Raw genomic sequence first — 72,089 nt, forward strand, 5'->3', positions numbered from 1 at the left:
TGGGCAGCGCAACTCATCCTGTGAGTGGACACACCGCCATTGTGACAGTATTGGGCAGCGCCACTCATCCTGTGAATGAACACACCTGCATAATGATAGTATTGGGCAGCGCCACTCATCATGTGAGTGAACACACCTCCATAGTGACTGTATTGGGCAGCGCCACTCATCATGTGAGTGGACACACCGTCATAGTGACAGTATTGGTCAGCACCACTCATCCTGTGAGTGGACACACCGTCATAGTGACAGTATTGGGCAGCGTCACTCATCCTGTGAGTGGACACTACGCCATAGTGACAGTATTGGACAGCGTCTCTCATCCTGTGAGTGGACACCCTGTCATAGTGACAGTATTGGGCAGCGACACTCATCCTGTGAATGAACACACCGCCATAGTGACAGTATTCGGCAGCGCCACTCATCCTGTGAGTGGACACACCGCCATAGGGACAGTACTGGGCAGCGCCACTCATCCTGTGAGTGGACACACCGCCATAGTGACAGTATTGGGCAGCGCCACTCATCCTGTGAGTGGACACACTGCCATAGTGACAGTATTGGGCAGCGCCACTCATCTTGTGAGTGGACACACCGCCATAGTGACAGTATTGGGCAGCGCCACTCATCTTGTGAGTGGACACACCGCCATAGTGACAGTATTGGGCAGCGCCACTCATCTTGTGAGTGGACACACCGCTATAGCAGCATGTATAACACTCCTAAATAGGAAAACCCGCTGGGTTGTTCATCCTTTCACTTGTACCCAGACACAGCTGGGACTTGCTTAACTGTATCAAGTGAACAGCTCCTCTGATAAGAAGATCAACATCTGTCAACCCACAAAATCTTACATTATCTTGCGGGTTCAAAATGGGAAAATCTTTTAAGAACATTATCAATATTTGACAAATAGTGTTTTCCTAACTCAAACAGTGTGGAGTTTATTTTTCTATACTTATTTCTAATGTCTCTCAGGTGTTGACATTCTCTCAGGTAGTGTTCAAGGCGGTGTCCATCACTCTCATCACAGATTCTGCAACTTCTCTGATCAACTGTCGTTTCCATTCCGAATCATTATGGATATTTGTATTCAAGGCGGATTCTCGCTATTATTGATTCTCTTCCGCGGCCACGTCCTCTTTATCCATAATGATTGCAACCAGCTGCAACCATGTTGTACCATCGTACAGATTCACTGGTTTGTACTTCTATCCTCCTTTCTTCAGTTACCTTGTCACGGTAATGTTGCCTGACAATACCTCTAATTTGTAGGAGAGTTTTGGGAATGAAGTATTTAATGTGGTCTCCATCAGCAGCCAGCACATCTGCTCATTCATTCCCACATATTCCAACATGGGAGGGGGTCCACAGAAACTTGACGACTCTTCCCTGGTTTGTTAGTACCCTTAGCTAACAGCTCTCTTAAAGTCAGCGACTATCGCAAGATTTTCTACCTGATTTTTACTTAGGTTATGTAGCGCTGCTTTTGAATCAGTGCAGATCACTGCGCCATTAGTGTTTTGTTCAAGGAATCTTAACGCCATAACAATGGCAGTTAGCTCTGCTTGCGTTGAAGAGGCATAGTTCTAAATACGTGTTTTTTCTTCATTTCTGCGATGAAAGGCATTATTCTTAATTACAGTGTATGCTGCACCAGCCCTGCCATTGACAGGATTACATGACTCATCAGTGTAGATTTGATTTTGTTCATCTCCGGTTTCTATATAAATGTTTCCTAGATACTTGTGCCTCATTTCTTGTGGTATCAGGTTGGAATATTTCGATGTCATTTCATTGATGATAATCTTGCATGAGTCATCCTCATAGGGAGGATGTTCACGGGCAGGCAGGAGCTCACGGGCTTGCTCAAGCAGGTGAAGCTCTTCAAGGTAGCAGACTGATCTGTGATGCCATTTTTGGCTTCTGTTTCCTCCTGTAAGTAACACAGAACTCAGTTTTTCTTGGCAATATCATTGTAATAGGGATCTCTGGCTATCCTAATTGCAAGCTTAGCATTCAATTCCTTAATTCTGCTTTTAACACTTGTGAGGGAGAACTCCTCTCGTAGATTGAACGTTTTGGCAGTTCTTGGAATTCAAAGAATGATTGTCATAGATTCATTTTGTATGCTTTCGAGCCTTTTCATATCGCTTTGGGAATAAATAAGTGCACAAAACTGGTGCGGCATAGTCTATGACGGAGCGGAGCGGAGGCTGTGTACAGCATTTTAAGCACGGCAATAGAGGCTTCAAGTCCATTCCAGGTCATAGCTCTCAGTGCCCTGAGTCGACTTTTGCATGTTCCTATGAGTTGATTGAGCTCCTCTTTCTTCCCCTTGTTAGAGCCGACAGTGACGCCAAGGTACCGACAGTGGTCAACCCATTCAAGTGTTACACCATTAATTTGTAGTTCTTCATTTTCTCCCCTGTGGAAGCCAATAATCGACTCACGTCGGTGTAAATACCTGCCGAAGACTAAGTGGGTTAAGGAGGTCTACTTTGCAGCATTGAAACAGAATCAACTGCAAAAGATGTGCTCGTTTGGCGGGAGGGGAAGCACAGGGCAGGGCGAGGGTTATCCCAGTGCCACCACAAACACCTGCCTCCGGGGCCTCCGGGGCCTCCGGGGCCTCCGTGTGGGGAGGAGGTCGCAAGTGGAGGCGGGGAAAGGAGGGGGGGGATGAAGGGGAGGCTAACAAGCGTGCATGTATTACAGCAGGCTTGGGAGTGAATGTGTCTCTCTTGTCAGCTGTACAGTGGGTATGTAATGCTAAACATAATGCACCAATAAACACTGATGTTAATTGTGTCTGGCCGCTGCCTGTGGCAGGCACCCCTTCCCTTCCCTTGCAAACAGGGCCCCGTCATGCAGCCTACCCAGCGACCAGCTCCCTGCGCCTGACCCCACCCCCCATAGTTGACCTGAGCCCTCTGTCCACCAACGCTACCCCCCGCCCACCATCACCCCTCGCCCACCGTCACCCCTCGCCCACCATCACCCCACGCCCACCGTCACCCCTCGCCCACCGTCACCCCACGACCACCGTCACCCCACGTCCACCATCACCCCTCGCCCACCGTCACCCCTCGCCCACCGTCACCCCACGACCACCGTCACCCCACGCCCACCATCACCCCTCGCCCACCATCACCCCACGACCACAGTCACCCCAAGCCCACCATCACCCCACGCCCACCATCACCCCACGCCCACCGTCACCCCACGACCACCGTCACCCCACGCCCACCATCACCCCTCGCCCACCATCACCCCACGCCCACCATCACCCCACGCCCACCGTCACCCCACGCCCACCGTCACCCCACGCCCACCATCACCCCTCGCCCACCATCACCCCTCGCCCACCGTCACCCCACGCCCACCATCACCCCTCGCCCACCGTCACCCCACGCCCATTATCACCCCTCGCCCACCATCACCCCTCGCCCACCATCACCCCTCGCCCACCATCACCCCACGCCCACCGTCACCCCACGCCCACCATCACCCCTCGCCCACCGTCACCCCTCGCCCACCATCACCCCTCGCCCACCATCACCCCACGCCCACCATCACCCCACGCCCACCATCACCCCTCGCCCACCATCACCCCTCGCCCACCATCACCCCACGCCCACAATCACCCCACGCCCACCATCACCCCTCGCCCACCGTCACCCCACGCCCAACATCACCCCACGCCCACCATCACCCCTCGCCCACCATCACCCCTCGCCCACCGTCACCCCACGTCCACCATCACCCCACGCCCACCATCACCCCTCGCCCACCGTCATCCCACGCCCACCATCACCCCACGCCCACCATCACCTCACGCCCACCATCACCCCACGCCCACCATCACCCCTCGCCCACCGTCACCCCACGCCTATCACCCCTCGCCCACAGTCACCCCACGCCCACCATCACCCCTCGCCCACCATCACCCCTCGCCCACCATCACCCCTCGCCCACCGTCACCCCTCGCCCACCATCACCCCACGCCCACCGTCACCCCTCGCCCACCGTCACCCCTTGCCCACCATCACCCCACGCCCACCATCACCCCTCGCCCACCGTCACCCCTCGCCCACCATCACCCCTCGCCCACCGTCACCCCTCGCCCACCATCACCCCTCGCCCACCGTCACCCCTTGCCCACCGTCACCCCACGCCCACCATCACCCCTCGCCCACCGTCACCCCTCGCCCACCATCACCCCTCGCCCACCATCACCCCACGCCCACCATCACCCCACGCCCACTATCACCCCTCGCCCACCATCACCCCTCGCCCACCATCACCCCACGCCCACAATCACCCCACGCCCACCATCACCCCTCGCCCACCGTCACCCCACGCCCACCATCACCCCACGCCCACCATCACCCCTCGCCCACCATCACCCCTCGCCCACCGTCACCCCACGTCCACCATCACCCCACGCCCACCATCACCCCTCGCCCACCGTCACCCCACGCCCACCATCACCCCACGCCCACCATCACCTCACGCCCACCATCACCCCACGCCCACCATCACCCCTCGCCCACCGTCACCCCACGCCTATCACCCCTCGCCCACAGTCACCCCACGCCCACCATCACCCCACGCCCACCATCACCCCTCGCCCACCATCACCCCTCGCCCACCGTCACCCCTCGCCCACCATCACCCCACGCCCACCGTCACCCCTCGCCCACCGTCACCCCTTGCCCACCATCACCCCACGCCCACCATCACCCCTCGCCCACCATCACCCCTCGCCCACCGTCACCCTTCGCCCACCATCACCTCACGCCCACCATCACCCCACGCCCACCATCACCCCACGCCCACCATCACCCCACGCCCACCGTCACCCCACGCCAACCATCACCCATCGCCCACCGTCACCCCACGCCCACCATCACCCCACGCCCACCATCACCCCACGCCCACCATCACCCCACGCCCACCGTCACCCCACGCCCACCATCACCCTTCGCCCACCGTCACCCCACGCCCACCATCACCCCTCGCCCACCGTCACCCCACGCCCACCATCACCCCACACCCACCATCACCCCACGCCCACCGTCACCCCACGCCCACCATCACCCTTCGCCCACCGTCACCCCACGCCCACCATCACCCCTCGCCCACCGTCACCCCACGCCCACCATCACCCCACGCCCACCATCACCCCACGCCCACCAGCACCCCACGCCCACCATCACCCCACGCCCACCATCACCCCACGCCCACCGTCACCCCTCGCCCACCGTCACCCCACTCCCACCATCACCCTTCGCCCACCGTCATCCCTCGCCCACCATCACCCCACGCCCACCGTCACCCCTCGCCCACCATCACCCCTCGCCCACCGTCACCCCTCGCCCACCATCACCCCTCGCCCACCATCACCCCACGCCCACCGTCACCCCACGCCCACCATCACCCCTCGCCCACCGTCACCCCACGCCCACCATCACCCCACGCCCACCATCACCCCACGCCCACCATCACCCCACGCCCACCGTCACCCCACGCCCACCATCACCCCTCGCCCACCGTCACCCCACGCCCACCATCACCCCTCGCCCACCGTCACCCCACGCCCACCATCACCCCACGCCCACCATCACCCCACGCCCACCAGCACCCCACGCCCACCATCACCCCACGCCCACCATCACCCCACGCCCACCGTCACCCCTCGCCCACCGTCACTCCACTCCCACCATCACCCCTCGCCCACCGTCATCCCTCGCCCACCATCACCCCACGCCCACCGTCACCCCTCGCCCACCGTCACCCCTCGCCCACCATCACCCCTCGCCCACCGTCACCCCTCGCCCACCATCACCCCTCGCCCACCATCACCCCTCGCCCACCGTCACCCCACGCCCACCATCACCCCACGCCCACCATCACCCCACGCCCACCGTCACCCCACGCCCACCGTCACCCCACGCCCACCATCACCCCACGCCCACCATTACCCCTCGCCCACCGTCACCCCTCGCCCACCGTCACCCCACGCCCACCATCACCCCTCGCCCACCGTCACCCCTCGCCCACCATCACCCCACTCCCACCATCACCCCTCGCCCATCGTCACCCCTCGCCCACCATCACCCCTCGCCCACCGTCACCCCTCGCCCACCATCAGCCCTCGCCCACCGTCACCCCTCACCCACCGTCACCCCACGCCCACCGTCACCCCTCGCCCACCGTCACCCCTCGCCCACCATCACCCCACGCCCACCGTCACCCCTCGCCCACCGTCACCCCTCGCCCACCATCACCCCACGCCCACCGTCACCCCTCGCCCACCGTCACCCCTCGCCCACCGTCACCCCACGCCCACCGTCACCCCACGCCCACCGTCACCCCTCGCCCACCATCACCCCTCGCCCACCGTCACCCCACGCCCACCGTCACCCCTCGCCCACCGTCACTCCACGCCCACCGTCACCCCTCGCCCACCGTCAATCCACGCCCACAATCACCCCACGCCCACCGTCACCCTTCGCCCACCGTCACTCCACGCCCACACACGTTTCATGCCCTGCAGCCCCCCTGACGGGAAGGGTGAGGGGGACGGATGCATGTGGTGTGGTCAAGAGAGAGGGCCACCAGTGTGCCAATGAGTGTTTGAAAATGACTGTATGCTGAGTCATGTTCTGTGGTGAACACAGCGAGTTTTGTGGTGAGTGGACCTCACACTCAGTGAGCCAGAATAAACTCATCAGTTAGTGATATAAAAGAAAATTTTCCCAGTGTGGAGTGTCACCCCAAACCCTCCTCCCCCACCCCCCACCCCAGTGTGTAATTTCTAACCCCCGCAGTAGGTGTAGTGAATTCCGCTCCCCCGCCCCACCTCCACGGATACGGCGGTCACGCCCCCTCCCTGCCCAGCGCAGTTTTCCATATAAAAAATACCCCCCAATGCAGCCATCCAAAGGAGAGGCACATGCAGGGGTCGTGGGAGCAACATCAGCATCAACTCGGTCTCCAGAGTCATACGCCAGCATGGTGACTGTGCTGGGTCAGGGAGGCCTCCCGTGGAAGGAGGCAGCACTCAGGAGCCTGATGCACCAGTGCAGATCACAAACAGATTACATTGCAACAGACGACCTGCTAGACGCAATTAAAGCATCGTCAATCAGGACACTCCCCAACATCCCAAAGGCATCTCTCCCATTTGCTGCCGGGGGAAATACACGGACCTCATCAGAAAAGTCAACAGAGGGTCCAATGCCCTTGATGAACCAGATACCATCAAAGCCTGGCACAATTTGCTACTTTTTTGGCAACACATGTTTAGGTGTTCCAGACAGAGGAGGCAAGACACTGGCCTCATCCATCAATACAACAATTAGGGATTTTCCTAGGGCCGACAACCTAATCCGCCTCCCCAAACACCGCTGTGGCAGACCATGTAAGATCCTCAGCGACCACAGAAAATTAGGTACCCAAGTCAGCAAGAAAATTGAAGAAGGCAATACAGTCGGAGCACTCAGGTTATCACAAGTGATTACCACAAACTACAGCCCAAGAACTGAGAGAAAAACACCCCCTCAGGGCCGTAGAGGGGACCTTCCCCGCAGGTCAGGGTCCCCCCTAACCAGGAACCTCTCGTCCTCCGGGAGTCAGAGGTTTATAAAGCTATCGTTTCATTTCCCCCGGGCTCCTCAGGAGGCTACACAGGGGTAAGACCTCAACATGTGAAGGAAATGGTGAACCCTGTTCTTGGCCCAGCTGCAGAAGCGCTCCTGACAGAAATCACAACGTTTGTCAACAACTGCCTCGCGAGTTGACATGATTTTTTATGTTGGCCATGTTGTGTATGTTGGGCATGTTGGGTATGTTGGCCATGTTGTGTATGTTGGGCATGTTGGGTATGTTGGCCATGTTGTGTATGTTGGGCATGTTGTGTATGTTGGGCATGTTGTGTATGTTGGCCATGTTGTGTATGTTGGACATGTTGTGTATGTTGGGCATGTTGGGTATGTTGGCCATGTTGTGTATGTTGGGCATGTTGTGTATGTTGGGCATGTTGTGTATGTTGGCCATGTTGTGTATGTTGGACATGTTGTGTATGTTGGGCATGTTGTGTATGTTGGGATGTTGGGCATCACTGTAGCCAAGATATGCATCACTGTAGCCAAGATATGCAACACTGTAGCCAAGATATGCAACACTGTAGCCAAGATATGCATCACTGTAGCCAAGATATGCAACACTGTAGCCAAGATATGCAACACTGTAGCCAAGATATGCAACACTGTAGCCAAGATATGCAACACTGTAGAAAAGATATGCAACACTGTAGCCAAGATATGCAACACTGTAGCCAAGATATGCAACACAGTAGCTAAGATATGCAACACTGTAGCCAAGATATGCATCACTGTAGCCAAGATATGCAACACTGTAGCCAAGATATGCAACACTGTAGCCAAGATATGCATCACTGTAGCCAAGATATGCAACACTGTAGCCAAGATATGCAACACTGTAGAAAAGATATGCAACACTGTAGCCAAGATATGCAACACTGTAGTCAAGATATGCAACCACAGTAGCTAAGATATGCAACACTGTAGCCAAGATATGCATCACTGTAGCCAAGATATGCAACACTGTAGCCAAGATATGCAACACTGTAGCCAAGATATGCATCACTGTAGCCAAGATATGCAACACTGTAGCCAAGATATGCAACACTGTAGCCAAGATATGCAACACTGTAGCCAAGATATGCAACACAGTAGCTAAGATATGCAACACTGTAGCCAAGATATGCAACACTGTAGCCAAGATATGCAACACTGTAGCCAAGATATGCAACACTGTAGAAAAGATATGCAACACTGTAGCCAAGATATGCAACACTGTAGCCAAGATATGCAACACAGTAGCCATGATATGCAACACTGTAGCCAAGATATGCAACACTGTAGCCAAGATATGCAACACTGTAGCCAAGATATGCAACACTGTAGCCAAGATATGCAACACTGTAGCCAAGATATGCAACACAGTAGCTAAGATATGCAACACTGTAGCAAGATATGCAACACTGTAGCCAAGATATGCAACACTGTAGCCAAGATATGCAACACTGTAGCCAAGATATGCAACACTGTAGCCAAGATATGCAACACTGTAGCCAAGATATGCAACACAGTAGCTAAGATATGCAACACTGTAGCCAAGATATGCAACACAGTAGCCAAGATATGCAACACTGTAGCCAAGATATGCAACACAGTAGCCAAGATATGCAACACAGTAGCTAAGATATGCAACACAGTAGCTAAGATATGCAACACTGTAGCCAAGATATGCAACACAGTAGCCAAGATATGCAACACAGTAGCTAAGATATGCAACACAGTAGCCAAGATATGCAACACAGTAGCCAAGATATGCAACACTGTAGCTAAGATATGCAACACAGTAGCTAAGATATGCAACACTGTAGCCAAGATATGCAACACTATAGCCAAGATATGCAACACTGTAGCCAAGATATGAAAGACCTTTCTGATAGAGATGTGACAACACTGTGACACCCTTGTGACACAGATGTGACAACATTGACACCATTCTGATAGAGATATGTGACAACACTGTTACACCCTTGTGACACAGATGTGAGAACACTGTTACACCCTTGTGACACAGAAGTGAGAACACTGTTACACCCTTGTGACACAGATGTGACAACACTGTTACACCCTTGTGACACAGATGTGACAACACTGTGACACCCTTGTGACACAGATGTGACAACATTGACACCATTCTGATAGAGATATGTGACAACACTGTGAAACCCTTGTGACACAGATGTGACAACACCGTGATACCCTCCTTCTGACACAGATGTGACACCAGTGTGACACAGATGTGACAGCACTGTGATACCTTTGTGACACAGATGTGACAACACTGTGACACCAGTGTGACACAGATGTGACAGCACTGTGATACCAGTGTGACACAGATGTGACAACACTGTGACACCAGTGTGACACAGATGTGACAACACTGTGACACCAGTGTGACACAGATGTGACAACACTGTGACACCAGTGTGACACAGATGTGACAGCACTGTGACACCAGTGTGACACAGATGTGACAACACTGTGACACCAGTGTGACACAGATGTGACAACACTGTGACACCAGTGTGACACAGATGTGACAACACTGTGACACCAGTGTGACACAGATGTGACAACACTGTGACACCAGTGTGACACAGATGTGACAACACTGTGACACCAGTGTGACACAGATGTGACAACACTGTGACACCAGTGTGACACCCTTAAGACACAGTTCAGAAAACAACAAATTACTTGTCAAGCTACACACACTTGCCTGGAGACGGCCAGTTGGCTCTCTGGAAAGTTTAATTGATTGTCAGTCCAGCCGTCAACTTGCCGGCCTGGCTAATATATCACGTCTGCTCTCTCTCGTCTGCTCCGGCCCGTCCTCCCAATACCACGCTGTATTTTGACGTATACTCCACCTAGGGCCAAAAATTGTCGTAATAGAAAATGGCAGCGGATCGCGCAATTGACGTACTGTCCCGTTTTCTGTTTTGGGTCCTCTGGGAGGTAATGATAAGGGCTTTTTAGTACGACAGGTTTTTCACGTTGGGGAACCATAGGAGGACTGGCTGTATACTCAGTGTATCCTGACACATGTATCCTCTAGAGTTTCCTTCGCGGCCGGACGGTGCGTGCCGTCCGGCCGTGCGGCACTTGACAGAGGGCAGCATCATGTTGGAGTGTGGGAGTAAGTGGGTCATGTAGGGTAAGTATAGGAAGAGGAGTGTTGAACACCTGAGGCATAGTAGTAGATGAATATGTATGAGTATGTGTCGTAGAGGTAGTCCTGTGTGTGTAGATGTGTAGATGGGGCACATACTCATATGTAGATGAGTATGTGCCCATCCTCCATCCCCCCTTTCCTGCCCATCCTCCATCCCCCCTCCCAGCGTCATCCCACACCTGTAGGTGTGGATGCCTGACCTGACCTGTAGGTGGCAGGTCAGGCTCTCCACAGCCTGCTGCTGCTGCTGGTCATACACGGGTAAGTAGATCGAAGGAGATATCCTTCACTGGGGCGTGTATACTGGTATACCACGTCACTGTGGGGTGTATACTGGTATACCACGTCACTGTGGGGTGTATACTGGTATACCACGTCACTGTGGGGTGTATACTGGTATACCACGTCACTGTGACGTGTATACTGGTATACCACGTCACTGTGGGGTGTATACTGGTATACCACGTCACTGTGGGGTGTATACTGGTATACCACGTCACTGTGGCGTGTATACTGGTATACCACGTCACTGTGGGGTGTATACTGGTATACCACGTCACTGTGGGGTGTATACTGGTATACCACGTCACTGTGGGGTGTATACTGGTATACCACGTCACTGTGGGGTGTATACTGGTATACCACGTCACTGTGGGGTGTATACTGGTATACACGTCGCTGTGGGGTGTATACTGGTATACCACGTCACTGTGGGGTGTATACTGGTATACCACGTCGCTGTGGGGTGTATACTGGTATACCACGTCACTGTGGGGTGTATACTGGTATACCACGTCACTGTGGGGTGTATACTGGTATACCACGTCACTGTGGGGTGTATACTGGTATACCACGTCACTGTGGGTGTATACTGGTATACCACGTCACTGTGGGGTGTATACTGGTATACCACGTCACTGTGGGGTGTATACTGGTATACCACGTCACTGGGGCGTGTATACTGGTATACCACGTCACTGTGGGGTGTATACTGGTATACCACGTCACTGTGGGGTGTATACTGGTATACCACGTCACCGTGGGTTGTATACTGGTATACCACGTCACTGGGGCGTGTATACTGGTATACCACGTCACTGTGGGGTGTATACTGGTATACCACGTCACTGTGGCGTGTATACTGGTATACCACGTCACTGTTGGGGTGTATACTGGTATACCACGTCACTGTGGCGTGTATACTGGTATACCACGTCACTGTGGGGTGTATACTGGTATACCACGTCACTGGGGCGTGTATACTGGTATACCACGTCACTGTGGGGTGTATACTGGTATACCACGTCGCTGTGGGGTGTATACTGGTATACCACGTCACTGTGGGGTGTATACTGGTATACCACGTCACTGTGGTGTGTATACTGGTATACCACGTCACTGTGGGGTGTATACTGGTATACCACGTCACTGTGGCGTGTATACTGGTATTCCACGTCACTGTGGGTGTATACTGGTATACCACGTCACTGTGGGGTGTATACTGGTATACCACGTCACTGTGGGGTGTATACTGGTATACCACGTCACTGTGGGGTGTATACTGGTATACCACGTCACTGTGGCGTGTATACTGGTATACCACGTCACTGTGGGGTGTATACTGGTATACCACGTCGCTGTGGCGTGTATTACTGGTATACCACGTCACTGTGGCGTGTATACTGGTATACCACGTCACTGTGGGGTGTATACTGGTATACCACGTCACTGTGGGGTGTATACTGGTATACCACGTCACTGTGGGGTGTATACTGGTATACCACGTCACTGTGGCGTGTATACTGGTATACCACGTCACTGTGGGGTGTATACTGGTATACCACGTCACTGTGGCGTGTATACTGGTATACCACGTCACTGGGGCGTGTATACTGGTATACCACGTCACTGGGGCGTGTATACTGGTATACCACGTCACTGTGGCGTGTATACTGGTATACCACGTCACTGGGGCGTGTATACTGGTATACCACGTATATACTTTTTGGAGAGGTTTGTATTGTTTATCTGGGGCTGTACTTATGTATTAAATCAGGAGACCTTTTTTGGTAGTAGATAAAGAGGTCCAATATTAGGTCTGGGCTGTTGTTTCTCTCTATTAGATATTGTATATTTATTATCCTGTCTTCTCTTTTATATTGTGGATTACAATAGAGTTTTAAGGAGAGGGTTGCTTGCTGTTGCAGTTGTTTTTTAATTTATTGTCTCCTTGCTGATAGGAGCTGATAGGAGTGTTGCAGATCAACACAGCTGCTGATAGGAATGTTGCAGATCAACACAGTTGCTGATAGGAGTGTTGCAGATCAACACAGCTGCTGATAGGAATGTTGCAGATCAACACAGTTGCTGATAGGAGTGTTGCAGATCAACACAGCTGCTGATAGGAGTATTGTAGATCAACACAGCTGCTGATAGGAGTGTTGCAGATCAACACAGCTGCTGATAGGAGTGTTGCAGATCAACACAGCTGCTGATAGGAATGTTGCAGATCAACACAGCTGCTGATAGGATTGTTGTAGATCAACACAGCTGCTGATAGGAGTGTTGCAGATCAACACAGCTGCTGATAGGATTGTTGTAGATCAACACAGCTGCTGATAGGAGTGTTGCAGATCAACACAGCTGCTGATAGGAGTGTTGTAGATCAACACAGCTGCTGATAGGAATGTTGCAGATCAACACAGCTGCTGATAGGAGTGTTGTAGATCAACACAGCTGCTGATAAGAGTGTTGCAGATTAACACAGCTGCTGATAGGAGTGTTGTAGATCAACACAGCTGCTGATAGGAGTGTTGCAGATTAACACAGCTGCTGATAGGAGTGTTGCAGATCAACACAGCTGCTGATAGGAGTGTTGCAGATCAACACAGCTGCTGATAGGATTGTTGTAGATCAACACAGCTGCTGATAGGAGTGTTGCAGATCAACACAGCTGCTGATAGGAGTTGTTGCAGATCAACACAGCTGCTGATAGGAGTGTTGCAGATCAACACAGCTGCTGATAGGAGTGTTGCAGATCAACACAGCTGCTGATAGGAGTGTTGCAGATCAACACAGCTGCTGATAGGAGTGTTGCAGATCAACACAGCTGCTGATAGGAGTGTTGCAGATCAACACAGCTGCTGATAGGAATGTTGCAGATCAACACAGTTGCTGGATAGGAGTGTTGCAGATCAACACAGCTGCTGATAGGAGTATTGTAGATCAACCACAGCTGCTGATAGGAGTGTTGCAGATCAACACAGCTGCTGATAGGAGTGTTGCAGATCAACACAGCTGCTGATAGGAATGTTGCAGATCAACACAGCTGCTGATAGGATTGTTGTAGATCAACACAGCTGCTGATAGGAGTGTTGCAGATCAACACAGCTGCTGATAGGATGTTGTAGATCAACACAGCTGCTGATAGGAGTGTTGCAGATCAACACAGCTGCTGATAGGAAGTGTTGTAGATCAACACAGCTGCTGATAGGAATGTTGCAGATCAACACAGCTGCTGATAGGAGTGTTGTAGATCAACACAGCTGCTGATAAGAGTGTTGCAGATTAACACAGCTGCTGATAGGAGTGTTGTAGATCAACACAGCTGCTGATAGGAGTGTTGCAGATTAACACAGCTGCTGATAGGAGTGTTGCAGATCAACACAGCTGCTGAAAGAGTGTTGACTTCCCTATTCGTGAATGTGTTGTTTATTAATACTTGAAGGTTTCTAATTCTATGTATGTTACGCCAGAACCAGAGACACACCAGCTTCACCACCGACCAGAACTCACTTCTCCTTCACCTTCACCTTGAAAGGTTGTACTAAATTCTACCCACACCTGGAGTGTGATGAATGGGGCACAGTGAATGCCCCAATAATTATATGACTCGTATGACATACTCGTATACCAAGAGGCAGTTATACTCGTTGTCTCGGACTGGTATAACATAAAGAATTGTACACAAGTATTAAACAGGAAGGGGGGGGATGAGGTAAGGCACAAGGTAGTGGGCTGAGGCAAGGATAAGGAGATGCGACCAAACATTGGGTAAGACTCTGCTACCTTCAACGGACAGAGAGACTTGGGTAAGAGACGTCATTATCCGGCTGTGTATAGTGAGAGCCGGGTCTAGTGTCCTACAATCACCATCATCACCTTAGCGCCACAAACACTCATCATTATATAGATGTATATTTAACACATGTATGACAAATATATGATTGAGAATGCTACTGTACAATACTTCTTCCTAAGTATTTCAATATTCTCTGTATATTTACATTCGTTATGAACATTTGTCAAGAGGCGGACTTATTATATTTGTGGGTTTCTTTAAGCGTCTCGGAAAATTTTACCCCCTTGAAATTATGGTGGCCACTTTTCTCTGGAATTTTGCCATTAATAAGTGAAAAAGTTCCTCCGAGGAAAATGTATATCCTCATATTCTTGGGAAAAGAGAATAGGTCTTATACAATGACTTTATAAATAATACAATGATGCAAATAATTGTGCAATGAATAAAGCAGGAAATGGAAAGTTGGCTTTAATATATATGTGTTGGTCAGTGAAGAAGGAATCTTAAGGAGAGAGAGACACAGAAGGAATACCTATACACAGCGGGACGCATACACACGCTCAACGTTACATACACACTGAGTGTACCGGCTGGGTATACTCACTATACACAGGTATACAGTCAGGTGTATTGCCTGTACACCTGGCGCAGGTATAGTGATGTCACCAGCTGGCACACCTGACTCACTCATCACATTCTGCACCACCACCACTACACCTGACTGATTAATGACTGTAACACAACAGTTGTCACACTGTAACACCACAGTTGTCACAGTGTAACAACAACAGTGTAACACACAGTGTAACACCACAGTTGTCACAGTGTAAACACAACAGTTGTCACAGTGTAACACCAACAGTTGTCACAGTGTAACACCACAGTTGTCACAGTGTAACACAACAGTTGTCACAGTGTAACACAACAGTTGTCACAGTGTAACACTACAGTTGTCACACTGTAACACAACAGTTGTCACAGTGTAACACCACAGTTGTCACAGTGTAACACCACAGTTGTCACAGTGTAACACCACAGTTGTCACAGTGTAACACCACAGTTGTCACAGTGTAACACAACAGTTGTCACAGTGTAACACAACAGTTGTCACAGTGTAACACCACAGTTGTCACAGTGTAACACTACAGTTGTCACACTGTAACACCACAGTTGTCACAGTGTAACACAACAGTTGTCACAGTGTAACACCACAGTTGTCACAGTGTAACACCACAGTTGTCACAGTGTAACACAACAGTTGTCACAGTGTAACACCACAGTTGTCACACTGTAACACCACAGTTGTCACAGTGTAACACAACAGTTGTCACAGTGTAACACCACAGTTGTCACAGTGTAACACCACAGTTGTCACACTGTAACACCACAGTTGTCACAGTGTAACACCACAGTTGTCACAGTGTAACACAACAGTTGTCACAGTGTAACACAACAGTTGTCACAGTGTAACACAACAGTTGTCACAGTGTAACACCACAGTTGTCACAGTGTAACACCACAGTTGTCACACTGTAACACCACAGTTGTCACAGTGTAACACCACAGTTGTCACAGTGTAACACAACAGTTGTCACAGTGTAACACAACAGTTGTCACAGTGTAACACCACAGTTGTCACACTGTGAAAGTGAGAAAAGTTTTGAAAATGATATAGCAAACAAAGCCAAGACCGAACCAAAGCTACTCCACAGTCACATCAGAAGGAAAACAACAGTGAAAGAACAGGTATTGAAACTTAGAACAGGCGAGGACAGGTATACAGAGAATGACAGAGAGGTGTGTGAAGAACTCAACAAGAGGTTCCAGGAGGTCTTCACAATAGAACAAGGTGAGGTCACTGTGCTAGGAGAAAGGGAGGTAAACCAGGCGGCCTTGGAAGAGTTCAAAATTACGAGAGAGGAGGTCAAGAGACACCTGCTGGATCTGGATGTTAGAAAGGCTGTTGGTCCAGATGGGATCTCACCATGGATACTGAAAGAGTGTGCAGAGGCACTTTGCTTGCCACTCTCCATAGTGTATAGTAGGTCACTGGAGACGGGAGACCTACCAGAAATATGGAAGACGGCGAATGTGGTCCCAATATACAAAAAGGGCGACAGGCAAGAGGCACTGAACTACAGGCCAGTGTCCTTGACTTGTATGCCATGCAAGGTGATGGAGAAGACCGTGAGAAAAAACCTGGTAACACATCTGGAGAGAAGGGACTTCGCGACAAATCGCCAACATGGGTTCAGGGAGGGTAAATCTTGCCTTACAGGCTTGATAGAATTCTACGATCAGGTGACAAAGATTAAGCAAGAAAGAGAGGGCTGGACGGACTGCATTTCTTGGATTGTCGGAAAGCCTTTGACACAGTACCGCATAAGAGGCTGGTACATAAGCTGGAGAGACAGGCAGGTGTAGCTGGTAAGGTGCTCCAGTGGATAAGGGAGTATCTAAGCAATAGGAAGCAGAGAGTTACGGTGAGGGGTGAGACCTCCGATTGGCGTGAAGTCACCAGTGGAGTCCCACAGGGCTCTGTACTCGGTCCTATCTTGTTTCTGATATATGTAAATGATCTCCCAGAGGGTATCGATTCATTTCTCTCAATGTTTGCGGACGATGCTAAAATTATGAGAAGGATTAAAACAGAAGAGGACTGTTTGAGGCTTCAAGAAGACCTAGACAAGCTGAAGGAATGGTCCAACAAATGGTTGTTAGAGTTTAACCCAACCAAATGTAATGTAATGAAGATAGGTGTAGGTAGCAGGAGGCCAGATACAAGGTATCATCTGGGAGAGGAAATTCTTCAGGAGTCAGAGAAGGAAAAAGACTTGGGGGTTGATATCACGCCAGACCTGTCTCCTGCAGCACATATCAAGCGGATAACATCAGCGGCATATGCCAGGCTGGCCAACATACGAACGGCATTCAGAAACTTGTGTAAAGAATCATTCAGAACTTTGTATAGCACATATGTCAGGCCAATCCTGCAGTATGCAGCCCCAGCATGGAGTCCATATCTAGTCAAGGATAAGACTAAACTGGAAAAGGTTCAAAGGTTTGCCACCAGACTAGTACCCGAGCTGAAAGGTATGAGCTACGAGGAGAGACTACGGGAATTGAACCTCATTTCATTGGAAGACAGAAGAGTAAGGGGGGGGACATGATCACCACATTCAAGATTCTCAAGGGAATTGATAGGGTAGATAAAGACAGTCTATTTAACACAAGGGGAACACGCACAAGGGGACACAGGTGGAAACTGAGTGCCCAAATGAGCCACAGAGATATTAAAAATAACTTTTTTAGTGTCAGAGTGGTTGACAAATGGAATGCATTAGGAAGTGATGTGGTGGAGGCTGACTCCATACACAGTTTCAAGTGTAGATATGATAGAGCCCAATAGGCTCAGGAATCTGTACACCTGTTGATTGACGGTTGAGAGGCGGGACCAAAGAGCCAGAGCTCAACCCCCGCAAACACAACTAGGTGAGTACAACTAGGTGAGTACTGTAACACAACAGTTGTCACAGTGTAACACCACAGTTGTCACAGTGTAACACCACAGTTGTCACAGTGTAACACCACAGTTGTCACAGTGTAACACAACAGTTGTCACAGTGTAACACAACAGTTGTCACAGTGTAACACCACAGTTGTCACACTGTAACACAACAGTTGTCACAGTGTAACACCACAGTTGTCACAGTGTAACACCACAGTTGTCACAGTGTAACACCACAGTTGTCACAGTGTAACACAACAGTTGTCACACTGTAACACCACAGTTGTCACAGTGTAACACACAGTTGTCACAGTGTAACACCACAGTTGTCACAGTGTAACACAACAGTTGTCACAGTGTAACACAACAGTTGTCACAGTGTAACACCACAGTTGTCACAGTGTAACACAACAGTTGTCACAGTGTAACACAACAGTTGTCACAGTGTAACACAACAGTTGTCACAGTGTAACACCACAGTTGTCACAGTGTAACACAACAGTTGTCACAGTGTAACACAACAGTTGTCACAGTGTAACACAACAGTTGTCACAGTGTAACACAACAGTTGTCACACTGTAACACAACAGTTGTCACAGTGTAACACAACAGTTGTCACAGTGTAACACAACAGTTGTCACAGTGTAACACAACAGTTGTCACAGTGTAACACAACAGTTGTCACAGTGTAACACAACAGTTGTCACAGTGTAACACAACAGTTGTCACAGTGTAACACACAGTTGTCACTGTAACACAACAGTTGTCACAGTGTAACACCACAGTTGTCACAGTGTAACACCACAGTTGTCACAGTGTAACACAGTGTAACACAACAGTTGTCACAGTGTAACACAACAGTTGTCACAGTGTAACACGATAAAGCAAGGTAAAGACTCAACCTAAACTGCTGCACAGCCACATCAGGAGGAAAACAATAGTGAAGGAACAGGTAATGAAACTGTGGATAGGGGCAGACAGATTCACTACAAACGACAAGGAAGTGTGTGAGGAACAAAATAAGAAATTCCAGGAGGTCTTCACATTAGAGCAAGGGGAAGTTCCAGAGATAAGAGAGGGAATATTTAACAAGGAACCACTAGAAGAGTTTGAGATTACCAGTAGGGATGTAAGGAAGCTCTTGCTAGAGTTGGATGTAACAAAGGCTATAGGCTGAGATGGAATCTCACAATGATTCCATCCATCACCGGATAGAATCTAAAAGAAGGAGCAGAAGCACTGTGCCTGCCACTCTCCATGGTGTATAACAAATCACTGGTAACAAGTGAACTGTCAAATATTTGGAAGATGGCCAATGTATTCCCGATCTGGAGCGAAATAACAATCACAACTAGGTGAGTACTGTCACGTGGGGGTGGGTGGTCCGGGGCTCTGCTAACACTCGGCTGCTAGGGGCTCAAAGGCCCAAATACTCAGCCCCTCCGACTCCCTGGATTCACCGGAGTCTCCTTGGTCACACAAGAGAGGACCAACAATGCCCACCTCCGCAGGTCTTTGCTTCCACCACAAAGGGGTGCCACTGATTCACCCTGGAAGCCCTTCAGTCAAACACGGGGAACTGCTGTTAACAGTTCCGGCCTAGACCCGTGGGGGAGTGAAGGAAGACTCAGGCTTACCTATAACCATGACCTCCCTGAGTCTTGCCTGCCAGACAAAAAAGGTTGCAGGAACTCCTTTCCCGCCTGTCTTCTCTATCTTCCTCATAGCAAGGTCGCCAGCTGGGTTATTATATCTGCGCCCCAGCAACGCAGTTCAGTGGGTGTATTATATATTGTTTGTAGCCAGAAATGTATGCTCATAGAGAAATATCATAAATGGAGGCACACTCAAACACAGTGATAAAATGTGTGGATTTACTGATGCAAATTACATGAACACACACACACAATCACAAGTAATACATGAATACGGAAATATGGATAATGAGTCTGGAGATCGTCAGCCTCTTCTTCCACGACCTCCAACCCTCCTTCAACTGGGCAGAAAGACAGGAGTCTCACACTCTACAGGAGGGCCTCTTCACCACGTCGGCGCCTCTTCTTCACTGTCCTGCCATCCATACACACTGTCCTCTCTGACAGTCCTGGACTCAAGCTGCCTTTCAGCCTATCTACTATTACAGTAATCAAGTCTTGCTGCCACATACACAAGTAAATATTGTGGCCTAACTAGCCTACTCATACAAGGGGTAATGGGAGGGAAAATGATCTACCTTACATTCCTGGCTCACGACGCCTGTCCCTCGATGGTGTGAGGTTCCCACGCTTCCTTGGGTCGATCCTTGACGATCCAGGACGTTCCACAGGTCCTCAGGTGTCGTGGAGCCTTCGTGTCGTCGCCGTTCCAATCCCTGAGATTCAGCTGCCCCAATCCTGGTTCATCGATGGGCGCTGAGCTAATCACTATTTTCCCCACACTCGCCTCTCCCACAAGGCGTTGCTCCTTGTCCTAGGCACGGTGTCGTCTTCCAAGATTCTCAGTGGATGTGACCCCAGTCACAGCTAGGCCTGCCCGCCCACCTTCCAGACCTCAACGTCCAGCCAGCGGCGCCGCCCAGCGTCGTCGCCGACTATTTTCCAAGTTTGGCACTTCTCTGCTCACTGAACTTGGTTCCTCTTTTGCTTCCCAGAAGCGCAGGGTCTCCAATAACTATGATGGGCTGCGATGGCCAGCTCAATCCACTGAACAAGGCTTGCAGAGCCTCCAATCCTTGAGAGCAGACCAAGGCGCGTCCTGTCGCTTCCAAGGTCAGAACAACTCTGACGTTGGCGCCGCCCGGGGCACTCGGTGACGTCATGGCGGGCCCTGATTTGTCGCCCGCGACCTACGTCGACCAATCCGCGATCGGCTAATGTCCCTTCCAAAAGGTCATATCTGCCGTAGGGGATACTGTTTCATTTTATAACAGGGCGCCAATTTTCCTTTATTTACAACTTATAATATAACTTCCTTCCTTTAACTGGCAGCCGGTCTGGTCGCCACATATATCATTAGACTCCCTGAACCTCAGAGAATCAGTAGGGAGAGCTGATATGACTCTTTAAGCCGGCAAACGAAAGAAATAGGAGAGGGCACCGTAACAGTACACACACACACACACACACACACACACACACACACACACACACACACACACACACACACACACACACACACACACACACACACACATACACACAAAGGCTGGCATACCGAAAGGGGAATTATGAACAGATGAGAAGTTTCCTAAGTGAAATACCTTCGGACACAGACCTCAGAGATAAGTCTGTACAGGGTATGATGGACTATGTTACCCAAAAGTGTCAGGAGGCAGTAAACAGGTTCATCCCGGCCCAAAGGGAAAAATCCGAGAAGCAACAGAAGAATCCATGGTATAATAACGCATGTATGGAAGCGAAGAAACTGAACAAAAGGGCGTGGAGGAACTTCCGGAATAACAGAACACCAGAAAGCAGAGAGAGATACTAGAGAACCAGGAATGAGTACGTCAGGGTGAGAAGAGAAGCAGAGAAAAGTTTTGAAAATGATATAGCAAACAAAGCCAAGACGAACCAAAGCTACTCCACAGTCACATCAGAAGGAAAACAACAGTGAAAGAACAGGTATTGAAACTTCGAACAGGCGAGGACAGGTATACAGAGAATGACAGAGAGGTGTGTGAAGAACTCAACAAGAGGTTCCAGGAGGTCTTCACAATAGAACAAGGTGAGGTCACTGTGCTAGGAGAAAGGGAGGTAAACCAGGCGGCCTTGGAAGAGTTCAAAATTACGAGAGAGGAGGTCAAGAGACACCTGCTGGATCTGGATGTTAGAAAGGCTGTTGGTCCAGATGGGATCTCACCATGGATACTAAAAGAGTGTGCAGAGGCACTTTGCTTGCCACTCTCCATAGTGTATAGTAAGTCACTGGAGACGGGAGACCTACCAGAAATATGGAAGACGGCGAATGTGGTCCCAATATACAAAAAGGGCGACAGGCAAGAGGCACTGAACTACAGGCCAGTGTCCTTGACTTGTATACCATGCAAGGTGATGGAGAAGATCGTGAGAAAAAACCTGGTAACACATCTGGAGAGAAGAGACTTCGTGACAAATCACCAACATGAGTTCAGGGAGGGTAAATCTTGCCTTACAGGCTTGATAGAATTCTACGATCAGGTGACAAAGATTAAGCAAGAAAGAGAGGGCTGGGCGGACTGCATTTTCTTGGATTGTCGGAAAGCCTTTGACACAGTACCGCATAAGAGGCTGGTACATAATCTGGAGAGACAGGCAGGTGTAGCTGGTAAGGTGCTCCAGTGGATAAGGGAGTATCTAAGCAATAGGAAGCAGAGAGTTACGGTGAGGGGTGAGACCTCTGATTGGCGTGAAGTCACCAGTGGATTAAAATTAAGAGGATTAAAGGATTAAATCAGAAGAGGACTGTTTGAGGCTTCAAGAAGACCTAGACAAGCTGAAGGAATGGTTGAACAAATGGTTGTTAGAGTTTAACCCAACCAAATGTAATGTAATGAGGATAGGTGTAGGGAGCAGGTGGCCAGATACAAGGTATCATCTGGGAGAGGAAATTCTTCAGGAGTCAGAGAAGGAAAAAGACTTGGGGGTTGATATCACGCCAGACCTGTCTCCTGCAGCACATATCAAGCGGATAACATCAGCGGCATATGCCAGGCTGGCCAACATACGAACGCTTTCAGAAACTTGTGTGAAGAATCATTCAGAACTTTGTATACCACATATGTCAGGCCAATCCTGGAGTATGGAGCCCCAGCATGGAGTCCATATCTAGTCAAGGATAAGACTAAACTGGAAAAGGTTCAAAGGTTTGCCACCAGACTAGTACCCGAGCTGAGAGGTATGAGCTACGAGGAGAGACTACGGGAATTAAACCTCACTTCGCTGGAAGACAGAAGAGTTAGGGGGGGACATGATCACCACATTCAAGATTCTGAAGGGAATTGATAGAGTAGATAAAGACAGTCTATTTAACACAAGGGGAACACGCACAAGGGGACACAGGTGGAAACTGAGCGCCCAAATGAGCCACAGAGATATTAAAAAGTACTTTTTTAGTGTCAGAATGGTTGACAAGTGGAATGCATTAGGAAGTGATGTGGTGGAGGCTGACTCCATACACAGTTTCAAGTGTAGATATGATAGAGCCCAATAGGCTCAGGAATCTGTACACCTGTTGATTGACGGTTGAGAGGCGGGACCAAAGAGCCAGAGCTCACCCCCGCAAACACAACTAGGTGAGTACACACACACACACACACACACACACACACACACACACACACACACACACACACACACAGTGGATAGCCTGGTGGATAGCGCGCAGGACTCGTAATTCTGTGGCGCGGGTTCGATTCCCGCACGAGGCAGAAACAAATGGGCAAAGTTTCTTTCATCCTAAGTGCCCCTGTTACCTAGCAGTAAATAGGTACCTGGGAGTTAGTCAGCTGTCACGGGCTGCTTCCTGGGGTGTGTGTGTGTGGTGTGGAAAAAAAAAAAAAAAAAAAAAAAAGTAGTTAGTAAACAGTTGATTGACAGTTGAGAGGCGGGCCGAAAGAGCAAAGCTCAACCCCCGCAAAAACACAACTAGTAAACACAACTAGTAAACACACACACACACACACACACACACACACACACACACAGGAAGAGGAAATAGGAGACCAGACACTAAATACCGAATGGGAGATGAAGTCCTTCATGAAACGGACAGAGAGAAAGATCAGGGAGTTGATATCACATCAAACCTGTCTCCTGAAGCCCACATCACAAGAATAACATCAGCGGCGTATGCGAGGCTGGTTAACATCAGAACTGCTTTCAGAAACCTGTGTAAGGAATCCTTCAGAACCTTGTATACCACATATGTAAGGCCAATCCTGGAGTATGCAGCCCCAGCATGGAGCCCGTACCTTGTCAAGCACAAGATGAATCTGGAAAAAGTTCAGAGGTATGCCACTAGATTAGTCCCAGAACTAAGAGGCATGAATTATGAGGAAAGGCTGCGTGAACGGCACCTCACGTCGCTGGAAGACAGAAGAGCTCGGGGAGACATGATCACCACATACAAAACTCTCAGGGGAATTGATAGGGTAGACAAAGATGGATTATTTAACACGGGTGGAACACGCACAAGGTATAAGCTGAGTACCCAAATGAGCCACAGGGACATTAGAAAGAACTTTTTCAGTGTCAGTAGTTAACAGATGGAATGCATTAGGCAGTGATGTGGTGGAGGCTGACTCCATACACAGTTTCAAATGTAGATATGATAGAGCCCAGTAGGCTCAGGAATCTGTACACCAGTTGATTGACAGTTGAGAGGCGGGACCAAAAAGCCAGAGCTCAACCCCCGCAAGCACAACTAGGTGAGCACTACTAGGTGAGTACACAACACAATGGGCCAACCCATACCCTCCCCCCCTCCCCCCCTCCACCTGCCCCACACACTCCCCTGCCTAACAGACAAACAATTTAGCTTGAGACAGCACCGCTCCACACAACACACACTGAACATAATAACAAACAACCTCTACATCAACAACAACAAAGAGTCAAGACAGCCCTCAGCAAAAGACGTCGAAAAAGTGTTTGACACCGTATGACACAACCGCCTCAGATACAAACTGTGCACTCTCTTTGAACTTCCTGGCGCTTCTTTGAACACTCTCTTCAGAACGATATTGCGGTCAAAGCGAAACAGCAACCTAAAGTACTATATAGTCATATAAGAAGGAAAATGTCGGTGAACGACCAAGTGACAAGACTAAGGAAAACCGAAGGGGCTTATACTGAAAGTGACAAGGAAATCTGAGGCACTGAATGCCAGTTTCCATGGAGTGTTCTCAACCGACCCTGAGCAGCTCCCATTGTTAGAAGAGATGATTCAATATGTGAGACTAACGGATATAGCGGGACAGCAGAGGAGGTAATGAAACAGTAATTGACATTGTCGGAAAATCCGACACCATTTAATATTACATACAGACAGATAATAGCTGTGTTGTATAAACAAGTTAACCCATAGAAAACGTAACTTGTAGTGGAATTACCGTCTATAGAAAACGGGATATCATCACCACATACTATTATAAATTCTCCACCTATTATGGTGGGAATTATTCTTAAATACATTAGTCTTTGGACTTTACCATCATAAAAAATCTCATATAAATTAACTTAATTATCAATATTAAAGTAAAGTAAATGTGACCCTTCTATCACTTTCTGTCATCTGGACAATGTAGGCCAGGCGTCAGTGTGAGGGAGTGGTCAGGGTTTTGTTGTTGTCACCTCCGGGACGCGTGGAGCAAATTTGGCTCCTATCATATCTGGACAATGTCGGCCAGTAGCGTCAGTAGTATGGAGTGTCAGCCATAGGATTGTTGTTGTCACCTCCGAGACGCGGGGAGCAAATTCGGCTCCTATCATATCTGGACAATGTCGGCCAGTAGCGTCAGTGAGGAAGGAGGGCAGCCATTGTTGATACTAGACCAGAGGCTCACGGGAGCAAATACGGCTCCTGTTAATTTTACTTGGACGAAGTGTTATGGAAACCAAAGGTGTACCATTATCAACACGCTGTCAACAAATCAAGTTAATTGTTCTTCCGAAACCCATTTATCTTTCATTTGTGGCCATTAATGTCAGTATATAAGGTGATCCGGTTAGAGCACGAGGCAGCCTCAAACTAAGGTAATTAGCCCAGGTCTTCATTGTTCCATGTACAGTGTTTCTCTGATATACCTGTCATATATAGGATTCTGGCTTCACAGTTAGCGCCCTTTTGACAGGTCAAGACGAGGAAGCATGCTTTGTGCATCAGTTACCAGGGTGATGGAAGCTACCTCAAAGAGGGAAAATGTGGTGTCTACACCCTAGTTATACCTGGTGGACTAAAGCCTGCTGTACTATAAGATAAGGAACCTCTTCAATGTTTAATAATGTGTAGTTAATACTGTAGTTTGATTGGCTGCATATATATTCAATTAATATAAACCCCCCCTAATGTGTAGAGGATCGATTTGTGAGATTATGAGATTATTGCAGAAATACAGTCCACTTATCATTATACAAATTGCTATCAAAGTATATAAATTAACGTAAATATATATTCATATAAATTAAATAAATATAAATTTCACAGGTCGGTTCCCACTGACATCACTGGATGCAACTAAAGCAGTTGGACCAGACAATGTATCACCATGGATACTAACAAAGGCAGGTAGTCTCTCAGCGTGCCTCTGGAAAATGATCTTTAATGAGTCACTTATGTCAAAAGAGTTGCCCAATTGCTGGAAGAAGGCAAATGTGGAACCAATTTTCAAGAAAGGAGATAGGGAAGAGGCAATTAACTCTGTATCACTGTATCACTGACAAGCATCCCTGCAAAATACGTGAAAGAATAATCAGGCAAAGACTTGTTGCACTCCTATAGAACATTACATTTGTAAACAAACACCAACATGGGTTCAGGGAAGGGAAACCTCTCCACTCACCAAGTCCCACAGCTCCTCCTTCACCACACACTCCTCCTCCAGAGCCGGTCGGCCGAGCGGACAGCACGCTGGGCTTGTGATCCTGTGGTCCTGGGTTCAATCCCAGGCGCCGGCGAGAAACAATGGGCAGAGTTTCTTTCACCCTATACCCCTGTTACCTAGCAGTAAAATAGGTACCTGGGTGTTAGTCAGCTGTCACGGGCTGCTTCCTGGGGGTGTAGGCCTGGACGAGGACCGGGCCGCGGGGACACTAAAAAGCCCCGAAATCATCTCAAGATAACCTCAAGATAACCTCCAGCTCACTGTCCCACAGACACCCTCCTCACTCCCACATGCCAATCCCGTCACCGTCCCATGCTAACTACGAATCCCAAATCCCCTTTGAGCCCCATCCCAGAGCTGGACATTACGCACCAGTAAACAGGACAATAATGAGACCTGAAGATATGATACACGATTAATGATGGACTGTCTTACAAAGAAAATTAATTACAAAATACCCGAGGACACAAACTCTGACGTGATGACAATAACAGAGAATTAACTGGCATGATTAAGTGGTATGATTAACTGGCATGAATAACCAATGAATATACCATATATGTAAAATAAAAGTCATCGTGCAGGAGGAGGTGCGGCACTGCTCATCAATACAAATTAGATCTATAATGATTTGATTCAGAAGTAGCGAAGACATAGAAGACCCATAGAAGACCCTAGGCAGAGGTAAGAGAGAGGGCTAAAGAAGGCGAGCATACCCGCCAGTATGGTACCTTACCTTGAGGTTACCTTGAGGTGCTTCCGGGGCTTAGCGTTCCCGACCGGGCCGCGGGGACGCTAAGCCCCGGAAGTACCTCAAGGTAAGGTACCATACTGGCGGGTACCAGAGGGTCAGACAGACGACTACTGAAGTGGGCAACATAGGAAATATAACTCGGAGGAACAACACCCGAGACGGGCTCCGGGCCGGGCTTGGGGAGTGGAAGATCTCCCACAACCCCATACTGGTACAATCCAGGTACAACACAGGACATGAACACTGCATAACGAGCAAACTCAGAGAAGCTTAGCAGAGATGAATCATACCAGCACTAAGTGATAAGGGAACAAAGACGAGCATTAGCTCATGGTTACACAGGAAGTGTCTGCAAGCAAAGATAAGCAGTACAAGAGCACAGACAAATACTGAGAAGAGAAGGATATCGTGATGTGGAAAACTAGTACAGGCAGAGAAGCACAAGGAGACTCCCAGAACATACATGGCCAGCCAGCCTCCAGCCAAGCCTGCTCCATAGCTATATCAAGAAGAAAATGGCAATAAATGACCAGGTAATCTGACTTAACAAAATGGTACGACCATGCGAGGAACTTAAAAATGGCTAATGGAATTTAACGCAGCCAAATGCAAGGTTATGAGGATCGGAGCAGGAACGAGTTGGCCAACACACCACTACAAGATGGAAGTACTGTCAGAAATTTCAACACCAAATTAATAATAACTAATACCTGGCATCCCCAGCTAAAACGGCTATGTCAGGAACTTACTAATATTACTAATCTACTAACTTTCTCATAGAGAATAGATTTTGAGGCATCTTAGAGAAAATGGGATGTTGCCACATAAACAAAGCCGCCATTTATACACAATATTTCTCTAGTGAAAACATAAAACCATCAGTCCAATGATTAAATTTAATAAAAAAAGTACTCTTTAGAGTTGATCTTAATTAAATGTTAAACAATTATGAATTTTACCTCCCAAAGTCGGTTATGACAAACTTGGAACCGGCGAGAGGGAGGCGTCTCTGGAGCTGGGAGGGAGGCGTCTCTGGAGCCGGGAGGGAGGCGTCTCTGGAGCAGGGAGGGAGGCGTCTCTGGAGCCGGGAGGTAGGCGTCTCTGGAGCCGGGAGGGAGGGAGGCGTCTCTGGAGCCGGGAGGGAGGCGTCTCTGGAGCCGGGAGGGAGGCGTCTCTGGAGCCGGGAGGGAGGCGTCTCTGGAGCAGGGAGGGAGGCGTCTCTGGAGCCGGGAGGTAGGCGTCTCTGGAGCCGGGAGGGAGGAAGGCGTCTCTGGAGCCGGGAGGGAGGCGTCTCTGGAGCCGGGAGGGAGGGAGGCGTCTCTGGAGCCGGGAGGGAGGGAGGCGTCTCTGGAGCCAGGAGGGAGGCGTCTCTGGAGCCGGGAGGGAGGGAGGCGTCTCTGGAGCCAGGAGGGAGGCGTCTCTGGAGCTGGGAGGGAGGCGTCTCTGGAGCCGGGAGGGAGGCGTCTCTGGAGCCGGGAGGGAGGCGTCTCTGGAGCCGGGAGGGAGGGAGGCGTCTCTGGAGCCAGGAGGGAGGCGTCTCGGGTCCGGGAGGGAGGCGTCTCTGGAGCCGGGAGGGAGGCGTCTCTGGAGCCGGGAGGGAGGCGTCTCTGGAGCCGGGAGGGAGGCGTCTCTGGAGCCGGGAGGGAGGCGTCTCTGGAGCCGGGAGGGAGGCGTCTCTGGAGCCGGGAGGGAGGCGTCTCTGGAGCCGGGAGGGAGGGAGGCGTCTCTGGAGCCGGGAGGGAGGGAGGCGTCTCTGGAGCAGGGAGGGAGGCGTCTCTGGAGCCGGGAGGGAGGCGTCTCTGGAGCCGGGAGGGAGGCGTCTCTGGAGCCGGGAGGGAGGCGTCTCTGGAGCCGGGAGGGAGGCGTCTCTGGAGCCGGGAGGGAGGCGTCTCTGGAGCCGGGAGGGAGGGAGGCGTCTCTGGAGCCGGGAGGGAGGGAGGCGTCTCTGGAGCCGGGAGGGAGGGAGGCGGCCGACGCCATACTGCACACTCCACCAGGCAGCGGAGGACACGCCTCAGCCAGTTCTCCCAGACCTTCCCTGTGAAGATACGAGTTATGGGCCTCTAGTGTCTCCTGTTATCTCCACAAACCTTCGCTAGCCACTAGGAAGTGTTCCAGTTCCGAGTCACAGATAAGTTAAAGTGATCACTAGCGCTATAGGTCAATGGGTTAGGACGTAGGCTTCCCACCCAAAACGGGTGAACATTATTATAACAACAATCTCCTTCTATTTACATATACCTCAGATCCTTAGTGTTTGTGTTAGGATGTTTACACATACCTCAGATCCTTAGTGTTTGTGTTAGGATGTTTACATATACCTCAGATCCTTAGTGCTTGTGTTAGCATGTTTACATATACCTCAGATCCTTAGTGTTTGTGTTAGGATGTTTACATATACCTCAGATCCTTAGTGCTTGTGTTAGCATGTTTACATATACCTCAGATCCTTAGTGTTTGTGTTAGCATGTTTACATATACCTCAGATCCTTAGTGCTTGTGTTAGCATGTTTACATATACCTCAGATCCTTAGTGCTTGTGTTAGCATGTTTACATATACCTCAGATCCTTAGTGTTTGTGTTAGCATGTTTACATATACCTCAGATCCTTAGTGTTTGTGTTAGCATGTTTACATATACCTCAGATCCTTAGTGCTTGTGTTAGCATGTTTACATATACCTCAGATCCTTAGTGCTTGTGTTAGCATGTTTACATATACCTCAGATCCTTAGTGTTCGTGTTAGCATGTTTACATATACCTCAGATCCTTAGTGCTTGTGTTAGCATGTTTACATATACCTCAGATCCTTAGTGCTTGTGTTAGCATGTTTACATATACCTCAGATCCTTAGTGCTTGTGTTAGCATGTTTACATATACCTCAGATCCTTAGTGCTTGTGTTAGCATGTTTACATATACCTCAGATCCTTAGTGTTTGTGTTAGCATGTTTACATATACCTCAGATCCTTAGTGCTTGTGTTTGGATGTTTACATATACCTCAGATCCTTAGTGCTTGTGTTAGCATGTTTACATATACCTCAGATCCTTAGTGCTTGTGTTAGCATGTTTACATATACCTCAGATCCTTAGTGTTTGTGTTAGCATGTTTACATATGCCTCAGATCCTTAGTGCTTGTGTTAGCATGTTTACATATACCTCAGATCCTTAGTGTTTGTGTTAGCATGTTTACATATACCTCAGATCCTTAGTGCTTGTGTTAGCATGCTTACATATACCTCAGATCCTTAGTGCTTGTGTTAGCATGTTTACATATACCTCAGATCCTTAGTGTTTGTGTTAGCATGTTTACATATACCTCAGATCCTTAGTGCTTGTGTTACCATGTTTACATATACCTCAGATCCTTAGTGTTTGTGTTAGCATGTTTACATATACCTCAGATCCTTAGTGTTTGTGTTAGCATGTTTACATATACCTCAGATCCTTAGTGCTTGTGTTAGCATGTTTACATATACCTCAGATCCTTAGTGTTTGTGTTAGGATGTACCTAACTCTCAGGTAAAGTCGAGGGGAAGGAGAGAGCTACAGGGAATCATTTATCTGGCCGTGTCTTGTCTTGACGCCATATTGCCTGGCCCCAGCACGACGCGGCTCACGTGACTAAGACATGTGCCCGGCTGGATCACCACATCCTACTCTAGTCAACAGCTAAGCTCTTTAATTATTCTCTAACCCAAGTAGTAGTAGTAAACTAAGTCAGTAGCGTATTCTATTAGTAACTTTATGTAATTAATAGGCTACATACATAAAAAACTCCAAACTTGTGAGCTAGATAACACCTCGCATTATAAATTATTAAAATTCAGTCCACTTTGCAAAATACAGTTCACTTTCAAATTACAGTTTATTTTTAATTAGCAATATTAAATCAAGGTAAGTTAATAATTTAAAGTTGGTAAACAAATTCTTGCTGGCAAAACTCCCCACAAGTATCCAGGATAATAGATGGATATGGCAGTATACATTACAACAAATTACAGTTAAATTACAGTATTACCCATTGAGGGATACAGAAGAAAAAATAAAGATATGGAAGTATCCAGGAAAATCTATATCAGTAGAAGAGACTCAGTCTTTTCGAGGATGGGGGTCAGGGGTCAGACGCCAGGGGTCAGACGCCAGGGGTCAGACGCCAGGGGTCAGACGTCAGGAGTCAGACGCCAGGGGCCAGACGCCAGGGGCCAGACGCCAGGGGCAGACGTCAGGGGTCAGACGTTAGGGGTCAGACGCCAGGGGCCAGACGCCAGGGGCCAGACGCCAGGGGCAGACGTCAGGGGTCAGACGTTAGGGGTCAGACGCCAGGGGCCAGACGCCAGGGGTCAGACGTCAGGGGTCAGACGTTAGAGGCCAGACGACAGGCCCCTGACGTCTGGCCCCTGGCGTTGAGGAAAATAGGAAGTACTGATGGCCAGGGAAGGTGACGAAGAGCATGGAAGGTGATGGGCAGGCAAGGTAGTGAAGGGTAATAATCATGACAAAATGGCAGTATCCATGACAACAGAGGGGCCTGGCAGTATCCATGACAACAGAGGGGCCTGGCAGTATCCATGACAACAGAGGGGCCTGGCAGTATCCATGACAACAGAGAGGCCTGGCAGTATCCATGACAACAGAGAGGCCTGGCAGTATCCATGACAACAGAGGGGCCTGGCAGTATCCATGACAACAGAGGGGATTGGCAGTATCCATGACAACAGAGGGGCCTGGCAGTATCCATGACAACAGAGGGGCCTGGCAGTATCCATGACAACAGAGGGGCCTGGCAGTATCCATGACAACAGAGGGGCCTGGCAGTATCCATGACAACAGAGAGGCCTGGCAGTATCCATGACAACAGAGACGCCTGGCAGTATCCATGACAACAGAGAGGCCTGGCAGTATCCATGACAACAGAGAGGCCTGGCAGTATCCATGACAACAGAGGGGCCTGGCAGTATCCATGACAACAGAGAGGCCTGGCAGTATCCATGACAACAGAGAGGCCTGGCAGTATCCATGACAACAGAGAGGCCTGGCAGTATCCATGACAACAGAGAGGCCTGGCAGTATCCATCACAACAGAGAGGCCTGGCAGTATCCATCACAACAGAGAGGCCTGGCAGTATCCATGACAACAGAGGGGCCTGGCAGTATCCATGACAGCAGAGGGGCCTGGCAGTATCCATGACAGCAGAGGGGCCTGGCAGTATCCATGACAACAGAGGGGCCTGGCAGTATCCATCACAACAGAGAGGCCTGGCAGTATCCATGACAACAGAGAGGCCTGGCAGTATCCATGACAACAGAGGGGCCTGGCAGTATCCATGACAACAGAGAGGCCTGGCAGTATCCATGACAGCAGAGGGGCCTGGCAGTATCCATGACAACAGAGGGGCCTGGCAGTATCCATGGCAACAGAGAGGCCTGGCAGTATCCATGGCAACAGAGGGGCCTGACAGTATCCATGACAACAGAGAGGCCTGGCAGTATCCATGACACTTTAGCGATATAGCAGTATTCATGACAATACTGAACACATTAGATAACACTCCCTCATGTTTCTCAGCCCCTGTTATCTGGACAATATATATGGATACACACACTACATCTTCCAAACAGCCTAATCAGCATAATTGTCCAGTAATGTGAATAACCTCATTTATCTATGGTTTAGCGATAATTAAATGTTCGTTGACCATTAAAGCAGAAATATTGTCTGTTCATATACAAAAATAATTATCTATGTGATAATAACTCATCACTTGGCTGCTTCAATACCTTCAAGTTTTAAGTAATAATATTTCCTGAAATTTCTTGAATTATTTACTGTTCGGAAATGAAGCAACATCTGCAAGAGGCTGACAAGGGGAGACATTGAGGTAACAGGAACAAGGCCCTGGCCTGTCTGTTATTGCTGCAGGCGCCTCTAACCTGTCTTATACGTGATGTGTGGCTAATTGTATTGAAGCAGTCAGTGACTAACATACGCTGTCTTACTACACTTGGTCTTTGAGAGAGGAGTCGAGACAGTGTTAAAGCGCTCAGATCTCTATGTGGAAGACAGCATTTAGTGAGATAAGTATTGTTTTATCTTTTTTTTTGGCTCTATATATATATAAATAAAAATGTAAATGTTCGTTTATTCAAAATCACTAATCTCCGAAAGTTCTTCACCGATTGCCTTGAAATTTTCACACAACGTTCCATTCGCATCCGAACAGGTTTTTATATACATACTATATAGATGTCACGTCTGTGACGGGAAAAAACATTTTTTTTTTTAAACTGTGTTTTTCATGTGGGTGAAATCTTCGAAACCTTTTTACCGATTGCTTTGAAATTTTGACACAATGTTGCATTCGAATAGGCGCGTGTTTTTATATATCTACTATATACATGCCTCACCTGGGACAGGAAAAAACATGCTTTGTTTGAAAAACAGCGCCATCTGTTGCACGTAAGAACAACACTCACTATACTAAATATGTTACGATTCCATTTAGTGTTTCCTATTGCATTGATAAATTGAAATTTCATCGATTTCAATCTATTTTCATTTTGATTTCATTATTTTGAGTGGCCTTGCCTTGGAATTGAGCTGTGTGTTTACCATACCGTTCATTCCGTGAGTATAGTTTATATTGAAATTTTTTCACTGTTTTTTATTTGGTTTTTAACTGTTATTCTTATTTTTCAGTGATGGGAACATCAGATCATTTGATGTTCCCATTTATCTGAAGGGAATACCAGATCATTTGGGAATGTATCAAACAAGGGAGTGGGGGATGGTGGGGACAACGAGGGAACAGGGGAGGGGGGAATAGTGGGGAGGATGAGGGAAGGGGGTAATGGTGGGGAGGATGAGGGGAGGGAGGAAATGGAGAATGGTGGGGAGGAAGAGGGGACTAGGAAGGGTGCAATGGTGGAAAGGACGACGGGACGGTGGAGTGGAGAATGGTTAGGAGGACGAGGGGATGGAGGTCGGGGAAATGGTGGGGAGGACTGGGGGACAAGGGAAGGTTGCTGTGGCTCTGCAACGCATGCGTGGCCGGGGACAGCTAGTGTGTGTGTGTGTGTGTGTGTGTGTGTATACTCACCTAGTTGTACTCACCTAGTTGTGTTTGCGGGGGTTGAGCTCTGGCTCTTTGGTCCCGCCTCTCAACCGTCAATCAACTGGTGTACAGATTCCTGAGCCTATTGGGCTCTATCATATCTACACTTGAAGCTGCGTATGGAGTCAGCCTCCACCACATCACTTCCTAATGCAGTCCATTTGTCAACCACTCTGACACTAAAAAAGTTCTTTCTAATATCTCTGTGGCTCATTTGGGCACTCAGTTTTCACCTGTGTCCCCTTGTGCGTGTGCCCCTTGTGTTAAATAGCCTGTCTTTATCTACCCTATCAATTCCCTTCAAAATCTTGAATGTGGTGATCATGTCCCCCCTAACTCTTCTGTCTTCGAGCGAAGTGAGGTTTAATTCCTGTAGTCTCTCCTCGTAGCTCATACCTCTCAGCTCGGGTACTTATCTGGTGGCAAACCTTTGAACCTTTTCCAGTTTAGTCTTATCCTTGACTAGATATGGACTCCATGCTGGGGCTGCATACTCCAGGATTGGCCTGACATATGTGGTATACAAAGTTCTGAATGATTCTTTACACAAGTTTCTGAATGCCGTTCGTATGTTGGCCAGCCTGGCATATGCCGCTGATATTATCCTCTTGATATGTGCTGCAGGAGACAGGTCTGGCGTGATATCAACTCCCAAGTCTTTTTCTTTCTCTGACTCCTGAAGAATTTCCTCTCCCAGATGATACCTTGTATCTGGCCTCCTGCTCCCTACACCTATCTTCATTACATTACATTTGGTTGGGTTAAACTCTAACAACCATTTGTTCGACCATTCCTTCAGCTTGTCTAGGTCTTCTTGAAGCCTCAAACAGTCCTCTTCTGTTTTAATTCTTCTCATAATTTTGGCATCGTCCGCAAACATTGAGAGAAATGAATAGATACCCTCCGGGAGATCATTTACATATATCTGAAACAAGATAGGACCAAGTACAGAGCCCTGTGGGACTCCACTGGTGACTTCACGCCAATCTGAGGTCTCACCCCTCACCGTAACTCTCTGCTTCCTATTGCTTAGGTACTCTCTTATCCACTGGAGCACCTTACCAGCTACACCTGCCTGTCTCTCCAGCTTATGCACCAGCCTCTTATGCGTTACTGTGTCAAAGGCTTTCCGACAATCCAAGAAAATGCAGTCCGCCCAGCCCTCTCTTTCTTGCTTAATCTTTGTCACCTGGTCGTAGAATTCTATTAAGCCAGTCAGGCAAGATTTACCTTCCATGAACCCATGTTGGCGATTTGTCACGAAGTCTCGTCTCTCCAGATGTGTTACCAGGTTTTTTCTCACGATCTTCTCCATCACCTTGCATGGTATACAAGTCAAGTACACTGGCCTGTAGTTCAGTGCCTCTTGCCTGTCACCCTTTTTGTATATTGGGACCACATTTCCTGTCTTCCATATTTCTGGTAGGTCTCCCATCTCCAGTGACTTACTATACACTATGGAGAGTGGCAAGCAAAGTGCATCTGCACACTCTTTCAGTACCCATGGTGAGATCCCGTCTGGACCAACAGCCTTTCTAACATCCAGATCCAGCAGGTGTCTCTTGACCTCCTCTCTCGTAATTTCGAACTCTTCCAAGGCCGCCTGGTTTACCTCCCTTTCTCCTAGCACAGTGACCTCACCTTGTTCTATTGTGAAGACCTCCTGGATCCTCTTGTTGAGTTCCTCACACACCTCTCTGTCATTCTCTGTATACCTGTCCTCGCCTGTTCGAAGTTTCAATACCTGTTCTTCACTGTTGTTTTCCTTTTGATGTGACTGTGGAGTACCCTTGGTTCGGTCTTGGCTTTGTTTGCTATATCATTTTCAAAACTTTTCTCTGCTTCTCTTCTCACCCTGACGTACTCAGTACCTGTAGAGCAGGTACATGTGTGTGTGTGTGTGTGTGTGTGTGTGTGTGTGTGTGTGTGTGTGTATATATATATATATATATATATATATATATATATATATATATATATATATATATATATATATATATATAGACATATATATATATATATATATATATATATATATATATATATATATATATATATATATATATATATATATATATATATATATATATATGTCGTACCTAGTAGCCAGAACGCACTTTTCAGCCTACTATGCAAGGCCCGATTTGCCTAATAAGCCAAGTTTTCATGAATTAATGTTTTTTCGACTACCTAACCTGCCTAACCTAACCTAACCTAACGTTTTCGGCTACCTAACCTAACCTAACCTATAAAGATAGGTTAGGTTAGGTTAGGTAGGGTTGGTTAGGTTCGGTCATATATCTACGTTAATTTTATCTCCAATAACAAAAAATTGTCCTCATACATAATGAAATGGGTAGCTTTATCATTTCACAAGAAAAAAATTAGAGAAAATATATTAATTCGGGAAAACTTGGCTTATTAGGCAAATCGGGCCTTGCATAGTAGGCTGAGAAGTGCGTTCTGGCTATTAGGTACGACATATATATATATATATATATATATATATATATATATATATATATATATATGTCGTACCTAATAGCCAGAACGCACTTCTCAGCCTACTATTCAAGGCCCGATTTGCCTAATAAGCCAAGTTTTCATGAATTAATGTTTTTTCGTCTACCTAACCTACCTAACCTAACCTAACCTAGCTTTTTTTGGCTACCTAACCTAACCTTACCTATAAATATAGGTTAGGTTAGGTTAGGTAGGGTTGGTTAGGTTCGGTCATATATCTACGTTAATTTTAACTCCAATAAAAAAAAATTGACCTCATACATAGAGAAAAGGGTTGCTTTATCATTTCATAAGAAAAAAATTATAGTAAATATATTAATTCAGGAAAACTTGGCTTATTAGGCAAATCGGGCCTTGAATAGTAGGCTGAGAAGTGAGTTCTGGCTACTAGGTACGACATATATATATATATATATATATATATATATATATATATATATATGTCGTACCTAGTAGCCAGAACGCACTTCTCGGCCTACTATGCAAGGCCCGATTTGCCCAATAAGCCAAGTTTTCCTGAATTAATATATTTTCTCTAATTTTTTTCTTACGAAATGATAAAGCTACCCATTTCATTAACTATGAGGTCAATGCTTTTTTATTGGAGTTTAAAATAACGTAGATATATGACCGAACCTAACCAACCCTACCTAACCTATCTCTATAGGTTAGATTAGGTTAGGTACCTGAAAAAGTTAGGTTAGGTTAGGTTAGGTAGGTTAGGTAGTCGAAAAACAATTAATTCATGAAAACTTGGCTTATTAGGCAAATCGGGCCTTACATAGTAGGCATAGAAGTGCGTTCTGGCTACTAGGTACGACATATATATATATATATATATATATATATATATATATATATATATATATATATATATATATATATATATATATATATATATATATATATATATATATATATATATATATATATATATATATATATATATATATATATATATATATATATATATATATATATATATATATTGGTAGCAGTCTTTCCTATAGACATATATTATTAAATATGACCGAAAAAGTAAGATTAATAATTCTAACACGAATTTTCTCAATCTTTCGTACATTTCTTTTCACTGTTGGTGGTAATTCAAAAATCAATTCTCCAAAATTCATTTTTATTTCTAGTCTGACGCGACACTTGAGCGCGTTTCGTAAAACTTATTACATTTTCAAAGACTTTAGTTAACACATACACAACTGAATAGAACTTACACATCTCCAATTTGTTTATATCTACATTTGAGTGAGGTGGATGGGGTGAGGTGGTATTTAATAAGGTATTAATTTCATCAACACAAGACAGAACACGAAACAATGGGTATTTGAATAGAAGTGATTGTAGAAAGCCTATTGGTCCATATTTCTTGATGCTTCTATATTGGAGCGGAGTCTTGAGGTGGGTAGAATATAGTAATGCATTAATTGGCTGTTGATTGCTGGTGTTGACTTCTTGATGTGTAGTGCCTCGCAAACGTCAAGCCGCCTGCTATCGCTGTATCTATCGATGATTTCTGTGTTGTTTACTAGGATTTCTCTGGCGATGGTTTGGTTGTGGCAAGAGATTATATGTTCCTTAATGGAGCCCTGTTGCTTATGCATCGTTAAACGCCTAGAAAGAGATGTTGTTGTCTTGCCTATATATTGGGTTTTTTGGAGCTTATGATTATGATGTTCTTATGATGAGACATCATAAGAAGGAAAGTGAAAAGCCATGCAACCTCTGAAGAGACAACTAACACAACACCTATACCCCCTATTAGACTATTTTACAGGAACTTCTTTTCCACAGCTCATAAAACGGAGGAAAGGGTCCTGAAAGATATTGTTAATAGAAACGTTATCCCTACAGACAAAAATCAGAGGATACAACTGACGATTTACTATAAAACCAGAAAAACGGCCAGCCTACTCATGAGAAACTCTCCAGACACAAAACAGAACGCTTTAAAAGAGACTAACGTCGTATATGCCTTCAAATGCCCTCTTGGGGACTGTAAGCTCCAAAAAACCCAGTATATAGGCAAGACAACAACATCTCTTTCTAGGCGTTTAACGATGCATAAGCAACAGGGCTCCATTAAGGAACATATAATCTCTTCCCACAACCAAACCATCGCCAGAGAAATCCTAGTAAACAACACAGAAATCATCGATAGATACAGCGATAGCAGGCGGCTTGACGTTTGCGAGGCACTACACATCAAGAAGTCAACACCAGCAATTAACAGCCAATTATTGCACAACTATTTTCTACCCACCTCAAGACTCCGCTCCAATATAGAAGCATCAAGAAATATGGACCAATAGGCTTTCTACAAACACTTCTATTCAATATCCATTGTTTCGTGTTCTGTCTTGTGTTGATGAAATTAATACCCTATTAATACTCTTGTTCTGTCTTGTGTTGATGAAATTAATACCCTAATAATACCACATCTTGTTCTGTCTTGTGTTAATGCCACATCACCCCTTCCACCTCTCTCAAATGTAGATATAAAATCGGAGATGCGTAAGTTCTATTCAGTTGTGTATTTGTGAACTAAAGTCTTTGAAAATGTAATAAGTTTTACGAAACGCGCTCGTGTCGCGTCAGACTAGAAATAAAAATGAATTTTGGAGAATTGATTTTTGATTTACCTCCAACAGTGAAACGAAATGTACGAAATATTGAGAAAATTCGTGTTAGTATTATTAATGTTACTTTTTCGGTCATATTTAATAATATATGTCTACAGGAAAGACTGCTACCAAAATATACTAATATATATATATATATATATATATATATATATATATATATATATATATATATATATATATATATATATATATATATATATATATATATATATATATATATATATATATATATATATATATATATATATATATATATATATATATTATTAAATATGACCGAAAAAGTAAGATTAATAATTCTAACACGAATTTTCTCGATCTTTCCTATGTTTCTTTTCACTGTTGATGGTAATTGAAAAATCAATTCTCAAAAATTCATTTTTATTTCTAGTCTGACGTGACACTTGAATGCATTTCGTAATAACTTATTACATTTTCAAAGACTGTTAGTTTACACACACACACAACTATTACCTGCAAACACTAAACAGAGTTCATGTCGACTAAGACTTTTTGCTCAATGGTACCCATGTAGAAGTTCGCAAACAGGACACCTAGGGGAGAACCCATGGCGACCCCATCTACTTGCTTATACATGTGCCCATCCGGGCTCAAGAAGGGTGCCTCTTTAGTACAAGCTTGGAGTAGTTTCCTTAGAATTTTTTCTGGTATGTCAAGAGGAGTTCAGGCCGGATCACGATACACTCTGTCGGCTATCATCCCGATTGTTTCATCCTCAGGTACGTTGGTAAACAGTGATTCGGCCCTCTGCAATTACTTCCATTCTTACCTTCAATACCCATTGTTTCGTGTTCTATCCTGTGTTGAAAGTTTTGTTCACCTCATCCAAAAACTGTTGTAACATATCACCTCACCAAAATGCGGGTATAAAATGAAAAATTAAAGCTGTTCATAGCATAAGTATGAACTCTGTTTAGTGTTTGCAGGTAATAGTTGTGTGTGTGTGTAAACTAAAAGTCTTTGAAAATGTAATAAGTTATTACGAAATGCATTCAAGTGTCACGTCAGACTAGAAATAAAAATGAATTTTTGAGAATTGATTTTTCAATTACCATCAACAGTGAAAAGAAACATAAGAAAGATCGAGAAAATTCGTGTTAGAATTATTAATCTTACTTTTCGGTCATATTTAATAATATATGTCTACAGGAAAGACATATATATATATATATATATATATATATATATATATATATATATATATATATATATATATATATATATATATATATATATATATATATATATATATATATATATATATATATATATATATATATGTCGTACCTAGTAGCCAGAATGCACTTCTCGGCCTACTATGCAAGGCCCGATTTGCCTAATAAGCCAAGTTTTCCTGAATTAATATATTTTCTCTATTTTTTTTCTTGTGAAATGATAACGCTACCCATTTCATTATGTATGAGGCCAATTTTTTTTTATTTGAGTTAAAATTAACGTAGATATATGACCGAACCTAACCAACCCTACCTAACCTAACCTAACCTATCTCTATGGGTTAGGTTATGTTAGGTAGCCGAAAAAGTTAGGTTAGGTTTGGTTAGGTAGGTTAGGTAGTCGAAAAACAATTAATTCATGAAAACTTGGCTTATTAGGCAAATCGGGCCTTGCATAGTAGGCTGAGAAGTGCGTTCTAGCTACTAGGTACGACATATATATATATATATATATATATATATATATATATGTCGTACCTAGTAGCCAGAACTCACTTTTTGGCCTACTATTCAAGGCCCGATTTGCCTAATAAGCCAAGTTTTCCTGAATTAATATATTTTTTCTAATTTTTTTCTTATGAAATGATAAAGCTACCCATTTCATTATGTGTGAGGTCATTTTTTTTTATTGGAGTTAAAATTAACGTAGATATATGACCGAACCTAACCAACCCTACCTAACCTAACCTAACCTATCTTTATAGGTTAGGTTTGGTTAGGTAGCCGAAAAAGTTAGGTTAGGTTAGGTTAGGTAGGTTAGGTAGTCGAAAAACAATTAATTCATGAAAACTTGGCTTATTAGGCAAATCGGGCCTTGCATAGTAGGCTGAGAAGTGCGTTCTGGCTATTAGGTACGACATATATATATATATATATATATATATATATATATATATATATATATATATATATATATATATATATATATATATATATATGTCGTACCTAATAGCCAGAACGCACTTCTCAGCCTACTATTCAAGGCCCGATTTGCCTAATAAGCCAAGTTTTCATGAATTAATGTTTTTTCGTCTACCTAACCTACCTAACCTAACCTAACCTAGCTTTTTTTGGCTACCTAACCTAACCTTACCTATAAATATAGGTTAGGTTAGGTTAGGTAGGGTTGGTTAGGTTCGGTCATATATCTACGTTAATTTTAACTCCAATAAAAAAAATTGACCTCATACATAGAGAAAAGGATTGCTTTATCATTTCATAAGAAAAAAATTATAGTAAATATATTAATTCAGGAAAACTTGGCTTATTAGGCAAATCGGGCCTTGAATAGTAGGCTGAGAAGTGAGTTCTGGCTACTAGGTACGACATATATATATATATATATATATATATATATGTCGTACCTAATAGCCAGAACGCACTTCTCAGCCTACTATTCAAGGCCCGATTTGCCTAATAAGCCAAGTTTTCATGAATTATTGTTTTTTCGTCTACCTAACCTACCTAACCTAACCTAACCTAGCTTTTTTTGGCTACCTAACCTAACCTTACCTATATATATAGGTTAGGTTAGGTTAGGTAGGGTTGGTTAGGTTCGGTCGTATATCTACGTTAATTTTAACTCCAATAAAAAAAAATTGACCTCATACATAATGAAATGGGTAGCTTTATCATTTCATAAGAAAAAAACTAGAGAAAATATATTATTTCAAGAAAACTTGGCTTATTAGGCAAATCAGGCCTTGCATAGTAGGCTGAAAAGTGCATTCTGGCTACTAGGTACGACATATATATATATATATATATATATATATATATATATATATATATATATATATGTCGTACCTAGTAGCCAGAACTCACTTCTCAGCCTACTATTCAAGGCCCGATTTGCCTAATAAGCCAAGTTTTCCTGAATTAATATATTTACTATAATTTTTTTCTTATGAAATGATAAAGCAACCCTTTTCTCTATGTATGAGGTCAATTTTTTTTTATTGGAGTTAAAATTAACGTAGATATATGACCGAACCTAACCAACCCTACCTAACCTAACCTAACCTATATTTATAGGTAAGGTTAGGTTAGGTAGCCAAAAAAAGCTAGGTTAGGTTAGGTTAGGTAGGTTAGGTAGACGAAAAAACATTAATTCATGAAAACTTGGCTTATTAGGCAAATTGGGCCTTGAATAGTAGGCTGAGAAGTGCGTTCTGGCTATTAGGTACGACATATATATATATATATATATATATATATATATATATATATATATATATATATATATATAGGGGGGTACCACCACTGGTGTAATTATAGGGACCCACAGCCTCAGAGAAGGGAACACAGAGCACTCAGGGAAAAACTTGACATTTAACTCTGAATACGAAAGAGTGTTCACTTCTCCTACCACCCCCTTTTTTTTTTTATTATGATGTACACTTTATTATGCAAGGTTATACAGTTACATATCTGATTTTATACAAAAAATGAACATTAAGAGGACACAAGAAAAAGTTCGCTTCCTAGAGGCTGTAGATTTCCTCGAACTCCTCCGACGCCGGGCAGGAACCGAGGATGCAGCGGGCATTTCCCCTCTGGATCGCGACACTGAGGCGCTGAAAGAGAAAACTTGCTGCTCTAGGGTCTCTTGTGGTGTCAATGAGCTTGGAACCAAGATCCTTAAGAAACCTTCTTGCACTCTCACCCCATGGGCCTAGGGTCTCAGACCCTATTGGAACGAAATTGTACCTTTGATCTAATTGCCTGTACTTGACTGACTTTTGTTTTTCTCTGTGTGTCGCTGCGGCTCCTGCCGTGCCGGCAGAGAGGGTGATGTATGTCGTTGCCAGGGTGGATACGCAAGTATAGTCCCATGCTAACTGCCTGCCACCCTTCCACGGACGCAGTGTGATTCCGTCTGGTCGGCCGGCAAAGCTAACAGAGTCATGGTTCAGTAGGTTGCGGGGCTCTCTCTCCGCTGGACACTGAGCAGAGGCAAGGCTTCTTTTAATGATGTCGTTGACTTCGTCGTGTCTAGTGTGCCAACCACCCGATTTTCCACAGTGCAGGCCATGCAATCCATATTCGTCAGCATCTGCCTCGCCGCAAATACACCTGTGAACAGTGTGGATAGGGGCAGCAAGGCGGAGAGCGACTGCAATACGGAGCTCCTGCGGATCAAGACGTGTGCCTGTCGCAGACATAGGGACTGCCAGAAGGAAGTCCCCTGCATGGGAAGCCTGCACAGCTGTGAGGCGTGCACGATCACTGGGGGTTGTTGCTGCCTCCAGCAAAGCTGTGGCTTCTTTGTCTACAATGGGGCTGTCCCAACTGGATTGTTTCTTGGCTTTCGGCATGGCTGGTCTGAGTGCTGGGTCTGTCATGGCACCCCATTTCGTGTCACATTCCGTGTAGTGGGGGTCCTGTATCCCCGCTACATCACTCAGGGTGTCAGGTAGAATTTCCTTAACCAGGTCATCTGATGCTGAGGAGGAAGACAGGAAGGCTGGGACTGCAATTTGGGTGGCGGTGCGGACACCCAAGCCACCGAGCCTGACAGGAAGAGTGGCTTGTTTCCACTGGCATTCGTTGAGAGAGAGGTTAACAACTTTTTCCAGCATGGTCTTCAGTAGGAGGTCATACTCGTCAAGCTTTGGGTTGTTGTAAGATGGGGCGCACCTCAGAAAGTAGGTTAGCCTCGGAAGGGATAGGCATTTGGTGAGGAGATAAAAAGCATCGTGGGCATCGATGTCACCTATTCTGTCTTCCATCCTCCTAAGGTCTGCGATTTTCTTGTCGAGGATCTCCTCAATGGCGTTAGACCCGAGGGGAGCTCCAAGGAGGGTGCTGTTCTCGGCCCTAATGACATGGGCTCCAGGCAAGGCAGACCTTATTCTAGCTACGATGTCTGGGTTGGAGGAGACTACTTCACACTTGGAAGGGTTCAGGACGAGACCCAGGCTTACTTCTTGCTCCCTTATTTTCCTGATATCTGACAAGAGGTGGTCTACGGTGCCAGCTATAGTGCCATCATCCAAAAACCAGATGTTGAACTCGCTGGACAAGCTTTCGGTGATTTCTTTTAAGACTAAGCAGAAAAGAAGGGGAGCAAGAGGATCACCTTGCTGAACACCTTCACATGATCTGATTTCATGTTCACCAAAGAGCAGTTTTGACTCGCCACTGTAGCACGATAGTATGAACGGGTAGAGGGGCCGGAAATGGCGATGTACGGCACAAAGTACTGCATCTCTTCTTACCATGTTGAAGGCATTCTTAAAGTCCAGTTTGAGCAGGGCCTTTTCATCAGAAATGTTTGTGATGTATGCTCGTGCTGCATGGGCAGCCGCTTCACAGCCTTGGGGGATTCCAAATCCTAGCTGGATTGGTTTCAGCAATTCAGCCGCTTGCTGGCTGACAACCCTCGTAGCAGCCTTGGCAATCAGGCGTCGGAGAGTGTTGCCAACAGCGATTGGCCTGATTCCTTCGTCCTTCTTTTTGAGAGCACAGAGGGAGGCACCAAAAAAGAGAGGCCTGATGACCTCAGGTATCTCACCAGCCAGACACATGTTGACGAACCTTGTGAGTTCCATAAGAAGATCTTGTGCAGCATCACCAACCGCAGGATTTAACATTTGTTGATATATATATATATATATATATATATATATATATATATATATATATATATATATATATATATGTCGTACCTAGTAGCCAGAATGCACTTCTCAGCCTACTATATAACGCCCTATTTGCCTAGTAAGCCAAGTTTTCATGAATTAATATATTTTCTAAATTTTTTTTCTTATGAAATGTTAAAGCTACCCATTTCATTATATATGAGGTCAATTTTTTTTATTGGAGTTCAAATTAACGTAGATATATGACCAAACCTAACCAACCCTACCTAACCTAACCTAACCTATCTTTATAGATTAGGTTAGGTTAGGTTGCCGAAAAAGTTAGGTTAGGTTAGGTTAGGTAGGTTAGGTAGTCGAAAAAACATTAATTCATGAAAACTTGGCTTATTAGGCAAATCGGGCCTTGCATAGTAGGCTGAGAAGTGCGTTCTGGCTACTAGGTACGACATATATATATATATATATATATATATATATATATATATATATATATATATATATATATATATATATATATATATATATATATATATATATATATATATATATATATATATATATATATATATATATATATATATATATATATATGTCGTACCTAGTAGCCAGAACGCAATTTTCAGCCTACTATGCAAGGCCCGACTTGCCTAATAAGCCAAGTTTTCCTGAATTAATATATTTTCTCAATTTTGTTTCTTATAAAATGATAAAGCTACCCATTTCATTATGTATGAGGTCAATTTTTTTTTTATTGGAGGTAAAATTAACGTAGATATATGACAGAACCTAACCAACCCTACCTAACCTAACCTAACCTATCTTTATAGGTTAGGTTAGGTTAGGTAGCCGAAAAAGTTAGGTTAGGTAGGTTAGGTAGTCGAAAAACAATTAATTCATGAAAACTTGGCTTACTAGGCAAATCTTGCCTTGCATAGTAGGCAGAGAAGTGCGTTCTGGCTATTAGGTACGACATATATATATATATATATATATATATATATATATATATATATATATATATATATATATATATATATATATATATATATATATATATATATATATATATAAAAGTCTATCAGTAGGATACTAGCCACTTAGTACAGGAATAAAGATGAAATTTAATCGGGGAACGTAGCCTCGTGTTCAAGAGAACAACAGCAGAGAATTTAAGTCATTTCTTCGACGCTGGGTGAAGGTGAGAACCCCGATGACCACAGGAGTAGCGGGGTAACCAGGTGTCCGAAGTAGACACCTGCCACTTCTGGACACCTGTCACCCTACCTCCACTTCTCTGGGGACACAAGGCAGCCTAGTGAGTCCCCAGAGATGCTGCGAGGTCCCTGTGTTTGGGGCTGGTGCACACAGGGGTTAAGTAAGTACAGAGCCGACAGTGAGAGTAAAGAGAAACAGTGACGGAGTGTCACCGGGGGAGCTCGACGAGACTCTGCCCTTTGTCTCTCCCTGTGACAATATTACTGTAAGGGAATGGTAGTCTCTCAACCCAACTTGCACACCTGTGGTTGCAATTGATTGTACTTTGCAGTATGATTATCCTTTTGCCAGGTTGGAGTACCCTGGTGATGAGTATCCCTTGATAGGTAATCTACTTTGCAATTCAGTTAGCAAGAGTGTTGACATGCAACACCTGGTTATGCCAGGAGATGATAGAGGTTTATGTATTTCCAGGGTATGACATGGGTGTATAGACACCATTTTGGTCGCTGCAGGCGGAGACAGTCCAGCCAGTAGTGAAGTCAGGCGACCTGATCCTATGGCTTTGAGGGCTCATCTTTGCAAACTCCTGATGACGTCATGGGGACCTATGGTTGGGCCAATCAGATGACGAGATAAGGTAATAGCTGCATTTTGACTGGTGACCTATGTGGAGGTCTCATGGAAATGAATAAGCGAGGTATAGGCTTGTTTACTGACTGTAGCATGATTGAGAGGGTGAAGGTGGTGGACAGCAGACATGGTCTCTGTCTGCTCTACAGAGTCACATGGGCACTGTCTGCTCTATGGAGACACATGGGCTCTGTCTGCTCTACAGAGTAACATGGTCTGTACGAGAATTCTGACTCTCTGCACCTATTTTCATTTTCATAATTATGAATTTTTATACCGAAACTATGCCAATGACTGAAAACAGTAATGGGTCATATTTTACCCAAACCTCCCCTGCAGTTTTCAAAATATCTGAAATGTGGGAAATTTAACTCCTGAGCGTGACTTTTGAGCCGAATTCTGACTCTCTGCACCTATTTTAATTTTCAAATTGCGACTCTTTATACCGAAACTCTGCCAATTACTGAAAACGGCAATGGGTCATATTTTGCCATAACTCCCCTGCAGTTTTCAAAATATCTGAAATGTGGGAAATTTAACTCCTAAGCGTGATTATTGAGGCGAATTCTAAATCTCTGCACCTATTTTCATTTTCAAATTACGACTCTTTATACCGAAAATATGCCAATTACTGAAAACGGCGATGGGTCATTGTTATGATCTCAGCCTGCAGGAGAAACATACATAAAAAGATTGAGTAAATTGGACAGACAACTTAAGAATATGGGCAGTAAATCAGGATATAGAGAAATTACTGGTTATGAGATGTGGAAAGTTTGCTAGGAGTGTGAGGCTCGCTTCTGGAGAGCTTTGACCCCCCACTTGAGTACCAGACATCGTGAGGGGAAGCTGCGCTCCGTTTGAGCTCCCATTAGAGAGGACCCCCTGTTTGATATACCTTCAAGAGGAAGGAAGTGTGCAGACGTTCCAGCTGTGGAATCGAGCTGGGAACGTGTGGTCTCAAGTCCTGGACGGCAAGGAGAGTTTGTTAAGCCACCCAGAGACATTATCGTGGGCCGTGGGAGCGCCCTGGTCAGACTCCGTCAGACGGAGAGTGCCCTACAGAAGACATTTTTGTGGTAAGCCCAAATTTAGCCATTTTACAGTGATTGCTGGTAATTGATCGTGTGCCCAGCGATCGTAGTGAATGTTTATTGGTACGTTAGACATGTTTTGGTAAGGCAGGAAGACTAAATAAGAGGACAGAGATGAGAGATAGACAGCTGGAGGAACGAGCAGCATGTCCTCTCCCGTCGACCGCCTGGAGCCAACTGACTGGCAGCGGAGGATAGCTCCCAGAGTGAGGAGCCGCCCGCCGGGTAAGACGGAGCATGGACCAGCCCAAACGGGGGAGTCCACTCTCACAGTATGTAGAGAGCAGAGAGAGATGTTAGGTGCGAACATATTGTGTTGTTATTTTCGTTTATGTGTTTAAAGGGAAACATTTTTATTGGCGTGTCAATGGGTTGCAGGTTTGTCTTTGGAAGGAGTTGCTGAGAGAACCTCGAGGCCAGTAGAGGAGGATTCAGTGGATGGAACTCCAAGGCTATTGAAGAAATACTGAGCTCTGTGAAAGAGCAGTCCCTATAGTGAGGGAGTGGGATCTCAAGCTGTGAGGGGAGAAACAGTGGAGTAAAGTTTACATGCTTTTGTGATACCAGTGGTGAAGCACCATTGTTGACCAAGGAAGACTTCATGGTGTAGCAGCCAGGAGAGCTGTGGAGGACGAGGGTAGAAGTGGTGAAGCACCTTTGTTGATCAAGGAAGACTTCATGGTGTAGCAGCCTAGAAGAGCTGCGGAGGACGAGGGTAGAAGTGGTGAAGCACCATTGTTGATCAAGGAAAACTTCATGGTGTAGCAGCCAGGAGAGCTGTGGAGGACGAGGGTAGAAGTGGTGAAGCACCATTGTTGATCAAGGAAGACTTCATGGTGTAGCAGCCAGGAGAGCTGTGGAGGACGAGGGTAGAAGTGGTGAAGCACCATTGTTGATCAAGGAAGACTTCATGGTGTAGCAGCCAGGAGAGCTGTGGAGGACCCTAGTAGAAGTGTTGAACCACCTTTGTTGTTCAAGGAAGACTTCATGGTGTAGCAGCCTAGAAGAGCTGCGGAGGATCCTGGTAGATAAACCCGGAAGAACATGAAGGTATCAGGGTAGTGAACTTCCAGATGTGGAAGGGAAGTTCTAGTTGACTAATTGTAGGGAGTTGATAGAGTGTTTGGTTGTCATTAGCGTGCAAGACGCAGTGAAAGGTGAGTGATTGGTTACCATTTTTTTTGTGCCGAGGAGTACTTATGTTGAAGTAAGGGATTGACTACCATTCTTGTGCCAAGGAATATTTATACTGAAGTATAGAGTTACAACCGTAGATTGGATTACCTGCAGAGACATACACATGTGTTCTAGGACTGATAGGGTGTTTGATTGAACATTGTTGTATATCAAGGAATATTTATGCTGATATTAATGTTAGTATAGCCATAGGCTGAATTGCCAGCAAATGTTTATATATATTCTAGAGTTGGTAGTGCCATATCATATTGTACTTCATGATTTACCCATTTGGTGAGGCTGATAGTGCAACATTGTGTTATAAGACTTGACCTACTTGATGAGGTCGGTAGTATTAGGTGGTGAGTCAAGAGTTAGGATTCCACTTGATAAGCAGATGATAGAGTTCTGATGGTATTGGAGTACTACCTGACTACAGTACTATAAAGTGTTGGAGATATATATATTATTGTACGTGTATATGCATTGTCCATGTGCCTTGTCCAGTAAATGTATTTAAATTTGCTGGTGTTTGCCCTTGTCCTACTGAGGCTTCCCGGAATGTAGGTAAGAGAGAGAGAGAGAACCAAGAACCACAGCTGTGGACAGGGAAGAATGGAATAATAATAAGTCAAAGGGGATTGAAGAGATCATATCACATAAGGTGTGAGTGGGGAGTCACAGCGGCTCAAGAGGGTGTGTGCACGTCACAATGAAGCTATTGTTGGAGCCGCATCCCCTAAACGTGTGACTTTGAGCCCCTCTCCAAGTGCCAGAAGCGCCAAGGGTGATCTCCTGGAAAGAAGTAAGCACTCTACCGAGTTTTTGGGTTGGTTGTCCATAAAGGACCAACATCAACGACACCAACCATTATAATAGTCATATTTGGCCATAACCCCCCCTGCAGTTTTCAAAATATCTGAAATGGGGGAAATTTGACCCCTGAGCGTGATTTTCAAACTAAATTCTGACTGCACCTATTTTCATTTTCAAATTACGTCTCTTTATACCGAAAAAATGCCAATTACTGAAAACGGTGAGGGGTCATATTTTGCCATAACCCCCCTGCAACTTTCAAAATATCTGAAATGTGAGAAATTTGACTCCTGAGCGTGATTTTTGAGGCCGAATTCAGACTCTCTGCACCTATTTTCGTTTTCAAATTACGAGTTTTTATTCCGAAACTATGCATATTACTGAAAACGGCAGTAGATAAAATTTTGCCCTAACCCAACCTGCAGTTTTCAAAATATCAGATATTTGGGAAATTTGACTCCTGAGCGAATTTTTTGAGCCGAATTCTGACTCTCTGAACCTTTTTTCATTTTCAAATTACGACTCTTTATACCGAAAACAAGCCAATTACTGAAAACGGCGATGGGTCATATTTTGCCCAAACCCCCTGCAGTTTTCAAAATATCTGAAATGTGGAAAATTTTATTCCTAAGCGTGATTTTTTAGCCGAATTCTGGCTCTCTGCACCTATTTTCATTTTCAAATTACGACTTTTCATACCGAAACTATGGCAATTACTAAAAACAGCAATGGGTCATATTTTTTGCCCAAACCCCCTGCAGTTTTCAAAATATCTGATATGTGGGAAATTAAACATTCTGAGCGTGATTTTCGAGCCGAATTCTGACTCTCTGCATCTATTTTCATTTTTAAATTACGACTTTTTATACCGAAACTATGCCTATTACTTAAAACTCAAATGGTCATATTTTGCCCAAACCCCCCTGCAGTTTTCAAAATATCTGAAATGTGGGAAATTTGAATTCTGAGCGTGATTTTTGAGCCGAACCTGTCTCTCTACACCTATTTTCATTTTCAAATTACGACTCATTATACCGAAACTATGTCAATTACTGAAAATGGCGATGGATCATATTTTGACATAAACCCCCCCCCCCTGCAGTTTTCAAAATATCTGAAATGTGCAAAATTTGACTCCTGAGTGTGATATTTGAGCCGAATTCTGACTCTCTACACCTATTATCATTTTCAAATTACGACTTTTTATACCGTAACTGTGCCAATTACTGACAACTGCAATAGGTCATATTTTGCCCTAACCCCCCCTGCAGTTTTCAAAATATCAGAAATGTGGGAAATTTGACTCCTGAGCGTGATGTTTGAGCCGAATTCTGACTCTCTGAACCTTTTTTCATTTTCAAATTACGACTCTTTATACCGAAAATATGGCAATTATTGAAAACCGCAATGGGTCATATTTTGCCCAAACCAAAAAATATCAGAAATATCAAACCCATTTCAAAATATCAGAAATGTGGGAAAATTGACTCCTGAGCGTGATGTTTGAGCCGAATTCTGACTCTCTGCACCTTTTTTTTCATTTTCAAATTACGACTCTATATACCGAAAATATGCCAATTACTGAAAACCGCAATGGGTTATATTTTGCCCAAACCCCATGCAGTTTTCAAAATATCTAAAATGTGGGATATTTGACTCCTGAGGGTGATTTTTGGGCCGAATTCTGACTCTCTGCACCTATTTTCATTTCATATTACGACTTTTTATACTGAAACTATGCCAATTACTAATAACGGCAATGTTTCATATTTTGACATAACCCCCCTGCAGTTTTCACAATATCTGAAATGTGGGAAATTTGACTCCTGAGCGTGATTTTCGAGCCGAAATCTGGCTCTCTGCACCTAATTTCATTTTCAAATTACGACTTTTCATACCGAAACTATGGTAATTACTAAAAACGGCAATGGGTCATATTTTTTGCCCAAACCCCCCTGCAGTTTTCAAAATATCTGAAATGTGGGAAATTAAACTCCTGAGCGTGATTTTCGAGCCGAATTCTGACTCTCTGCATCTATTTTCATTTTCAAATTACAACTTTTCATACCGAAACTATGCCTATTACTTAAAACGGCAATTGGTCACATTTTGCCCAAACCCCCCTGCAGTTTTTAAAATATCTGAAATGGGGGAAATTTGACCCCTGAGCGTGATTTTCAAACTAAATTCTGACTGCACCTATTTTCATTTTCAAATTACGTCTCTTTATACCGAAAAAATGCCAATTACTGAAAACGGTGAGGGGTCATATTTTGCCATAACCCCCCTGCAACTTTCAAAATATCTGAAATGTGAGAAATTTGACTCCTGAGCGTGATTTTTGAGGCCGAATTCAGACTCTCTGCACCTATTTTCGTTTTCAAATTACGAGTTTTTATTCCGAAACTATACATATTACTGAAAACGGCAGTAGATAAAATTTTGCCCTAACCCAACCTGCAGTTTTCAAAATATCAGATATTTGGGAAATTTGACTCCTGAGCGAATTTTTTGAGCCGAATTCTGACTCTCTGAACCTTTTTTCATTTTCAAATTACGAATCTTTATACCGAAAATAAGCCAATTACTGAAAACGGCGATGGGTCATATTTTGCCCAAACCCCCTGCAGTTTTCAAAATATCTGAAATGTGGAAAATTTGATTCCTGAGCGTGATTTTTTAGCCGAATTCTGGCTCTCTGCACCTATTTTCATTTTCAAATTACGACTTTTCATACCGAAACTATGTCAATTACTGAAAACGGCGATGGGTCATATTTTGCCCAAACCCCCTGCAGTTTTCAAAATATCTGATATGTGGGAAATTAAACATTCTGAGCGTGATTTTCGAGCCGAATTCTGACTCTCTGCATCTATTTTCATTTTTAAATTACGACTTTTTATACCGAAACTATGCCTATTACTTAAAACTCAAATGGTCATATTTTGCCCAAACCCCCCTGCAGTTTTCAAAATATCTGAAATGTGGGAAATTTGAATTCTGAGCGTGATTTTTGAGCCGAACCTGTCTCTCTACACCTATTTTCATTTTCAAATTACGACTCATTATACCGAAACTATCTCAATTACTGAAAACGGCGATGGATCATATTTTGACATAACCCCCCCCCCCCTGCAGTTTTCAAAATATCTGAAATGTGCAAAATTTGACTCCTGAGTGTGATATTTGAGCCAAATTCTGACTCTCTACACCTATTATCATTTTCAAATTACGACTTTTTATACCGTAACTGTGCCAATTACTGAAAACTGCAATAGGTCATATTTTGCCCTAACCCCCCCTGCAGTTTTCAAAATATCAGAAATGTGGGAAATTTGACTCCTGAGCGTGATGTTTGAGCCGAATTCTGACTCTCTGAACCTTTTTTCATTTTCAAATTACGACTCTTTATACCGAAAATATGGCAATTATTGAAAACCGCAGTGGGTCATATTTTGCCCAAACCAAAAAATATCAGAAATATCAAACCCATTTCAAAATATCAGAAATGTGGGAAAATTGACTCCTGAGCGTGATGTATGAGCCGAATTCTGACTCTCTGCACCTTTTTTTTCATTTTCATATTACGACTCTATATACCGAAAATATGCCAATTACTGAAAACCGCAATGGGTTATATTTTGCCCAAACCCCATGCAGTTTTCAAAATATCTAAAATATGGGATATTTGACTCCTGAGGGTGATTTTTGGGCCGAATTCTGACTCTCTGCACCTATTTTCATTTCATATTACGACTTTTTATACTGAAACTATGCCAATTACTAATAACGGCAATGTTTCATATTTTGACATAACCCCCCTGCAGTTTTCACAATATCTGAAATGTGGGAAATTTGACTCCTGAGCGTGATTTTTGAGCCGAAATCTGGCTCTCTGCACCTAATTTCATTTTCAAATTACGACTTTTCATACCGAAACTATGGTAATTACTAAAAACGGCAATGGGTCATATTTTTTGCCCAAACCCCCCTGCAGTTTTCAAAATATCTGAAATGTAGGAAATTAAACTCCTGAGCGTGATTTTCGAGCCGAATTCTGACTCTCTGCATCTATTTTCATTTTCAAATTACAACTTTTCATACCGAAACTATGCCTATTACTTAAAACGGCAATTGGTCACATTTTGCCCAAACCCCCCTGCAGTTTTTAAAATATCTGAAATGGGGGAAATTTGACCCCTGAGCGTGATTTTCAAACTAAATTCTGACTGCACCTATTTTCATTTTCAAATTACGTCTCTTTATACCGAAAAAATGCCAATTACTGAAAACGGTGAGGGGTCATATTTTGCCATAACCCCCCTGCAACTTTCAAAATATCTGAAATGTGAGAAATTTGACTCCTGAGCGTGATTTTTGAGGCCGAATTCAGACTCTCTGCACCTATTTTCGTTTTCAAATTACGAGTTTTTATTCCGAAACTATGCATATTACTGAAAACGGCAGTAGATAAAATTTTGCCCTAACCCAACCTGCAGTTTTCAAAATATCAGATATTTGGGAAATTTGACTCCTGAGCGAATTTTTTGAGCCGAATTCTGACTCTCTGAACCTTTTTTCATTTTCAAATTACGACTCTTTATACCGAAAACAAGCCAATTACTGAAAACGGCGATGGGTCATATTTTGCCCAAACCCCCTGCAGTTTTCAAAATATCTGAAATGTGGAAAATTTGAATTCTGAGCGTGATTTTTGAGCCGAACCTGTCTCTCTACACCTATTTTCATTTTCAAATTACGACTCATTATACCGAAACTATGTCAATTACTGAAAACGGCGATGGATCATATTTTGACATAACCCCGCCCCCCCTGCAGTTTTCAAAATATCTGAAATGTGCAAAATTTGACTCCTGAGTGTGATATTTGAGCCGAATTCTGACTCTCTACACCTATTATCATTTTCAAATTACGACTTTTTATACCGTAACTGTGCCAATTACTGAAAACTGCAATAGGTCATATTTTGCCCTAACCCCCCCTGCAGTTTTCAAAATATCAGAAATGTGGGAAATTTGACTCCTGAGCGTGATGTTTGAGCCGAATTCTGACTCTCTGCACCTTTTTTCATTTTCAAATTACGACTCTTTATACCGAAAATATGGCAATTATTGAAAACCGCAATGGGTCATATTTTGCCCAAACCAAAAAATATCAGAAATATCAAACCCATTTCAAAATATCAGAAATGTGGGAAAATTGACTCCTGAGCGTGATGTTTGAGCCGAATTCTGACTCTCTGCACCTTTTTTTTCATTTTCAAATTACGACTCTATATACCGAAAATATGCCAATTACTGAAAACCGCAATGGGTTATATTTTGCCCAAACCCCATGCAGTTTTCAAAATATCTAAAATGTGGGATATTTGACTCCTGAGGGTGATTTTTGGGCCGAATTCTGACTCTCTGCACCTATTTTCATTTCATATTACGACTTTTTATACTGAAACTATGCCAATTACTAATAACGGCAATGTTTCATATTTTGACATAACCCCCCTGCAGTTTTCACAATATCTGAAATGTGGGAAATTTGACTCCTGAGCGTGATTTTTGAGCCGAAATCTGGCTCTCTGCACCTATTTTCATTTTCAAATTACGACTTTTCATACCGAAACTATGGCAATTACTAAAAACGGCAATGGGTCATATTTTTTGCCCAAACCCCCCTGCAGTTTTCAAAATATCTGAAATGTGGGAAATTAAACTCCTGAGCGTGATTTTCGAGCCGAATTCTGACTCTCTGCATCTATTTTCATTTTCAAATTACAACTTTTCATACCGAAACTATGCCTATTACTTAAATCGGCAATTGGTCACATTTTGCCCAAACCCCCCTGCAGTTTTTAAAATATCTGAAATGGGGGAAATTTGACCCCTGAGCGTGATTTTCAAACTAAATTCTGACTGCACCTATTTTCATTTTCAAATTACGTCTCTTTATACCGAAAAAATGCCAATTACTGAAAACGGTGAGGGGTCATATTTTGCCATAACCCCCCTGCAACTTTCAAAATATCTGAAATGTGAGAAATTTGACTCCTGAGCGTGATTTTTGAGGCCGAATTCAGACTCTCTGCACCTATTTTCGTTTTCAAATTACGAGTTTTTATTCCGAAACTATGCATATTACTGAAAACGGCAGTAGATAAAATTTTGCCCTAACCCAACCTGCAGTTTTCAAAATATCAGATATTTGGGAAATTTGACTCCTGAGCGAATTTTTTGAGCCGAATTCTGACTCTCTGAACCTTTTTTCATTTTCAAATTACGAATCTTTATACCGAAAATAAGCCAATTACTGAAAACGGCGATGGGTCATATTTTGCCCAAACCCCCTGCAGTTTTCAAAATATCTGAAATGTGGAAAATTTTATTCCTGAGCGTGATTTTTTAGCCGAATTCTGGCTCTCTGCACCTATTTTCATTTTCAAATTACGACTTTTCATACCGAAACTATGTCAATTACTGAAAACGGCGATGGGTCATATTTTGCCCAAACCCCCTGCAGTTTTCAAAATATCTGATATGTGGGAAATTAAACATTCTGAGCGTGATTTTCGAGCCGAATTCTGACTCTCTGCATCTATTTTCATTTTTAAATTACGACTTTTTATACCGAAACTATGCCTATTACTTAAAACTCAAATGGTCATATTTTGCCCAAACCCCCCTGCAGTTTTCAAAATATCTGAAATGTGGGAAATTTGAATTCTGAGCGTGATTTTTGAGCCGAACCTGTCTCTCTACACCTATTTTCATTTTCAAATTACGACTCATTATACCGAAACTATCTCAATTACTGAAAACGGCGATGGATCATATTTTGACATAACCCCCCCCCCCCCTGCAGTTTTCAAAATATCTGAAATGTGCAAAATTTGACTCCTGAGTGTGATATTTGAGCCGAATTCTGACTCTCTACACCTATTATCATTTTCAAATTACGACTTTTTATACCGTAACTGTGCCAATTACTGAAAACTGCAATAGGTCATATTTTGCCCTAACCCCCCCTGCAGTTTTCAAAATATCAGAAATGTGGGAAATTTGACTCCTGAGCGTGATGTTTGAGCCGAATTCTGACTCTCTGAACCTTTTTTCATTTTCAAATTACGACTCTTTATACCGAAAATATGGCAATTATTGAAAACCGCAGTGGGTCATATTTTGCCCAAACCAAAAAATATCAGAAATATCAAACCCATTTCAAAATATCAGAAATGTGGGAAAATTGACTCCTGAGCGTGATGTATGAGCCGAATTCTGACTCTCTGCACCTTTTTTTTCATTTTCATATTACGACTCTATATACCGAAAATATGCCAATTACTGAAAACCGCAATGGGTTATATTTTGCCCAAACCCCATGCAGTTTTCAAAATATCTAAAATATGGGATATTTGACTCCTGAGGGTGATTTTTGGGCCGAATTCTGACTCTCTGCACCTATTTTCATTTCATATTACGACTTTTTATACTGAAACTATGCCAATTACTAATAACGGCAATGTTTCATATTTTGACATAACCCCCCTGCAGTTTTCACAATATCTGAAATGTGGGAAATTTGACTCCTGAGCGTGATTTTTGAGCCGAAATCTGGCTCTCTGCACCTAATTTCATTTTCAAATTACGACTTTTCATACCGAAACTATGGTAATTACTAAAAACGGCAATGGGTCATATTTTTTGCCCAAACCCCCCTGCAGTTTTCAAAATATCTGAAATGTGGGAAATTAAACTCCTGAGCGTGATTTTCGAGCCGAATTCTGACACTCTGCATCTATTTTCATTTTCAAATTACAACTTTTCATACCGAAACTATGCCTATTACTTAAAACGGCAATTGGTCACATTTTGCCCAAACCCCCCTGCAGTTTTTAAAATATCTTAAATGGGGGAAATTTGACCACTGAGCGTGATTTTCAAACTAAATTCTGACTGCACCTATTTTCATTTTCAAATTACGTCTCTTTATACCGAAAAAATGCCAATTACTGAAAACGGTGAGGGGTCATATTTTGCCATAACCCCCCTGCAACTTTCAAAATATCTGAAATGTGAGAAATTTGACTCCTGAGCGTGATTTTTGAGGCCGAATTCAGACTCTCTGCACCTATTTTCGTTTTCAAATTACGAGTTTTTATTCCGAAACTATGCATATTACTGAAAACGGCAGTAGATAAAATTTTGCCCTAACCCAACCTGCAGTTTTCAAAATATCAGATATTTGGGAAATTTGACTCCTGAGCGAATTTTTTGAGCCGAATTCTGACTCTCTGAACCTTTTTTCATTTTCAAATTACGACTCTTTATACCGAAAATAAGCCAATTACTGAAAACGGCGATGGGTCATATTTTGCCCAAACCCCCTGCAGTTTTCAAAATATCTGAAATGTGGAAAATTTGAATTCTGAGCGTGATTTTTGAGCCGAACCTGTCTCTCTACACCTATTTTCATTTTCAAATTACGACTCATTATACCGAAACTATGTCAATTACTGAAAACGGCGATGGATCATATTTTGACGTAACCCCGCCCCCCCTGCAGTTTTCAAAATATCTGAAATGTGCAAAATTTGACTCCTGAGTGTGATATTTGAGCCGAATTCTGACTCTCTACACCTATTATCATTTTCAAATTACGACTTTTTATACCGTAACTGTGCCAATTACTGAAAACTGCAATAGGTCATATTTTGCCCTAACCCCCCCTGCAGTTTTCAAAATATCAGAAATGTGGGAAATTTGACTCCTGAGCGTGATGTTTGAGCCGAATTCTGACTCTCTGCACCTTTTTTCATTTTCAAATTACGACTCTTTATACCGAAAATATGGCAATTATTGAAAACCGCAATGGGTCATATTTTGCCCAAACCAAAAAATATCAGAAATATCAAACCCATTTCAAAATATCAGAAATGTGGGAAAATTGACTCCTGAGCGTGATGTTTGAGCCGAATTCTGACTCTCTGCACCTTTTTTTTCATTTTCAAATTACGACTCTATATACCGAAAATATGCCAATTACTGAAAACCGCAATGGGTTATATTTTGCCCAAACCCCATGCAGTTTTCAAAATATCTAAAATGTGGGATATTTGACTCCTGAGGGTGATTTTTGGGCCGAATTCTGACTCGCTGCACCTATTTTCATTTCATATTACGACTTTTTATACTGAAACTATGCCAATTACTAATAACGGCAATGTTTCATATTTTGACATAACCCCCCTGCAGTTTTCACAATGTCTGAAATGTGGGAAATTTGACTCCTGAGCGTGATTTTTGAGCCGAAATCTGGCTCTCTGCACCTATTTTCATTTTCAAATTACGACTTTTCATACCGAAACTATGGCAATTACTAAAAACGGCAATGGGTCATATTTTTTGCCCAAACCCCCCTGCAGTTTTCAAAATATCTGAAATGTGGGAAATTAAACTCCTGAGCGTGATTTTCGAGCCGAATTCTGACTCTCTGCATCTATTTTCATTTTCAAATTACAACTTTTCATACCGAAACTATGCCTATTACTTAAAACGGCAATTGGTCACATTTTGCCCAAACCCCCCTGCAGTTTTTAAAATATCTGAAATGGGGGAAATTTGACCCCTGAGCGTGATTTTCAAACTAAATTCTGACTGCACCTATTTTCATTTTCAAGTTACGTCTCTTTATACCGAAAAAATGCCAATTACTGAAAACGGTGAGGGGTCATATTTTGCCATAACCCCCCTGCAACTTTCAAAATATCTGAAATGTGAGAAATTTGACTCCTGAGCGTGATTTTTGAGGCCGAATTCAGACTCTCTGCACCAATTTTCGTTTTCAAATTACGAGTTTTTATTCCGAAACTATGCATATTACTGAAAACGGCAGTAGATAAAATTTTGCCCTAACCCAACCTGCAGTTTTCAAAATATCAGATATTTGGGAAATTTGACTCCTGAGCGAATTTTTTGAGCCGAATTCTGACTCTCTGAACCTTTTTTCATTTTCAAATTACGACTCTTTATACCGAAAATAAGCCAATTACTGAAAACGGCGATGGGTCATATTTTGCCCAAACCCCCTGCAGTTTTCAAAATATCTGAAATGTGTAAAATTTGATTCCTGAGCGTGATTTTTTAGCCGAATTCTGGCTCTCTGCACCTATTTTCATTTTCAAATTACGACTTTTCATACCGAAACTATGGCAATTACTAAAAACAGCAATGGGTCATATTTTTTGCCCAAACCCCCCGGCAGTTTTCAAAATATCTGATATGTGGGAAATTAAACATTCTGAGCGTGATTTTCGAGCCGAATTCTGACTCTGCATCTATTTTCATTTTTAAATTACGACTTTTTATACCGAAACAATGCCTATTATTTAAAACGGCAAATGGTCATATTTTGCCCAAACCCCCCTGCAGTTTTCAAAATATCTGAAATGTGGGAAATTTGAATTCTGAGCGTGATTTTTGAGCCGAACCTGTCTCTCTACACCTATTTTCATTTTCAAATTACGACTCATTATACCGAAACTATGTCAATTACTGAAAACGGCGATGGATCATATTTTGACATAACCCAACCCTGCAGTTTTCAAAATATCTGAAATGTGCAAAATTTGACTCCTGAGTGTGATATTTGAGCCGAATTCTGACTCTCTACACCTATTATCATTTTCAAATTACGACTTTTTATACCGTAACTGAGCCAATTACTGAAAACTGCAATAGGTCATATTTTGCCCTAACCCCCCCTGCAGTTTTCAAAATATCAGAAATGTGGGAAATTTGACTCCTGAGCGTGATGTTTGAGCCGAATTCTGACTCTCTGCACCTTTTTACATTTTCAAATTACGACTCTTTATACCGAAAATATGCCAATTACTGAAAACCGCAATGGGTCATATTTTGCCCAAACCCAAAAATATCAGAAATATCAAACCCATTTCAAAATATCAGAAATGTGGGAAAACTGACTCCTGAGCGTGATGTTTGAGCCGAATTCTAACTCTCTGCACCTTTTTTTTCATTTTCAAATTACGACTCTATATACCGAAAATATGCCAATTACTGAAAACCGCAATGGGTCATATTTTGCCCAAACCCCCTGCAGTTTTCAAAATATCTAAAATGTGGGATATTTGACTCCTGAGGGTGATTTTTGGGCCGAATTCTGACTCTCTGCACCTATTTTCATTTCATATTACGACTTTTTATACTGAAACTATGCCAATTACTAATAACGGCAATGTTTCATATTTTGACATAACCCCCCTGCAGTTTTCAAAATATCTGAAATGTGGGAAATTTGAATTCTGATCGTGATTTTTGAGCCGAACCTGTCTCTTTACACTTATTTTCATTTTCAAATTACGACTCATTATACCGAAACTATGTCAATTACTGAAAACGGCGATGGATCATATTTTGACATAACCCCCCACCCCCTCCCCCCCCCCCTGCAGTTTTCAAAATATCTGAAATGTGCAAAATTTGACTCCTGAGTGTGATATTTGAGCCGAATTCTGACTCTCTACACCTATTATCATTTTCAAATTACGACTTTTTATACCGTAACTGTGCCAATTACTGAAAACGGAAATAGGTCATATTTTGCCCTAACCCCCCCTGCAGTTTTCAAAATATCTGAAATGTGGGAAATTAAACTCCTGAGCGTGATTTTCGAGCCAAATTCTGACTCTCTGCATCTATTTTCATTTTCAAATTACAACTTTTTATACCGAAACTATGCCTATTACTTAAAACGGCAATTGGTCATATTTTGCCCAAACCCCCCTGCAGTTTTTAGAATATCTGAAATGGTGGAAATTTGACCCCTGAGCGTGATTTTCAAATTAAATTCTTACTGCACCTATTTTTATTTTCAAATTACGTCTCTTTATACCGAAAAAATGCCAATTACTGAAAACGGTGAGGGGTCATATTTTGCCATAACCCCCCTGAAACTTTCATAATATCTGAAATGTGAAAAATTTGACTCCTGAGCGTGATTTTTGAGGCCGAATTCTGACTCTCTGCACCTATTTTCGTTTTCAAATTACGACTTTTTATTCCGAAACTATGCATATTACTGAAAACGGCAGTAGATAAAATTTTGCCCTAACCCAATCTGCAGTTTTCAAAATATCAGATATTTGGGAAATTTGACTCCTGAGCGAAATTTTTGAGCCGAATTCTGACTCTCTGAACCTTTTTTTCATTTTCAAATTACGACTCTTTATACCGAAAATATGCCAATTACTGAAAACGGCGATGGGTCATATTTTGCCCAAACCCCCCTGCAGTTTTCAAAAAACTGAAATGTGGAAAATTTGATTCCTGAGCGTGATTTAGGAGCCGAATACTGACTCTATGCATCTATTTTCATTTTCAAATTACAACTTTTTATACCGAAACTATGCCTATTACTTAAAACGGCAATTGGTCATATTTTGCCCAAACCCCCCTGCAGTTTTTAAAATATCTGAAATGGGGGAAATTTCACCCCTGAGCGTTATTTTCAAACTAAATTCTGACTGCAACTATTTTCATTTTCAAATTACGACTCTTTATACCGAAAAAATGCCAATTACTGAAAACGGTGAGGGGTCATATTTTGCCATAACCCCCCTGCAACTTTCAAAATATCTGAAATGTGGGAAACTTGACTCCTGAGGGTGATTTTTGAGTCCGAATTCTTACTCTCTGCACCTATTTTCATTTTGAAATTACGACTATTCATACCGAAAATATAGCAATTACTGAAAACGGTAATGGGTCATATTTTGCCCAACCCCCCTACCCCCCTTCCCCCCCTGCAATTTTCAAAATATTTGAAATGTGGGACATTTGACTCCTGAGCGTGATTTTCGAGCCTAATTCTGATTCTCTGCATCTATTTTCATTTTCAAATTACGACTTTTTATACCGAAACTATGCCTATTGCTTAATCCAGCAATTGGTCATATTTTGCCCAAACCCCCCTGCAGTTTTCCAAATATTTGAAATGTGGGAAATTTAACTCCTGAGCGTGATTTTCGAGCCGAATTCTGACTCTCTGCATCTATTTTCATTTTCAAATTACGACTTTTTATACCGAAACTATGCCTATTACTTAATCCAGCAATTGGTCATATTTTGCCCAAACCCCCCTGCAGTTTTCAAAATATATGAAATGTGTGAATTTTGACTCCTGAACGTGAATTTTGAGCCGAATTCACACTCTCTGCACCTATTTTCTATTTCATATTACGACTCTTTATACCGAAAATATGCAAATTACTGAAAACGCTGATTGGTCACATTTTGACATAACCCCCTCTACAGTTTTCAAAATATCTGAAATGGTGGAAATTTGATTCCTGAGGGCTATTTTTTGAGTGGACTTCTGACTCTCTGCACCTATTTTCATTTTCAAATTACGACTTTTTATACCGAAACTTTGCCAATTACTGAAACCTGCACTGGGTCATATTTTGCCCAAGCACCCCCTGCAGTTTTAAAAATATCTGAAATGTGGGAAATTTGACTCCTGAGCGTGATTTTCGAGCCGAATTCTGACTCTCTGCACCTATTTTCGTTTTCAAATTACTACTTTTTATAGCGAAACTATGCCAATTACTGAAAACGGCAATGTGTCATATTTTGCCCAACCCCCCTGCAGTTTTCAAAAAAAATGATATGTTTGAAATTTGACTCCTGAGCGTGAATTTTGAGCCGCATTCTGACTCTCTGCTCCTATTTTCATTTTCAAATTACGACATTTTAAACCGAAAATATGCCAATTACTAATAACGGCTATAGGTCATATTTTACCATAACCCCCATGAAGTTTTCAAAATATCAGAAATGTGGGAAATTTGACTCCTGAGCGTGATGTTTGAGCCGAATTCACACTCTCTGCACCTATTTTCATTTTCATATTACGACTTTTCATACCGAAAATATGGCAATTACTGAAAACGGCGATGGGTCATATTTTTTACCCAAACCCCCCTGCAGTTTTCAAAATATCTGAAATGTGGGAAATTAAACTCCTGAGCGTGATTTTCCAGCTGACTTCTGACTCTCTGCATCTATTTTCATTTTCAAATTACGACTTTTTATACCGAAAATATGCCTACTACTTAAAACAGCAATTGGTCATACTATGCCCAAACCCCCCTGCAGTTTACAAATAATATGAAATGTGGGAAATTTGACTCCTGAGCGTGAATTTTGAGCCGCATTCTGACTCTCTGCACCTATTTTCATTTTCATATTACAAATTTTTATACCAAAATTATGCCAATTAATAAAAACAGCAAATTGGCATATTTCGCCCAAAGCCCCCAGGAGTTTTCAAAATATCTGAAATGTGGGAAATTTGACTCCTGAGCGTGATTTCTCAGCGGAATTCTGACTCTCTGCACCTATTTTCATTTTCAAATTACGACATTTTAAACCGAAAATATGCCAATTACTAATTACGGCTATGGGTCATATTTTGCCATAACCCCCATGAAGTTTTCAAAATATCAGAAATGTGGGAAATTTGACTCCTGAGCGTGATGTTTGAGCCGAATTCACACTCTCTGCACCTATTTTCATTTTTATATTACGACTTTTCATACCGAAAATATGGCAATTACTGAAAACGGCAATGGGTCAAATTTTGCCCAAACCCCCCTGCAGTTTCCACAGTATGTGGAATGTGGGAAATTTGACTCCTGAGCGTGATTTTCGAGCCGAATCCTGACTCTTTGCACCAATTTTCATTTTCATATTACGACTTTTTATACCAAAACTAAGCCAATTACTGAAAACAGCAATTTGTCTCATTTAGCCCAAACCCCCCAGCAGTTTTCAAAATATCTGAAAAGTGGGAAATTTGACTCCTAAGCGGGATTTTCGAGCCGAATTCTGACTCTCTGCATCTATTTTCATTTTCAAATTACGACTCTTTATACCGTAAATATGCCAATTACTGACAACGGCATTGGGTCATATTTTGCATAAACACCCCTGCAGTTTTAAAAATATTTGGATTGTGGGAAATTTGACTCCTGAGCGTGATGTTTGAGCCGAATTCACACTCTCTGCACCTATTTTCATTTTCAAATTACGAATCTTTATTCCGAAAATATGCCAATTACTGAAAATGGTGATGGGTCATATTTTGCCTTAAACCCCCTGCAGCTTTCAAAATATCTGAAATGTGGGAAATTTGACTCCTAAGGGTGCTTTTTGAGGCCGAATTCTGACTCTCTGCACCCATTTTCGTTTTCAAATTACGACTTTTTATACCGAAACTATGCCAATTATTGAAAACGGCGATTGATCATATTTTTCCAAACCCCCCTGCAGTTTTCAAAATATCAGAAATGTGGGAAATTTGACTTCTGAGCGTGATGTTTGAGCCGACTTCTGACTGCACCTATTTTAGTTTTCAAATTACGACTTTTTATACCGAAAATGTGTCAATTACTGAAAATGGTGATGGGTCATATTTTGCCTTAAACCCCCTGCAGCTTTCAAATTATCTGAAATGTGGGAAATTTGACTCCTGAGCCTGATGTTTGAGCCGAATTCTCACTCTCTGCACCTATTTTCATTTTCAAATTACGACTCTTTATACCGAAACTATGCCAATTACTGAAAACGGTGATTGATCATATTTTGACATAACCCCCTGCAGTTTTCAAAATATCTGAAATGAGGTAAATTTTACTCTTGAGCGTGATTTTTGAGCCGAATTCTGGCTCTTTGCACCTATTTTCATTTTCATATTACGAATTTTGATACCAAAAATTTGGCTATTACTGAAAACGATGATCGGTCACATTTTGCCATAACCCCTCTGCAGTTTTCAAATTATCTGAAATGTGGGAAATTTGACTCCTGAGCCTGATGTTTGAGCCGAATTCTCACTCTCTGCACCTATTTTCATTTTCAAATTACGACTCTTTATACCGAAACTATGCCAATTACTGAAAACGGTGATTGATCATATTTTGACATAACCCCCTGCAGTTTTCAAAATATCTGAAATGAGGTAAATTTTACTCTTGAGCGTGATTTTTGAGCCGAATTCTGGCTCTTTGCACCTATTTTCATTTTCATATTACGAATTTTGATACCAAAAATTTGGCTATTACTGAAAACGATGATCGGTCACATTTTGCCATAACCCCTCTGCAGTTTTCAAATTATCTGAAATGTGGAAAATTTGATTCATGAGCGTTATTTATGAGCCGAATTCTGACTCTCTGCACCTATTTTCATTTTCAAACTACGATTTTTTAAACCGAAACTTTGCCAATTACTGAAACCTGCAATGGGTCATATTTGGCCCAAACCCTCCCTGCAGTTTTCAAAATATTTGAAATGTGGGAAATTTGACTGATGAGCGTGATTTTCGAGCCGAATTCTGAATGAACCTATTTTAATTTTCAAATTACGACTTTTTATACCGAAAATATGCCAATTACTGAAAACGGTGATGGGTCATATTTTGCCTTGAACCCCCTGCAGCTTTCAAAATATCTGAAATGTGGGAAATTTGACTCCTGAGGGTGATTTTTGAGTCCGAATTCTTACTCTCTGCACGTATTTTCATTTTGAAATTACGACTTTTCATACCGAAAATATAGCAATTACTGAAAACGGTAATGGGTCATATTTTGCCAACCCCCCCCCCCCCCTGCAGTTTTCAAAATATCTGAAATGCAGGAAATTTGACTCCTGAGCGTGATATTCGAGCCAAATTCTGATTCTCTTCATCTATTTTCAATTTCAAATTACGACTTTTTATACCGAAACTATGCCTATTACTTAATCCAGCAATTGGTCATATTTTGCCCAAACCCCCCTGCAGTTTTCAAAATATTTGAAATGTGGGAAATTTACCTCCTGAGCGTGATTTTCGAGCCGAATTCTGACTCTCTGCATCTATTTTCATTTTCAAATTACGACTTTTTATACCGAAACTATGCCTATTACTTAATCCAGCAATTGGTCATATTTTGCCCAAATCCCCCTGCAGTTTTCAAAATATATGAAATGTGGGAAATTTGACTCCTGAGCATGAATTTTGAGCCGAATTCACACTCTCTGCGCCTATTTTCTATTTCATATTACGACTCTTTATACCGAAAATATGCCAATTACTGAAAACGCTGATCGGTCACATTTTGACATAACCCCCTCTGCAGTTTTCAAAATATCTGAAATGGTGGAAACTTGATTCCTGAGGGTTATTTTTTTGAGTGGAATTCTGACTCTCTGCACCTATTTTAATTTTCAAATTACGACTTTTTATACCGAAACTTTGCCAATTACTGAAACCTGAACTGGGTCATATTTTGCCCAAGCCTTCCCCCCCCCCCCCCTGCAGTTTTAAAAATATCTGAAATATGGGAAATTTGACTCCTGGGCGTGATTTTCAAGCCGAATTCTGACTCTCTGCATCTATTTTCATTTTCAAATTACGAATCTTTATACCGAAAATATGCCAATTACTGAAAACGGAAATGGGTCATATTTTGCCCAAACCCCCTGCAGTTTTCAAAATATATGAAATGTGGGAAATTTGACTCCTGAGCGTGATTTTCGAGCCAAATTCTGATTCTGCGCCTATTTTCATTTTCAAATTACGAATTTATACCGAAAATATGCCAATTACTGAAAACAGGAATGTGTCATATTTTGCCGAAACCCCCTGCAGTTTTTAAAATATATTAAATGAGGGAAATTTGACATCTGAACGTGATTTTTTAGCCGAATCCTGACTCTCTGCACCTACTTTCATTTACAAAATTTCGACTTTTTATACCAAAACTATGCCAATTACTGAAAAGGCAATTTGTCTTGTTCTGCCCAAACCCCTCCTGCAGTTTTCAAAATATCTGAAATGTGGGAAATTTAACTCCTGAGCGTGATTTTTGACCCGAATTCTGACTCTCTGCACTTATTTTCATTTTCAAATTACGACTCTTTATACCAAATTATGCCAATTACTGAAAAAGGCGATGAGTCATATTTTGCCATAACCCCCCTGCAGTTTTCAAAATATTTGAAATATGGGAAATTTAACTCCTGAGCGTGATTTTTGACCCGAATTCTGACTCTCTGCACTTATTTTCATTTTCAAATTACGACTCTTTATACCGAAACTATGCCAATTACTGAAAACGGCGATGGGTCATATTTTGCCCTAACCCTCGATGCAGTTTTTAAAATGTCTGAAATGTGGAAAATTTGACACCTGAAGAGATTTTTGAGCCGAATTCTGACTCTCTGCACCTATTTTCCTTTTTATATTACGACTTTTCATACCGAAAAATATGGCATTTACTGAAAACGGCAATGGGTCAAATTTTGCCCAAACCCCCCTGCAGTTTCCACAATATGTGGAATGTGGGAAATTTGACTCCTGGGCGTGATTTTCGAGCCGAATCCTGACTCTCTGCATCTATTTTCATTTACAAATTACGACTCTTTATACCGAAAATATGCCAATTACTGAAAACGGTGATGGGTCATATTTTGCCATAACTCCCTGTGCAGTTTTCAAAATATCTGATATGTGTGAAATTTGACTCCTGAGCGTGATTTTTGACCCGAATTCAGACTCTCTGCACCTATTTTCATTTTCAAATTTCGACTTTTTATACCGAAACTATGCCAATTACTGATAAGGGCAATAGGTCATATTTTGCCATAACCCCCCCCCCTGCATTATTCAAAATATCTGAAATGAGGGACGTTTGACACCTGAACGTGATTTTTGAGCCGAATCCTGACTCTCTGTACCTATTTTCATTTACAAATTTCGACTTTTTTATACCGAAAATATGCCAATTACTGAAAACTTAATTTTGTCTTATTTTGCCCAAACCCCCTGCAGTTTTCAATATATCTGAAATGTGGGAAATTCAAATCCTGAGCGTGATTTTTGAGCCGAACCTGACTCGGCATCTATTTTCATTTTCAAATTACGACTCTTTATACCCAAACGATGCCAATTACTGAAAACGGTGATTGATCATATTTTGCCATAACCCCTCAGCAGTTTTCAAAATATCTGAAATGTGGAAAATTTGATTCCTGAGCGTTATTATTGAGCCGAATTCTGACTCTCTGCACCTATTTTCCTTTTCAAATTACGATTCTTTATACCGAAAATATGCCAATTACTGAAAAGGGCAGTGGGTCATATTTTGCCATAACTCCCCCTGCAGTATTCAAAATATCTGAAATGAGGGAAGTTTGACACCTGAACGTGATTTTTGAGCCGAATCCTGACTCTCTGCACCTATTTTCATTTTCAAATTTCGACTTTTTTATACCGAAAATATGCCAATTACTGAAAACGGCGATGAATCATATTTTGCCATAACCCCTCTGCAGTTTTCAAAATATCAGAAATGTGGGAAATTTGACTCCTGAGCGTGATGTTTGAGCCAAATACTGACTCTCTGCACGTTTTTTCATTTTCATATTTCGACTTTTTATACCAAAACTATGCCAATTACTGAAAACGGGAATGGGTCATATTGTGCCCAAACTCCCCTGCAGTTTTCAATATTTCTGAAATGTGGGAAAATTGAATCCTGAGCGTGATTTTTGAGCCGAACCTGACTCTCTGCACCTATTTTCATTTTCAAATTACGACCCTTTATTCTGAAACTATGCCAATTACTGAAAACAAAGATTGATCATATTTTGCCATAACCCCCCTGCAGTTTTCAAAATATCTGAAATGAGTAAATTTTACTCGTGAGCGTGATTTTTTAACCGAATTCTGGCTCTTTGCACCTATTTTCATTTTCAAATTACGACTTTTCATACCGAAAATATGGCAATAACTGAAAAGGGCTATGGGTCATATTTGCCCCCCCCCCCCTGCAGTTTTCAAAATATTTGGAATGTGGGAAATTTGACTCCTGAGCGTGATTTTTGAGCCGAAATCTGACTCTCTGCACCTTTTTTCATTTTCATATTACGACTTTTTATACCAAAACTATGCCAATTACTGAAAACGGCAATTTGTCTCATTTTCCCCAAACCCCCTGCAGTTTTCAAAATATCTGATATGTGGGAAATTTGAATCCTGAGAGTAATTTTTCAGCAGAATTCTGACTCTCTGCACCTATTTACATTTTCAAATTACGACTCTCTATACCGAAAATATACCAATTATTTATTTTGCCCAATATTGTCATATTTTAATAAAATTGTCATATTTTGCCCAAACCCCCTGCAGTTTTCAAAATATCTGAAATGTGGGAAATTTGACTCCTGAGCGTGATTTTTGAGCCGAATTCTGACTCTCTGCATCTATTTTCATTTTTGAATTACGACTTTTTATACCAAAACTATGCCAATTACTGAAAACGGCAATTTGTCTTATTTTGCCCAAACCCCCCAGCAGTTTTCAAAATATCTGAAATGTGGGAAATTTGAATCCTGAGAGTGATTTTTCAGCAGAATTCTGACTCTCTGCACCTATTTTCATTTTCAAATTACGACATTTTATACCGAAAATATGCCAATTACTGAAAACTGACTCCTGAGCGTGATTTTTGAGCCGAATTCTGACTCTCTGCATCTATTTTCATTTTTGAATTACGACTTTTTATACCAAAACTATGCCAATTACTGAAAACGGCAATTTGTCTTATTTTGCCCAAACCCCCCAGCAGTTTTCAAAATATCTGAAATGTGGGATATTTGAATCCTGAGAGTGATTTTTCAGCAGAATTCTGACTCTCTGCACCTATTTTCATTTTCAAATTACGACATTTTATACCGAAAATATGCCAATTACTGAAAACTGTAATATGTCATATTTTGCACAAACCCTCCTGCAGTTTTCAAAATATCTGAAATGTGGGAAATTTGACTGCTGAGCGTGATTTTCGAGCAGAATTCTGACTCTCTGCACCTATTATCATTTTCAAATTACGACTTTTTATACCGAAACTTTGCCAATTACTGAAAACGGTAATAAGTCATATTTTGCACAAACCCCCCTTTCAAATTACGACTCTTTACACGGAAAATATGCCAATGATTGAAAACGGTGATTTTGCCATAACCCCCGCCCCGCCCCCTTCCCGCCCCTGCAGCTTTCAAAATATCTGAAATGTGGGAAATTTGACTCATGAGCGTGATTTTTTACCCGAATTCAGACTCTCTGCACCTATTTTCATTTTCAAATTTCGACT

The sequence above is a fragment of the Procambarus clarkii genome, chromosome 3 (genome assembly GCF_040958095.1).
Source record: "Procambarus clarkii isolate CNS0578487 chromosome 3, FALCON_Pclarkii_2.0, whole genome shotgun sequence".
In the NCBI taxonomy this organism is placed as follows: domain Eukaryota; kingdom Metazoa; phylum Arthropoda; class Malacostraca; order Decapoda; family Cambaridae; genus Procambarus; species Procambarus clarkii.